This window comes from Xenopus laevis, chromosome 2L, assembly GCF_017654675.1.
Source record: "Xenopus laevis strain J_2021 chromosome 2L, Xenopus_laevis_v10.1, whole genome shotgun sequence".
Classification (NCBI taxonomy): domain Eukaryota; kingdom Metazoa; phylum Chordata; class Amphibia; order Anura; family Pipidae; genus Xenopus; species Xenopus laevis.
This window is the reverse complement of record NC_054373.1, coordinates 60,190,822-60,251,769: the sequence shown is the minus strand read 5'-3', so window position 1 is coordinate 60,251,769 and position 60,948 is coordinate 60,190,822. Positions and strand designations below refer to the sequence as shown.

The following is a 60,948-nucleotide window of genomic DNA, read 5'->3' as shown; positions in this document are numbered from 1 at the left end:
ACAGCTCTGCTATAGACTGTACATAATACATATTAATTGAGCCTGAGAGTGACTGTTTAGGTCTATTTGTATCTGATATGCCAGGGCCTATTTTGAATCCAAATCTGCACCTGCTTGCATCTGTGTATATTTGCACCTGCCACCAATGTGCCAGTTGCATTCTGTACAAATATTTCTGCTAGTTAACCACACCTTCAAATATGCTGTAATTCTATGAAAAGCATCACAAGTAGAAAATCTGATGAGCTGTGCCGAAATTCTGAACTTTGCACTTGGTCCATGTTAGTAAATGTGTCCCTCAATAGAAAGTCACTAAAATTTAGGAACAGCCTAGCTCTTTAGAGGACTGAAAAGTGGCTGATCTTCATGCTGTTTCTTAGCAACTGTTACTGTGAGGGACAACTGCCAGTGAAAACTGAAGTTTAGCAGCAGGTGATCGGCCACAGGTTGAGGCTCTGCTTTTAAGCATCCATCAGAATAGAGGCTTTCCGCTTAGGAGCAGAAAAAGGCATACGTGGCATGATTATCTAATTTTCAAGCATTTTATATAGCACAATATACAGAAATTGTTATGATCTGATACAGGGATCTGTCATTTTAAAAATAAAAGAGTTAATGAAATGTTTTTGTGCTGACCAGCTGATTGGTTGCCGTGGGTTAGTTGATCTAATATCATTTTGCCTTTTAAAGAAGAGGCACACAAGACAAAATTGTGTAATTTTATACTGGGACTTCTACTAGTGCAATTGTGCTCTCTACACTTGCAAACACGATTGGTCCAAAAATAAGCACAGGATAAGTAAATGCAGGGAGTGGCCAGCACTGGGTCTGCCGTCTCAGGTGGTAAAAAGCCTAGACATGACCTTGAAAGCTTCTTATAATTGATAATAATGCTCTATGGATGTGAGTGATTCATTTACTAACACTGACCAGTTATCCATGGCAACCAATCAAATGTCTGCTTTCACATTGGTTGTCCACTAGGGTCAAGGGTGTATTGTAAATACATTTTAAAAATCCCTGCCACCTGCCTAAATTATGCAATTTGTAAATGAATTGGGCCTGGAATTTTTGGGGAAAAGATAAATGTTTATTTTTAATTGGAACATACCTAAATCAGAAATCATGTATTGGACATAATCTACCAGTAAATTTGTTTATGGTTACAAAGTTGTGTTTGCTCTTTGCTTATTTGTGAAATTGTTATTTAGCCCGGTAGTTCAGTGTTTTCTCAGTTTTTTAAATGTTTACAGAGTCCATTGCCTCAAAAAGCCTGCACATGTTTAGTGCTGGGTTTGGTGCTATGTACGGTATATGTGATTTAACTACTGTGCGTAGATAGTTTCTGCTTCATAAGTTCAGCTGTCACTACCACCCCTCCTCCTCCTGTGCCAAACTCAAAGTCTTTGGGACTATTTATAATTTGGGACACACCTCCTGCCTTACAGCAAGCCAAGAAAAGTCTGTATATACTAGTTCTGGTATATACACACATTTTGGGCATTTATCTCATTAATGTATAAACACAGTGGAGACCATATGTCACAATATACACAAAAGCATACAGCTACAGACAAAATTTACAAAAAGAAACACAAACATCGCATTTAGTAGGCACACCCACTTCACCCATAGTCAACAAACAAAAACAAATCACATATATACATATATTTGCTTCTACTACACATGAGGAAATGGGTTTGGAAGAGGAGCTTTTGAAGATTGGAAGAAGGCTGGAAAGGAGATTCAGCGAGAGAAACACTGTGAGTAGATGGGAGTCAGTGGGTGTGTGCTCCAAAAACAATAACGTAGAGTATGTGTGGACATTGAGGGTGGGAAAAGGGAAAGAAACAAAAGCTCAAATAATTACAAAAATCCAGTTGGTGAGGTGCGATTAGCATAAAGAGTGATCAGTGTTTGGGCAACGAGTACACAGAATTGAGTTTGGCAGGAGGAAACTGTCAGCTCAGAGTTATCTGGGAAGTGTAGCAACAGTGGAGGGAAAAGTGAGCATTATGACAACTGGATATAGTAAGGCGTGGGGGAAAGTACTGTGAAAACACAGCATAATATGTCATGAAACATTGTGCATTGGTGACAAAAATACAGGTATGACTGTGATACTTTCATAAAGATGACATTATTATGTGTCTTTGCTGTATAATTATATTGACAAAATAATATGTCTTTACTCTTGAGAAGCAAAATATGCCAGAGAACAATGATATTACTCAATGTTTTACGGCTCATTTAAGAGCATAAGTGCAGTGTGCAAAGTGCATTTTCAGATGCAAGCTGTAGTTTTTTTACCCACAATGCACCATTTCCACCACAATTCCAGTGCAATAACGGCTGCAAAGTGACAATGCGTCTGAAGCTGTTGTGGTCAGTGTGTTAAAATACACTCAACTGCGCATTTGCTGTGGAACAAATCGGTTGCATTTGCACTAAAAAAATTACACACTCAGCGCCAAAATTATGACTGTGGCTAATGCTTTAGGGACAAGTATGCTGTTTCTATTGTGTATTGACACAGGCCATCGATATTCATACTACATGCAGATTGGTGGGCTGCATTGACTATTAATGAATAGCACCAATTCATGCAATATCTTCGGCAAAAGCTGAGCCCTTTTCTCTTCTAAATTCACTTTACTAGTTTGGTCTCTCCATTCTATTTTCATTTTCCTCTTTATCCTTTTGTCTCCATAAATAGTTTTTTCCTGCTACTCTTCACTATTGATTGATTTTTCTTCAGGACCGTATTCTGGAATTGCTAAAGGAACTGCAGGTACTTGAAGTCACTGTCCCTCTCCTGCGGGTAAGGCTAACATCATCTACCACTTTAGACGCTAGCACAGGAGTTCCCATCCTTTACTAATGCGAGGTCTACTTTTAGCGATGTTGTCCCATTATGATCTACTTCCATAAAAGCATTGATAGCATTCTGTTACATGGGAAATATTACTTAATTATTATTATAATGATTTATGAGAGAATTTATATTGCTGTATTTAACAACTATTTCTTATGTTGCCTTAATGTAATAAATAAAAGCATGAAATATTTAGGAACAGCCTAGCTCTTTAGAGGACTGAAAAGTGGCTGATCGCATAGCGACAAATCTCCTCTTCTTCGGGGCAACTAATCTACCTGAACTGCCTCCCCCCAGCTAGAAAGTAAACCGCTGGCGGGATGGCAATTGGTGTGCTTCGTTTTCCGAAGTTGCCTCCAAGTGCCATCCCGCCAGCAATTTAGATTCTAGCCGGCGGGAGGCAGTTCGGGGAGATCAGTCGCCCCGAAGAAGAGCTGATTTGTTGCCCGGCGACTAAATCTTCTCGAATCTGAGCATGTGTCTCTGCCCTTAAAGGGGTTGTTCACTTTCAAACTCTTTTTTTTCAGTTCAGTTGTTTTCAGATATTTCATCAGAAATAAAGACTTTTTCCAATTACTTTCTATTTTCTATTTGTGACTGTTTTTCTAATATTGAAGTGTAAATTTACATTTTTTGCATTCTTTTGTCTTACTAAAACAGCTCGGGGGGGGGGTCGCCAACTCTGTAATTGTATGAAGTTGATACATTAGTTGATACATTTCTTATCTTTGGCCCTGCTGAGCAGAATAGTTGCTAATATTCCACAGATGCTGCTGAGAAATGTACAACTAATGTAGAAAATTGTGACAGTTCAGACTGCACCTGGATCACTGAGCTGCCAGACTGAAACATCAGAGACAGGAACATTAAAATTTAATTTTGAAAGAACAGTAAGAAATAAAAAATGGAAAGAACTTTTAAAAAAACTCTTTATTTCTGGGGAACAATCTGAAAACAACTCAACTGAAAAATGTGTTTGGAAGGTGAACAACCCCTTTAAACAGAAGGGGATTTATGAGGGCTCAGATGTGAATGACATACTGATCATGGGCCAGAGAGGGATACTTTTTACTAAATACATTTGAACTTTTCTCTCCACCATTCAACTTACAGAGCACAAGAATTGGCGTGACTGTTAATAAAATTAAGAAGAAGAGTGATGAGCAAAAGGTGACAGAGATTGCCAAAGCCATCATCAGGGACTGGAAGAAAATACTGGGTAAAATTATAGAAATGGCACTGTAATGTATTTAGATAATGTTATTCTTCGGTTCTCATAGGATGGAAATGAGTGCAACAAATATAACAGATAACAAGTCACCCTTTCAGCATTTTTTCTTTACTCATTTTGTTGTTGTTTTTCAAGCAATTTGGGTTATAGCAACAGTTTATGGTTCAATATTTGGGTACACACTCCCTTTTTTTCTGAAAAGGTTACAGATATACAGATAAATCAAATACTATATGATAAACATTGTATCAGCCATCATGCATAAATTCCACTGATATCTGGGATAACAAATAGTATTCACCCTCAGATCTCACCCATATTGGCCTTGTGACGGGGCTGCTAGGATCCTTTATTCAAATAAATATGCATGCCATATCCCATTCTCTACCCTAAAAGTGTATGCCTGTTCCTATCCAGAATCTTCTTACAAAGACAAAGGCACCAAAACAACTGCAGATTTGGTCAAACCAACCCAGTCAGGTTGTGCCAGGTGAGTGTTACATGCAATTTGCACCCTGTTCTATGCTTTAGCTTATTTGTTATGATGTATGGCCTCACTTCCTCCTCTCCTTTCTGTTCATATGATCTTACTTCATGAATCATCAATTTCAGTTGGCTTTTCTTTTTCTCTTTTTTTCTTCTTTTTCAGGATTTCATCTCCTTCCTTCAAAAATCTGCATTTGGAAAGATCCAGGTATTTTTAAAACTTTATGTATCATCATCCTTATTTACTAAATCACAACTCCTTGATGGGGAACCATATTTAGGATATTACAAATAAGATATTAATGCCTGGAGGTCATTTTAAAGTCCAGACACTATGGGGTGCCGTTTGTCCCAAATACATTCTGTATACAAAACTATCCCTAATACACAGAATTAATGTCTCTCATGTTATAAAAGAATTTGTGACCATACACAGAGAAAAAAAATATACAAAAGACTTATTTATATTAAAGAATGAAAACAAAATCTGGTTAGTGCACAAAAGGATGTCATTATATCACAAACTCCATTCTGTACAGTTTAACAAACAATCTGTCGCACAAATGTATAACCTCCATGTAACGGACACACTTATGTGCAAAGTTACTTACAGAATGAATTATGTAAAAAAAAACTTGAACATAATATATAATAGTGTAAGTAACTAGTGCTTGTCAAGCTCGATTTGAATGACAAAATAGATATTTGTGTCAGAAAGCAAGATTTTATAGTACAGGATTCATTCTTTCTACAAAATGACAGTTTTGTTTCACAAAACAGATAAAATAACCATTCTGTGAAGCAACACTGTCAGTCACATTACTGAACCAATAAGAACAAAGCTTATTGCCATATACAAACAAGATGAGAAGTGGCCAGCTCTGCCCCACATGGCCTGCTATAGAGGGCGCCCTCTAATGTCCCCTGTGCTGCATAGTAATAAACATGAACAAACATTTCCTAAAAGAGCTGCTGTTAAACACTACAGGTTCATAAATGGAAGTTCTTACAAATGGCTGAGAAATATAATGCTGCACTTATAATGATTGTAGAGAAAGAAAAGTATGCAAAACTTATATAAATATGATCATTTTAGGTGATATGGCTATTCTTATTGTAGTAACCTGTTTGTGTGGCCATTTTGGTTAAGGGCATTCCTGCTGTTTTGCCATTATCTTATGACTCACTCCTGTTCCTCTTCCTGTCTAAAGGTGGCCATAGACGTAACAATTACGATCTTTCTTGGTAAAGATCTTTCCAAGAAAGATTGTTCGTTTCAATACACACGTGTAGAGCTGAATCGTCAGATATACGGGAAGAAGCAATAGAATTCTACCTGTATCTGACGATTCAGCACTAACAATGGGTGAAGTTTGGGTCCCTTCAAAGGCACCCGATCAAAATTTTCCGTCCAGCCCGATCAACGAGCCGACCGATATCCAAGTCTTCTGCCGATATCAGTCGGCTCTTTTTCCACCATACACGCAACGAATATCGGACGAAAATTCGTTTCGTACGATATTATCTGTGCGTCTATGGCCACCTTAAGCTGAGAGCAATAATGGGACAGGCCACACCCACTTGCCATGTTGTATTAAATGTACCAGAAGTTACTGTGCTTGTCTGGCTGCTTTGCCTGACTCTCAGAGACAGTTATAAGTTTTGTATATGATAGTTAGACTCCAATGTCTCCTCCTAGCTGTAATATTACACCAATTAGCTTTTAGCAGTCTCTTAATAATGTGCTTAGCTATAGTTCAACTACTACATAATAGCTTTAGCCAGAGACTTGGGACTGATCATGTGCACAGTGCATACCTCCCAACTGTCCCTTTTTCAGAGGGACAGTCCCTCTTTTGACAGCTCAACCTGAGGTCCCTCATTTGTACTGGAAAGTCCCTCTTTTCTCTGCACTGAACAGCCAGAAAAAGAAACAAAGTTTCTAACTTAATTGGCTTTTGGCAGAGAGGCCAGTACAGCTAACACGTGGAACTAAGATGCTTTATAACAATTTTGAGATAAGAAAATAAGTAATTTTAACAGTTTAGATAAGGAGAAATATTTTCAAATTTTTATAACCTGCCAAACTTTGTAAAATGAACATGGTAATTAGGGGGTGCGGCCACAAAATGCGTGTGGTCAAAAATATTGCTGCACTACATGCAAAAAAGTTTTTTGTCTCTTTTTATTTCCAAAATGTTGGGAGGTATGGTATGATGTGTAGGTTATATGAGCAGCCACTCCTGAGTACTGTGTGTAAACAAAAGGGGGTCATTTAGGCAGGGGCAATTTTAGGGGATCATAATCTATTTATATAGAAGCAACAAGCTGCACAATACTTTATATTTATTTATAATAAAAGACTCTAATGATGCCGTCCCCTTACCTGCCCAGTGCTTAACCCTTTCACATCAGAGTGGGTCAAGGGGGGCACAACACTAGAGCAGAGAGCACAACTGCGCACATGTCACATGGGCCGCCAGCAGGGGGGACAGGGGGGAAAAGTGTTCCGGGCCTGAAGGGGGGCCCAGAAGTGCTGAATTTTTCAAAGAGCCGGGTCCCCTTTACGAGCGCCCGAGTCGTGGGGCCATTTAGCATATTACCTAATGCGCAAGTGCCGAAAAGATGAAGCTGAAGTCCCGAAGCGGCGAAAAGACCCAAATTCACGAAAGGAGGTGAAGCTGAAGTCCTGAAGCCTTTTGTTTACACATAGTACTCAGGAGTGGCTGCTCATATAACCTACACATCATACTATACACAATGTGTGATGCACATGATCAGTCCCACATCTCTGGCTAAAGCTATTATGTAGTAGTTGATCTATAGCTAAGCACATTATTAAGAGACTACTACAAGCTAATTGGTGCAAGATTACAGCTAGGAGGAGACATTGGAGTCTAACTATCATATACAAAACTTATAACTGACTCTGAGAGTCAGGCAAAGCAGCCAGACAAGCACAGTAACTTGTGGTACATTTAATACAACATCACAAGTGGGTGTGGCCTGTCCCATTATTACTCTCAGCTTAGACAGGAAGAGGAACAGGAGTGAGTCATAAGATAATGGCAAAACAGCAGGAATGCCCTTAATCAAAATGGCCACACAAGCAGGTTACTACAATAAGAATAGCCATATCACCTAAAATGATCATATTTATATAAGTTTTGCATACTTTTCTTTCTCTACAATCATTATAAGTGCAGCATTATATTTCTCAGCCATTTGTAAGAACTTCCATTTATGAACCTGTAGTGTTTAACAGCAGCTCTTTTAGGAAATGTTTGTTCATGTTTATTACTATGCAGCACAGGGGACATTAGAGGCGCCTCTATAGCAGGTCAGATACTTTGCCTTAGCCATGTGGAGCAGAGCTGGCCACTTCTCATCTTGTTTTATATGGCAATAAGCTTTGTTCTTATTGGATCAGGAATGTGACTGACAGTGTTGCTTCACAGAATGGTTATTTTATCTGTTTTGTGAAACAAAACTGTCATTTTGTGGAAAGAATGAATCCTGTGCTATAAAATCTTGCTTTCTGTCACAAATATCTATTTTGTCAGTCAAATCTAGCTTGACAAGCACTAGTTAGTTACACTATTATATATTATGTCCAACTTTGTTTTTACATAATTCATTCTGTAAGTAACTTTGCACATAAGTGCGTCCGTTACATGGAGGTTATACATTTGTGAGACAGATTGCTTGTTAAACTGTACAGAATGGAGTTTGTGATATAATGACATCCTTTTGTGCACTAACCAGATTTTGTTTTCATTCTTCAATAGAAATAAGTCTTTTGTATATTTTTTTATCTGTGTATGGTCACAAATACTTATATAACTTGAGAGACATTCATTCTGTGTATTAGGGATAGTTTTGTATACAGAATGTATTTGGGACAAACGGCACCCCATAGACACTAGCTTCTTATCACAACACAACATCCTGCCTCCCATACAAACTATCCCAGTTGAAACAAACTAAAGACACTGGGTCCTGTACATGCAAAACAAGTTGTAGCCCATGTGACTTACTATACAGTACTAAATACTAAATACTTCCAGAAATAATGCAGTCTCCCACCTATGGCTGTAGCTCTAAATGGGGACAGGGGCCTGAAGAGGTGGACCAGAAAAAAGGGATTTATGAGCAGGAATTATCATAGCTATGAGCTTTGTGTTAGCAATAGAGTTAAATGGATTGTAGGAAGGAACAGATGTGGAATTGGGAATAATGGCTATTAAGAACCCTTTAGAGTGACAGGCAAACTGTGAAAATTAAATACAGATGTACTGCAGTGCCAATAAATAAGCAAAAATGAATGTGGAAAACTTGAAAGAATTAAATCCATTAGACTGTAAGTCAGTTCTTTAGTATAATGAGAAGGAAGGTAGTTGTAAGATGAGTTCAGCATGTAGCTCCTAATTTATTAATAACTTAAGATAGTGGTGTATTGGTGATATTATGGACACTGCATCCTTATTAAGTAATTTTAATTGTGTTTGCCCCCTGTGAGTTTTGCATTTTTAACTAACTGTGAAATAAAGCTTTCATTTAATTAAACGTGCACCAAAAATGTTTTGGATTTATGGCTACTAAACCTTTATCCACAAATGTCACTGATGCTATATTTTTGTATTTCCTGCAGTCAGTGCCCTGCAAGTCATCAACCATTACACACTCAGCAAGCTATCCCTAAGGAGCCCGAATTAAAAAGGTAGATGAGAAGTTATGTGCGGTAGAGATACAGTGATCATGCACAGATATAGTGTCTAATGCTACTGAAAATTACAGTATGTGAGCTTATCCTGCTATATGCAATAAAATGTACTAATTTGTCATGATCCAGTAGTATATAGCATAACATAGAATCAACACTATGTATTTTTAAAAGGCAATCTTTATTTATACCTACTACCAGGGTGAACAGTACAAAAATGATTAAAGACAAAAAAAAAACTAGCAATCTCCTCACACCCTGCACAAATCAACTTTGCCAATTAGAATCATAAATATGGGAGATGGTGTGAATAAATTATTATGGTTTTAAGTATCCTGTACATAGTATACAAAGGGGCAAATTCACTAAGAGCCGAAGCGCCTAACGCTAGCATCAATTCGCTAGCGTTAGTCATTTTCGTTACTTAGCAAATTCACTAACGAATGCTGGCGTAAATTCGCTAGTGTTACTTCGCACCCTTACGCCTGGCGAATTTGCGCAACGGACGTAACTACGCAAATTCACTAACGCATTGTACTGAATGCTACCTTTTACTCTAGACTTCCTTCGCCACCTCAGACCAGGCGAAGCGCAATAGAGTAGATAGGGATTGCTTCAAAAAAAGTTTTTCTAAGTTTCTATATTATGGGTGATAGACTGAAAAAGATCGAAAAAATTTTTGGGGCTCCCCTCCTTCCCCCCTACATTTACTAACTCATGGCAACTTAACTATACAGTGGGCACATGTGTAGGGCAAAAAAAAAAATTTTATTTGATGTTTTGAAGGTTTCCCAGGCATTTGTAGTGATTGTACGTATTCCTCCATTGAAATTTGAATTTGGCGCCATATGCAAATTAACCATCGCTAGCGTAACTTATCTTCGCTTAGCGAATCAACGCTAGCGCAACTTCGCAACCTTACGCTACCCCTGAGCGCAACTTCGGATTTTAGTGAATTTGCGGAGCGCTGGCGAAACTACGCCTGGCGAAGTGTGGCGAAGTGCGGCAAAGTTACGCCTGGCGCAACTACGAATCTTAGTGAATTTGCCCCAGAATCTTTATCCATTTGTACAATGTCCTGTTTTTTAAGGCAGAAGAGGAAGCTGTGTAGCGAGAAACTTTGGAGGTGTAGTGGGATGCACTTAAAGGAAACCTATAACCCCAGAATGAATACTTAATCAACAGATTGCTTATATCATATTAAGTGGCCTGTTAAAGAATCTTACCAAACTTGAATATAGTTATCAGTAAATATTGCCTTTTACTTTACTAATGTGCAAATTAGGATTCGGATTCGGTTTCGCGAAGGATTCGGGGGTTTGGTCGAATCCAAAATAATGGATTCCGTGCATCCCTAGTCCATATGAATACAGTTAAACTAATCATACAGTAAAGTATATAGGGATGCACAGAATCCAGGATTCGGTCCGGGATTCGGCCAGGATTCGGCCTTTTTCAGCAGGATTCGGCTGAATCTGAATTCTAATTTGCATATGCAAATTAGGGGCAGGGAGGGAAATCACATAAAAAATAAGGATATAATTAAAAAAAAAATTACAGTTTCCTAATCATGACGTATATTTTCCATCAAGTCTATTATATATAAATTTCGATGTATGGTAAAAAGATAGGGATTTAGCAGTATGTGGAACAAATGTAGATGTGAACTAGCACAAGGTAACCATGGCAATGGGACGCAACAGAATGAATGCAGAGGAAGCGAAGGAAAGGAAAGAGACGTGTTACCCAGGCAACTGGGAATTGTAAATAGGTGAGGTGCTTGCGCAAGACAGTCTGAGCCTTTGAGGAAGTCAGAAAGCAGCGAAACGCGCCAGGTGACTGAGGAACCCATGTGAAAGGTAAGACACCGCGTGGCAGAGTCAAATACCTAACACCACGGTTTCCTTTTAAAATTAAGAAAAGGGAAGATATGAGATGCTTAATTTTAACCTCAATATTTTCCATAGTTTTTTAAATTATTTAAAGGTTTTACACTATACTGTGTTCCACATTAATCTGCAGCAAGGATTCAGCTGGGGAGTCAGTCCGGATCTATATTTCATTGTTATATACTGAACATCATTTGAAACGTTTGTAAGTACCCACCTACCACTAGCACGAGGTGTATGACTATAAAATAGAAACACAACATTGTGCAGTGGGTAAAGGTGTTGAACTACAGCTCTCTAAAAAAAATTCCCCTTCCCATCCCTAATTTGCATATTCAAATTAGGATTTGAATTTGGTTTGGTATGTGGATGAATCTTTCGTGAAGAATTCAGTGGTTTGGCCAAATCCAAATAATTGAATTCGGTGCATCCCTAGAAGCAAATGACCTCAAAGTACTATCCTACTTTCAGTCTTAGTCCTGATAGATATCAGTAAACCATTTGTTTCAAATATGGGTGAATATGTGGCCCCAAACAATGTTATGCCAAGGTTCTGTTCTTCAGCTTTCTAGTTATTAACTAGACATTTACTTCCACTAGGACGACTACATTAGGGTGACCTAAGCTAGCTGCTGCTTGGTTGCTAATGGTTACTGCAGTAGTGCATAGTGATTTAAAATTCCCCCGCAATACATTCAGGGGCAGATTTACATATGGTCGAATATCGAGGGTTAATTAACTCTCGATATTCGACTGCCGAATGTAAATCCTTCGACTTCGAATATCGAAGTCAAAGGATTTACCGCAAATAGTTTGATCAAAGTCGTAGTCGAAGGTCGAAGTAGCCAATTCGATGGTCAAAGTAGCCAAAAAAACCATTTGAAATTCTAAGTTTTTTTATTCTATTCCTTCACTCGAGCAAAGTAAATGGGCCGCTCAGTGTATTGCATTGGTGTTTTATATCAGAAAGTAAGAGAGAGAGAGAGAGAATTTGAGATAATTAGTTGTACATGTATGGGACCTGTTATCCAAAACATTTGGGAATGTTGAGGCTTTCCGGTTAACTGATCTTTCTGTAATTTGGATCATCATATCTTAAGTCTACTAGAAAATTATGTAAACATTAAATATACCCAATAGACTGGTTCTGCTTCCAAAAATGTGTAATTATATCCTAGTTTGGATTACTTACAAGGTAATGTTTTGCTATTACAGAAAAAAAGGAAATAATTTTTATAAATTTGGATTATTTGGATAAAAAATGGAGTCTATGGGAGACAGCCTTTCCATAATTTGAATCTTTCTGTATAACAGGTTTCCGGATAACGGATCCCATACCTGTACATGTATGATAAGCATTTTCAAAGTATTTTCATTGGGAATTATCTATCTGATAAATCTGATATTATGAGGTCTGTAGTAAATGTATTTTCTTTTTGTTTAATTTTATGTCAAACTCTAGTGTGAATCTAATCTGAGAAATTACCAAATTAGAGCCTGTAAAGAAAAATTTACAGCATCATCTACAGGAGAAATACATTATTGATGTATCTCTTCAACATTCGGCCATGTTTGGAGAAGACAAAAACTATTTTTTAGTTTGAGGTCAGTGAGAGGCTGTGAATCTACATATCTCTCAGAAGTGGTTCCTAAACTGTGGGGCTGTACCCCTAGGGGACAGTAATGAACTAAGTGATAAAGAAATGAAAAGAAAAACCCAAACCCAAAAAGCCAGAACTTCTCCGACATATGTACCATAAGAGAATATTGTTAGTTGAGTAAGGATTCAGCATATTTTGTTACAACAGGGAAGTTGCAACTTTGTTCTTTGTTACAGAGTTCACTCAGAGTACAGAGTGAGATATTTGCATAAAGAGAGAGACAGAGTAAGAGAGTTAGAGAAAGAGAACTAAAGAGAGAGGGAGAGAGAACAAGAGAGAGAGAGAGAGAGAGAGAGAGAGAGAGAGAGAGAGAGAGAGAGAGAGAGAGAGAGAGAGAACAAGAGAGAGAGTTGTGCTGGGCAACAATGACTGCATAGCCAACCATGCCCATTGCATTTTCATATCTCTCCCTACTTAATGGCAAATTTTGGAAGGAGTAAATTGCTCTAATTTGTGCTAGGCTAGTTAACTGCTGTTGTATTGCAATGGTTTACAGCTCCAAAAACTGCACCATAATCAATAACCATCCACCTCAGTTTTTGTACTAGGCTTGTTAGCAGAATGTGGATGCAGTGAGTTTAGCTTGTTAGCACCGCAATGATTTGGAGGAATTTATCTTCCACATAAATTCTTTTTTGTTCACTTACTATTTCCCAGAACACTTTTTGTCAGTATATATGTGAACTGGTGAAATATGCTGAGGCTTAAATGAAGCTGGGAAAAGTTAAAAGACATGAGCTTGGCAAATCCAGGCAGGTTTCCTAGGCGACCACAGCAAAAACTTAACTGCTAAGAGCAGCAAATGTGTTATGTGTTGATTCAGATTGTTTCTGCAGTGAGGACACAGTGCGTGGGCTGTTTGTTGATACAGTATTGTTTCTCATTCACCAGCTCCTTAATGTGTTTGTGCAATTAATATGGAGTACTAGTCAGTGAAGAAATAAGGTCTTCTTCCTCCAGTTGGATAATTCACTGATGATTTTATTTATTAACTCCATGACGACAGGGCATGGACACCGTTTTACAATCATAGCACATTGTAGAACCAGATGCAAATTTATATCAGTGTTGTAATGGTCCTGTTCTCCCTATCCATATATTTAATATCTGTTACAGCCTCTCTTCACCTTGTAATAGTGGGTTTGTGACATGGCAGAAAACTCAAGTGCTGAGCTACATGACCAGATAACGGGCCAGATTCAATTCAGTGAGAAAAAGGTTTATCACATGAAAACTCATGGGCGAGATTCAATCTAAGATGCAATTCAATTCAGAAAATCTTATCTCACTGTTTATCACGTGAAAACTCAATTGAATTGTCTATGGGAAAAAATTGGAACTGAATTTGGAGAAAATAATTTTCTCCTCAAATTTAATCCTGTTCATGAGTTTTCACATGATAAACCAGGAAATAACCTTTTTCTCGCTGAATTGAATCGGGCTAAATAAAAGAATTGCTCCCTTCCTTCCTTCCTTCCTTCTATCACTCTACTGATAAGTCCTTCATGAGAAGTATTATAATAATTTGTTGTCTCTTTTTATGTCTATAAAATGTTAAGTGGCTATTTTACTTGTAAAAGTAATTTGTGGGTGGGTTAGGAACTATGAATATATGTGGCCTGGGGGCTCAACAGTCCCTTTGGTCTCTTCCTTGAAGTTCCAATGGTAATATACAATGTTATGTTGCTCTGTTTTAGGGGTCCCTCTACTGATGTTCCGTCCTCCTCAAACACTGCAAAGAAATCAGAAAGTTTTCTTTCTCTGTCTCAAAGTTTATAAAAGCGAGGAGATGATTCTATTAGTTAGCCCAGGGAGTTTTGAACATGTTGATTGCAAGGTTCCCCCTAATGTGTGCACAAATTTTGAGGTCAGCACACACAACAAATTGTGATGCTCACAAAGATTTGCATTTATTCTAACCTGTGCACACAGTTTTTAAAAATGTGCACAAAATAATCTTTGGCACACATAGCTGAGAAGGAATTAGAAGGAAAATTGGTTGATTATATGACAAGGTTGGTTCAATGATATAGCCCTGAAATTATTATGCGTGTTGACTCATTTACAAACTCAAGGTTCCTTGGAAACGGTAACACTGCATCATTTAAAATGCCAGTATTTAATGTTCTTATAATTTATATATATATTTATCTGTGTCCCCAAAAGACCTGCAAGTATCACTATATGGGAACCATGGAACACACATATTTTTGGTGCTATGGTTTAGGGGAATCATAGTCCTTGTTAAACATGAGTTCAATGAAAAGGGCTTTATCACTTGCAAACTAATCAACTCTTATGGTTTCAATACCACCTCTGTGTTGACAGTACTCAAATATATGTCTACTCTCCAAATCTTAGCCCACAACTCTTAAATTCAATCTCTACTGGCTTGTCTGCTGTCTCTACCTGTATGTCCCAACAATAGCTTTAATTATTTTTTTCCAAAACAGAAATGGATCTCTTTCCCCCATCCAACACTTATAATATCACAGAAGTGTCTATCACCGTTAACAGCTTCATTATCACCCTGTCTTCTCAGGCCTGATGCCTTGGGGGGTTATCTGCACTTTCCTTTACTCCTCATATTCAGTATTCACTTACTGAAGTATGCCAATTTCACCTAATAAGTAATTCCCAAATGTGATTGTTTATCACTCAAGATGCCAACAAAATTCTAATTCAGTCTGTCATCATATCATGCATTTACTGTAAATTTCTAGTATTTGTCCTTGCCCTCCAAAGATCTCTCCAGACCTTAATGAATACTGCCACTAACTTATACACCTTAGAAACTACTTCTCCTCTGCCATGGCATTTTGCTAACTGCCTTTCTCTACCTTTCAGAAAAAAATTCAATATAATTACTTTCAAGGCAGTTCATAACTCTGCCCCACTCTGCATCTCGGAACTTACCTCTAAGTACTTACCAATGGCTCGTTATGCTCCTCTAGTAACTTACTTCTCTCCTCATTAGTTCTTCATATATTCACATTCAAGACTTTGCAAGGACCACCGCCGTTCTCTGGAATTCTCTTCTAGTTTTTTCCAACTTTTCTCCCACTCTTTTTGTCTTCAAAATGTCTATTAAACATTTCTTTAGATAAGCTTCTCCTTTTAGATTGTAAGCTCTTTTGGGCAGGGGCCTCTTTACCCCTGGTACTGGTTATCAATTGTGTTTGTTCACAAATCTGTCTTTGCCTGTTTTACACTTGGGGCAGATTTATCAAAGGTCGAGGTGAATTTTTGAATTAAAAAAATTAGAATTTTGAGCTATTTTTGTGTACCTCGACTAGGAAATATTCCAAATTCAATTTGAATTTGAAAAAAATTCGAAAATTTGAATGTCGAAATTTATCATGTACTGTCTCTTTAAAAATTCGACTACGACCATCTAAAACCTGCTGAATTGCTGTTTAAGCCTATGGGGGACCTCCTAGAAACTATTTGGAGTCAACTGGTGAACTTTGAAAAATCAAAATTTTTTTTGGGGAAAAACCTTAATTCGAATTTGATCAAATGCGCTATTGTTATTTGTTATTTATTGAGCTAAAATAAGGTAAACAGGGGGGGGGGTATTTCTATTTTGCCCTGCTTAGCTCGAGAAATAATGAAACCATAGATTATTTCATAAATAAAAGAACAGGCAAAAATTACATTCAACACAAGCCCTATTCACTGCATTCATGTTGACCAAGGGGATATACTGTCCCTTTAAGATATATTGCGTGGATTATATTTACAAGATGATGGAGGAATTTAGTTGTTGAATTTCAGTTCAAATCCAGCATTCTAGCTTGATGAAAATGAAGTGAGTTACACTTTTGTGGTGGTTTAGTTTTAATATACTGTGGATGCTATGCTGTGTTTGTCCCTTGCAGAAAATACTCTACCGATGCCCAAACCTCTGTTGAGATAACAAAGAATTCAGAGAGGTGAGATATGTGTGGAAAAATGGAGAACTTCCTCAGATGTAGCAAAAAGGCAAATCAAAATCTGCTATAATGTGAAAGGTCATTTCTACCACAGTGACATTGTACTTTATATTTTTTTCCCTCATCCTAATGCAGTTAAATGAAACTGTATGTACTCCATGGTATACATTTAAGTGATACCACATGTAAGACTTGGTTATGTTTAAATATATGTATGCCAGAATTGGGACTTAACCTCCAGTCTTAGATCCTTGAATAATGCAATACTATAGATTTGACAAGCCAAGTGATAAAATAAAAGGCAATATTTATTCACAACCATGCCAAGTCAAGTGGGTTAAAATGACATACAATTAAAAAACAAGTAGCGCTGCAAATGGTGGAAGGGATCCCTTTCATAGGAACATTAAACCCCACCGTCTGATTAATTATAAATCAGATGCGAGAAAGGTACATAAATGTGAAAATGCCCCCACTGCTTAATCAAAAGACACTGTACGGTGTGGCTAAAAAGCCTGCATAATGTGCATTGTGCCAAAGCAATAGATGGAGACTTGTATCCAATCTTATGTGGTAATAGAATAGTCCGTCAAAATGGAAACCTTGCAGTATATTGAGGAAAGTAATGGACGATATGGCTGTTAGCCCAACATTTGGTTGTAGCAAGGTGTGGAATGAGCCAGGCTACTGATCTCCAAAGGTCTCTATGCAAATCTGTAAATCCCGAGTGTGTTGTGGTGAACAAATAGGTAAGTACTCGGTTACTAGGGTCTGTTTGTGGAGAATAGCGCTAAAGGTGGCCATAGACGCAAATTTTTACATTTTGGGAACTTGGTTATGTTTATTACTAACTAATTGGTTGGGAAAGTTCATCAGAGAAACAGCACACACACATATATGTGGTATATAAAGTGTAACAATCTTTCTACATTAAAAGTCATTTGCACTGCTGTAATAATGTAAGCCTAATTGGCCTGCCAATATTTAAACCTGTACAAATTTAAAATTCAGCTTTCTTCAAGTACTGTGACCTTCAAGCAATCAACATTTGTTTTGCAGCAAGTAGTAATCAATGTCCTTCATCCCACTAACTAATGAATTGAATTAGACCTTAATTGCATTAGACCACATGAAATTGACAAAATGACCTTTTATCAAACTGACATATTTTTTTCCCAGTTATATATCTCTGTTAATCAAAATATAAAAGGACGAAATCACACATTGTAGAAAAAAAACAGGTGCATTTATCCATTTTCTTTGTCAACAATGCACCCTTGCCACATCCCAGAGGTGAAAAAGTCTGCACCTATCTGTAAATTGTATGCAGTCAGAAGTAAGTTGTAGCTGCCATGTAAAAGGCAAGGGTAGGAGCCCCATTGCACACCTCCATACTGGTGCATCATTACTTACTATAAGAAGGCGTGTCTGCAGATGCATGGTGCCTACTGCCTCGTGCCTGGTAAAATCAGGTCACAGGTGTAAAAGGGGATCGATCACAAAAATTAAACATACGGTAAGCTTAATCTCATTGACATAAGAAACTGCAGTATCTTAATATAATAAATTAAACATTCTGTACCATTTATTAAATAATCAAGCTACTCTTCACTGTCCCCCTCTCGGCAACCTGGCAATCTTCATTCTCTCTTCCTGCAGTAGGCAGAGTCTAAATTTTGATTGAGAGTTGTTTGTGCTGGAGTCAGTTATTTGAGTTAGCTGCAACCAATCAGCTAGGAAAGGGAGCCCCCCAAAAGACATATTAGATCTACCTGTCAATCAAAACATGACCCTGCATGAAGAGAGCATGAACAGTGACAGATTGATGAGAGGGAGGTACTGAAGAGTAACTTGATTATTTCATAAACAGTACAGAATTTGTAACTGATTGTACAGTTTAAAAAGTGTCTTTCTTTTTAAATTTGAGATGAAGCCGATGAGATTTTTACTTTCGTGATACATCCTCTTTAAACACAGGGACCCTAAAAGGGGTTGTTCACCTTTGAGTTAATGTTTAGTAAGATGTAGAGCAGAGATTCCCAACCTTTTCAACCCATAAGCAACATTCATATGTAAAAGCAGTTGGGAAGCAACGCTAACATGAAAAATGTTCCTGGGTGCCAAATAAGTGCTGTGATTGTCTATTTGGTAGCCCCTATGTTGACTGTCAACCTACCGGAGGCTCAGTTTGGCATTAAATGTGTTTTTTATTTAACCAAAACTTGCCTCCAAGCCTGGAATTCAAAAATAAGCAGATGCTTTGAGGCCACATCCAAGGGCTTGGTGAGCAACATGTTGCTCCCCTTTAAGGCCTATGGCAAAAGTTGTGTTTTTCCTATGTTTCAATGTACACATGGAACAAATTCATGACAGAAAATGCAAACAAGCCTTTTCTGGTTGAAATCTGGTTTCTGTGTGTATGGATATGGAGCAAAGGATGCCTCAATAGGCCAGAGCAACATGTACCATAGACTTAACCCATCAGCATGCTGAGCTCTACACCTTGAGCTTGGTGTGGCTAAATCTACCAGGCTAAATCTACCAACACATTTCCTACAACAATAGGCACTAGATTTATCTTACAAGGTGTTCTGTTAGGTATTTTGCATGAATTGTACACTCCCCAAATACAAAAATCACCCACAGCCTACATGCCAGATAGAGAACACACTTCAGATAATAAGAAGCATTTAGTGTATTGTGAGCCTGCCCCAATAACTAAGTCATGCACTGTTTATGTAAGCTGAATTAAGCAGATTTGGGAGCAATATACATGCCGGTTGTTTAATTAAAGTGTCACTTTGTGTTAACAATAAAATAAATGAAAGGATTGGTTTTCATGGATCTAAATTATCTCTTGAATATCATTTTTGCAAAGCCATTTTAAATGTGATCAAATTAAACCACACTGTCCAATAGAATTGCAAATGCCTTCAATTACATCTGCAAACATGTTCAATCTATTCTTTGTCAAGCAACTACACTGGTGTACCACAGGCGTTAATATCCTTTGTATTGATGGGTGAATTAACCCTTTAGAGACACACCAGCGTTACAGGGAATAGCAGACATGTAGTTGAACACAGAATGGAATTAACTGCACAGCTTCTCCAGTTCTCAGTCACAATTCCCAATGATAATATTATTAAACACATTACAAGTATTCACAGTCAATTGGCCCTCTTTTGATCCCAGGCCTATTGGCACTCTTTTGATGCCTTCCTCCCTGACACTGTTCCTTCACTTTACAGCTCCTATACAATTTCTAGTGCAAGATATGATCTAGTGCAAGATATGGCTTGTGTCTAGGGGCGGCAGGCCCGGATTTAGGGAAAGGCCCCCTAGGCCCGGGCCTAGGGCGGCAAGATGTTAGGGGCGGCAAGCAGGTGCCCTTAACATCTCTTCAGCAGCTTGCGTATTGTGAATGACATATACTATCATGATAACTTTTACCCCGCGGCCGCTGCTGCCACTCCTGGCTCCTGCTGTGTGCGCAGCGCGCCTGTCAGCTCTACTCTGTCTTTGACAGCACAGGAGTCAGGACACAACAAGAGGACGGTCTTGTGTAATGTGAATTTGGCTGGCTGCCCGCCCCTTGCTGCAAGCCTGCAACTGAAATCATTCAGCAGTGGCTGTGGCAGAAGTTATTGCCCTATATTTTCTAATTATTGCAACAGTTGGTGGTAGGTTAAAAAGTATAATATACATATTGGATATATTTAAAACGTATTTATGGTTTAATACATAATTATTTCCATTTTATTGTCCGTGTTATTTTATTTTGCATAAATGATTGGATAAAGATTCGCTTCCAGAAAATGCGGGGGGGGGGGGCGGCACAGTAGCTGGGCCTAGGGGGGCAAGAAGGGTAAATCCGGCCCTGAGGGGCGGCCTCTATCAGGCAACAGGAAATTACTTATCATAGCTCCATGTGGGTCCCTCACAGACGAGGTACTGCCGTGGAACCGTTTGCTTTCTTACTCCTTGTCAGTGATTCAGCTGCTCAGCTAATGGCCTACTGTAGGGTTGCCAGCCCTGTTGGCTCTTCTGACTAGCATATACATATATATTGTAAAGTTCAGGGGGAGTGGGATCACCCATGCACTACGGCCACAACACAGTAGTAGAATAAATGTCTTTTTATTCCTTGTTCAAACAAACAAACTGTATCTTCAGCAGCTAACATTAACAACGTAAACAAGCTGTATCCTCAGCAGGTAAAGTAAGTCAACTTAAACACAGTCTTCAGCATAAAGTAACAATCACTTTTGCGCACATCAGAATTGAAAGAAAACAGTTCATATTCCCATTCAGGGATCAGGCTCACCTAGCCTTGCAAAGCTTTTGATTCCCAGTCAGGAGAGCAGTTTTCAAACACAATTCTCTCTTGCAGACCTCACCACTACCAACCCCCCTCCTGAACTCTCAGGGCTCTCTTAACTCCTGCACTGCTGTAGTAATTAGCCCTGCTGTGCACCCTCCAGGTACCTGAATAAAGGGGAAATATACCTGCTGTCCAGGACCCACCCCTGGAGTCCTGTACATATCCCCCCCCCTCTGCCTCAATCCGGAGGTGGAGGCAAACCAGGTCCCTAAACAATGTACCCGGGATAGTACATCTGCATTTTGGTGTAGCTTTCCAGGTCTGTGTTCTACATTAAAACTGAAATCCTGGAGGGCTAAGAACCAACGTGTCACCCTTGCATTGGCCTCTCTATTCTTTCTCATCCAAGTCAAGGGTGCATGGTCTGAGACCAAACGAAATTTTCTTCCCAGAAGGTAATAGCGCAAGGAGTCCAGGGCCCACTTTATGGCTAGGCACTCCCTTTCGACTACTGCATAATTTTTCTCTGCAGGAGTCAACTTCCTACTGAGGAAAGCTATCGGGTGTTCTTCCCCATTGATATCCTGTGAAAGTACAGCCCCAAGGCCAACATCGGAGGCATCTGTCTGTACTATAAACTCTCGACTAAAGTCAGGGGCTACCAAAATGGGGTGTTGGCACAATGCGGACTTAAGTTCTTTAAAAGCCTGTTCTGCATTGTCGTTCCACTTAATCATCACAGACTTCCTGCCCTGAGTCGTCTGTCAAAGGGGTGCAGTTTTGCCCGGGTGCAGTTTTGCACATATACAGACGCAAATCTGCGACGGCCGCAGTGCAAGCGCATTGTAGCCACGCCCACAGCCACGCCCCTAACAACCACGGCATCGTTTGCGACATAAATGCCCAATCTTTTGCGCAATGCGCATAAACAAAACCATCGCAAAAGCTCTGTGTTATGCGCAATATCACGCAAATATATTAGCGATCACGCTTGTGATGGCGCAGACAACCTTTTGTGTCCACTTATGCGCTGCGCTGCTTTAATAAATGAGCCCCAATGAGTTTGTCAACCCGAGGCATAGGGTAGGCATCGAATTTGGATACCTCATTCAACTTCTTGTAATCATTACAAAACCGTATAGTCCCATTGGGCTTGGGGACTAGGACAATTGGACTTGACCACTCACTCTGTGACTCCTCTATGACACCAAGTTGTAACATTTTCATTACTTCCTCTGAAACTGCCTGTCTGCAAGCTTCAGGAATGCGATAAGGTTTTACACACACCTTCACATTGGGTTCAGTGATTATATCATGCTCTATGACATTGGTAAGCCCAGGTAACTCAGAAAAAACATCTTTGTTCCTCTGCAAAAACTCCTTAACTTGTTGAGTCTGAAACCTTGACAGGGAAGAAGCTACTTTTATAGTATTTACCTTATTTTGTCTTTCAAAGCTCGCAGTAGCCCCAGCAGACATTGCTTCCCTATCTCTCCAGGGCTTTAGCAAATTAACATGTAGATCTGGTAGGGTTTTCTTTTCCCTGGTTGGTGCACCCTGTAATCTACCTCCCCTACCTTTGCAACAACTTCAAAAGGTCCTTGCCACTTAGCTAGGAACTTACTCTCTACTGTAGGGATGAGTACAGCCACTCTGTCCCCTACCTGGAAATGTCTTATTTTGGCTGACCTATTATACACCCTACTTTGGGTTTCTTTGGCCTTCTGGAGATGCTCTTTCACCATTGGCATTACATTAGCAATTCTCTCCCGCATTTGCGCAATGTGCTCTACAACACTTCTATATGGGGTGGTCTCACTCTCCCATGTTTCTTTTACCAAATCAAGTAACCCCCGGGGTCGACGCCCATACACCAATTCAAAGGGCGAGAATCCCGTAAAAGATTGGGGTACTTCTCGAATGGCAAAAAGCAAAGCTGGAAGCAGGCAATCCCAGTCCTTCCCATCCTTATGTACTACCCTCTTTAGCATTGTTTTCAGGGTTTTGTTAAACCTCTCAACCAGGCCATCTGTTTGTGGGTGATAGACAGAGGTCCTTAGCTGTTTAATTTTAAATAGCTTACATAAGTCGGCCATGACCTTCGACATAAAGGGTATATGCCGTGGTCAGTAAGGACCTCTTTGGGAAAACCTGTCCTTGTAAACATATGAAATAGTTCGCGAGCAATGGTTTTGGATGAGGAATAGCCTCAGGGTACCGAGTAGCATAATCAAGTATAACCAAAATGTATTGATGTCCTCGAGCGGACTTCACCAAAGGACCTACCAGGTCCATAGCAATTCGCTCAAATAGCACTTCAATAATGGGGAGTGGTACTAAAGGACTTCGAAAGTGGGGGCCAGGGGTAGTCAACTGGCATGTGGGGCAGGAGGCGCAATATCTTTTTACCTCTGCCTTCAACCCAGGCCAGAAGAACCGATCAGCTATACGTGCCTCTGTTTTCTCAGCCCCCAAATGCCCCCCTAGTACATCATTATGGGCTAAGTCCAGTACCATCCTTCTGAATGGCTGGGGAACTAGTAACTGCTCAACCACCTCATTTCGGACCTGAGTGACACAGGTACAGGAGGTCACCACTGCAAAATGTGGAAATTGCTTATCAAGCTCAGGCTCTCGTGGGACCCCATTTACCACCACTACTTGTTCTCTGGCATGTACCAAAGTAGGATCTCGCATCTGGGCAGTACTAAATGCTCCCCTAGAAACATCTAGGTCTGGAAGTACAGGATGGGAGGATGTTTCCTCATCATCCTCCCCAAGCATGACCTGTAACGGGAAAAATTCCCCCCCTCAGAGGTGACCTTAGTCTCCAGACCCAACCTTTCCCTCAGGAACACTTTTTTCAATTTCATGATTTACCACATTTTGTTCTGGCAGTTCCACACAATACCCTTCTTTTAAGGGTTCTGTGGAAGTGTCGTTTTCACTCATAACCTGTATTGGTTCAGACACTTTAATTTGTACATTACCCCACAGTTCCCAGAACAATGGAAAGTCTCGCCCAAGAATTACCTGGTGCAACAATTTTTTTACCACACCAACCTCATGAGCAATGGTGCCAGAAGCAGTGGCAATTGTCACTGGCAGTAGTGGATATGTCCGAGTGTCCCCGTGTATGCAAACAACACAGAGTTTTTGCTTCCTGATGCATCTTCTTGGACACGTTCCCTTGTACAAGTGTAACCATACTCCCTGAATCAAGCAGGGCTTTACCAGAAACACCGTTCACATATACTTTACATTCAAAACATCCTTCTGGAAAATCAGGACCTGCAATGCAAACTGGCTGAGCATAAAAGGATACTCTCCGTAGGACATCACACTGCATGGGTTCCACCTGTAGGGGACACTGAGCCCGCATGTGACCCCATGCCTGGCACCGCCAACACTGCACACCCCCAGACTTCTGGGGTGTTGGGGGGCCTGGCTGTACTGCAGGAGGGACAGTGGATAATATCTTGTCGCTGTCCTTTATGCTGGTTCCAGGGTTCCGCGAAGAACTCTTTCCCGCGGAGGTGATCTTTGCAGCCAGGGTTGGAGCGGGGTCTAGATGACTTGTCGGGGGTAGTAGCTCCTCCACTGTGGTGTATCTCTCCACCATCTCCACCAGCCGGTCCGCTGTTTTAGGGTCTCCATGACTGACCCAGCGCTGTAGTTCAACTGGCAGCAACCTCAGAAACCGGTCTAGCACGAAACGTTCCACCATCTGTGGACCGGTGAGTATCTCAGGCTGCAGCCACTTTGTTGGCAGCTGTATTAGATCATACATTTGTGACCTCGTGGAATATTTTTCCGATACTTCCAGCTGTACACCCTCTGTGCCCTGACTGCTGTGGTCACTCCCAGACGGGCAAGGATCTCTGCCTTGAGCCGGTCATAGTGAAGGGCGTCTGCAGGGGTGAGGTCATAGTAAGCTTTCTGCGGATCCCCAGTCAGAAATGGGGCAAGGAGACCAGCCCATTTGTCTCGGGGCCATCCTTCCCGCTCTGCAGTCCTTTCAAAGGTCATCAGAAAGGCTTCCACATCATCTGTGGGCATCATCTTTTGCAGGAAATGGCTTGCCCTTATTATTGTCTGGCTGTTAGGGTTGACCACTGCTGATTCTCGCCCATGAGCTAGCTGTTGTACTGCCTCAGCCAGCATTTTGGACTGTGCCTCTGTAGAATCCCGCAGGGCAGTGGCTTGAGCTGTAGTAGCTTCCCTGAGTGCAGCCAGTTGCACTTCTGTGGCTTTCTGCTGAGCTGCCATACTTTGCTGCAACTGCACTGTTGCCATGGCCACTTGCCGTAGCAACTCCTCCATGATAAACAGGAGCCTGGCCCTTTAAGTCAGTTTTTAAACGGCAATGTTTCCTTTTTGGCCTTTTCTGTAGTGCAAATGCCCGCATCCGAGCACCACTTGTAAAGTTCAGGGGGAGTGGGATCGCCCATGCACTACGGCCACAACACAGTAGTAGAATAAATGTCTTTTTATTCCTTGTTCAAACAAACAAACTGTATCTTCAGCAGGTAACATTAACAACGTAAACAAGCTGTATCCTCAGCAGGTAAAGTAAGTCAACTTAAACACAGTCTTCAGCATAAAGTAACAATCACTTTCATGCACATCAGAATTGAAAGAAAACAGTTCATATTCCCATTCAGGGATCAGGCTCACCTAGCCTTGCAAAGCTTTTGATTCCCAGTCAGGAGAGCAGTTTCAAACACACTTCTCTCTTGCAGACCTCACGTGTGTCTACCAACCCCCTTCCTGAACTCTCAGGGCTCTCTTAACTCCTGCACTGCTGCAGTAATTAGCCCTGCTGTGCACCCTCCAGGTACCTGAATAAAGGGGAAATATACCTGCTGTCCAGGACCCACCCCTGGAGTCCTGTACAATATATATATATATATATATATATATATATATATATATATATAGGGTATAAAGTGATGGCACTCACAGGAATTTGTAAGGCAATACATGGAGATAAAAGAGAAAAAAGTTTATTGAAGTTTTTTTTCTCTTTTTTTTTTCTCATTTATCTCCATGTATTGCCTTACAAATTCCTGTGAGTGCCATCACTTTATACCCTACATGAACTTTTGATGCATGTGCACCCAGGTTTCGTCCATTTTTCGGGGTGTGCGGCCCTTACTTGCTGCTCTTTATATATATATTATATATATAGAAGTTCAGTGGCGAAACTACCGGGGGAGCAGGCGGTGCGAGCGGGCCAGGGCCCGCACACCCTCAGGGCCCCCTGGCAGTCCACCCGCCGCTTTGCGCCGCATGTTCCCGGCCAGTTCCGGGTGTACGGAGGTGGGCGGGGGGCCCGGCTGCGCGTCTTGCCCCAGGGCCCGCCCCCCTCTAGTTACGTTTCTGTAGAAGTTGTAGAAAAAGCTGTTGCACTCTAGGTACGTTTGCAAATAAAATAAGCTGAACGATCTAAATAAAGTTTATTTTATTTGCAAAAGTTCCTATATATATATATATATATATATATATATATATATATATATATATATATATATATATATATATATATATATATATATAGACAAATACAAGATTCCTCTGCACTCAACCCATTATCAATATATTTAAGACAGAGACATTTTTGTGCATACTACTACTGAAAAATGCCTTACCCTTTAAACAAAACAGGGATTGTTTGTCCATATATTGCCAGATATGGGATGACTTTGACGTAGTTGGCCAGCTTAAATATATTGCAATATATAGTTACATAGTTACATAGTTAAATCGGGTTGAAAAAAGACAAAGTCCATCAAGTCCAACCCCTCCAAATGAAAACCCAGCATCCATACACACACTCCTCCCTACTTTCATACAAATTCTATATACCCATACCTATATTAACTATAGAGTTTAGTATCACAATAGCCTTTGATATTATGTCTGCCCAAAAAATCATCCAAGCCATTCTTAAAGGCATTAACTGAATCAGCCATCACAACATCACCCGGCAGTGCATTCCACAACCTCACTGTCCTGACTGTGAAGAACCCCCTACGTTGCTTCAAATGAAAGTTCTTTTCTTCTAGTCTAAAGGGGTCGCCTCTGGTACGGTGATCCACTTTATGGGTAAAAAGGTCCCCTGCTATTTGTATATAATGTCCTCTAATGTACTTGTTATGTGTAATCATGTCCCCTCGCAAGCGCCTTTTTTCCAGAGAAAACAACCCCAACCTTAACAGTCTCCCCTCATAATTTAAGTCTTCCATCCCTCTAACCAATTTAGTTGCACGTCTCTGCACTCTCTCCAGCTCATTTATATCCCTCTTAAGGGCTAGTCCACACGGGGAGATAGCCCTGCGTTTGCGGTCGCGGCGACAAAGCGCCGCGCCAGTCGCCGCGACCGGCGCAGGCGACAGTTTTGTATGGGCGCCTATGTAAAAACGCCTGCGCTAACCACACGAGGCGATGCGCTTTTCAACAGTCGCCTGAAAAAGCCTGGCGAGGCATTTTCAGGCGACTGTTGAAAAGCGCATCGCCTCGTGTGGTTAGCACAGGCGTTTTTACATAGGCGCCCATACAAAACTGTCGCCTGGGCCGGTCGCGGCGACTGGCGCGGCGCTTTGTCGCCGCGACCGCAAACGCAAGGCTATCTCCCCGTGTGGAATAGCCCTAAGGACTGGAGTCCAAAACTGCACTGAATACTCCAGATGAGGCCTCACCAGAGACCTATAAAGAGGCATAATTATGTTTTCATCCCTTGCGTTAATGCCCTTTTTTATGCAAGACAGAACTTTATTTGCTTTATTAGCCACAGAATGACACTGCCCAGAATTAGACAACGTGTTATCTACAAAGACCCCTAGATCCTTCTCATTTAAAGAGACTCTCAACACACTGCCATTTAGTGTATAACTTGCATTTATATTATTTTTGCCAAAGTGCATAACCTTGCATTTATCAACATTGAACCTCATTTTCCAGTTTGCTGCCCAGTTTTCCAATTTAGACAAATCACTCTGCAAAGTGGCAGCATCCTGCATGGAACCTATAGTTCTGCACAATTTAGTATCATCTGCAAAAATAGAAACAGTACTTTCAATGCCCACCTCCAGGTCATTAATAAACAAGTTGAAAAGCAAGGGACCTAGTATAGAGCCCTGCGGTACTCCACTAACAACACTGGTCCAATTAGAAAATATTCCATTTGCCACCACTCTTTGTAGTCTATCTTTTAGCCAGTTCTCTATCCAGGTACAAATACTATGTTCCAGGCCAACGTTCCTTAATTTAACCAGTAACCTTTTGTGTGGCACTGTATCAAATGCTTTAGCAAAGTCTAAGTAAATCACATCCACTGCCATCCCAGAATCGATGTCTCTACTTACCTTCTCATAAAAAGAAATTAAGTTAGTCTGGCAAGATCTATTACGCATAAAACCATGCTGGCACAAACTCATAGTATTACGATTTGCTATGAAGTCCAGTATCTTATCCTTTATTTACCCTTCGAAAAGCTTTCCTACCACTGACATCAGACTAACTGGCCTATAGTTTTGAGGCTGAGAACGGGATCCTTTTTTGAATAGAGGCACCACATTAGCAATTCGCCAGTCTCTCGGCACTATGCCAGTTCTCAATGAATCCTGAAAAATTAAGTAAAGAGGTTTGGCAATCACAGAGCTAAGCTCGCTAATTACCCTGGGATGAATACCATCTGGCCCCGGACCTTTGTTAATTTTAACATGTTCTAGTCTCTTTTGAATTTCTTCATGTGTGAACCATGCATCATTAGTTGTATTACTAGAATTTGTACTATTAAGAAGGAAACCTTCACTTACTGGTTCCTCATTTGTGTAGACAGATGAAAAATATGAGTTCAGAATCTGCGCTTTTATTTTGTTTTCATCAACCAGCTGACCCCCCTCTGATAGTAAGGGTCCCACCCCTTCCTGCTTCATTTTTTTACTATTAACATATTTAAAAAATAATTTTGGATTTTTTTTACTGCTTGCTGCAATATCCTTTTCTATATCAATTTTAGCTTGCCTTATAGCTTCTTTGCATGATTTATTGGCCTCCTTGTACCTTATAAATGTTTCGGCTGTACCAGCTAACTTGAAAGCCCTAAAAGCACGTATTTTCTTACCCACCTCAAAACCAACGCTTCTATTGAACCAAAAAGGTTTTGCTTTGCAACGACGTTCCTTGCTTACAAGTGGAATATACTGACAAGTATATTTATTAAGCTGCATTTTAAAGACTTTCCATTTTTGTTCTGTGTTTAACCCTGTGAAAAGCATGTCCCACTTAATATGTTGCAGAGATGCCCTTATACTGTCAAAGTTTGCACGTCTGACATTTAGGGGCAAATTCACTAAATCGCGAAGCGCCGAACGCTAGCGTTAATTCGCTAGCGTTGGCCATTTTCGCTACTGCGCAAATTCACTAACGAACGCTGGCGTAGTTTCGCTAGTGTTACTTCGCAACCTTACGCCAGGCGAATCTTCGCTAGCGACGAAACTACGCAAATTCACTAAATTGCGCAGTGTAGCGAACGCTACCTTTTACGCTAGACTTCCTTCGCCCCCTCAGACCTGGCGAAGCGCAATAGAGTAGATAGGGATTATTTAAAAAAAAGTCAAAATTTTTTCTAAGTCCCAAAAAACGCTGGCGTGTTTTCTACATGATGGCTGATAGGCTGAAAAAGATCGAAAATTTTGGGGCTCCCCTTCCTCCCCCCTACATTTCCTGACTCATGGCAACTTACCTAGACAGTGGGCACATGTGTAGGGCAAAATAAAATTTTTATTGGCTGATTTGAAGGTTTTCTAGGCATTTGTAGTGCAGATACGTGTTCCTCCATTGAAATTTGAATTTCGCGCCGTATGCAAATTAGCCTTCGCTAGCGCAACTTCGCTTTATATAGCGAAACAACGCTAGCGCAACTCCGCAACCTTTCGCTACCCCTGTGCGCAACTTCGCATTTTAGTGAATTTGCGTAGTGCTGGCGAAAATTCGCCTGGCGAAGTGCGGCGAAGAGCGGCGAAGTTGCGCCTGGCGCAACTTCGATTCTTAGTGAATTTGCCCCTTAGTGTTTTAGTTACTCCCTTATAGAATTGCTTCTGCAACAGAATCTCAAAGGAGACCATGCTATGATCACTATTCCCTAAGTGTTTGTCCATATGATATATGGACAAACAATCCCTTTTTTGTTTAAGGGTAGGGACACACTGGGCGATTTGGGGAGTTTTAGTCGCCTGGCGACTAATCGCCGCGACTTTTCTCCCCGAATGCCTCCCCTCGCTCTGCGCCTGGCTAAAATGAAAAATCGCCTGCGCTAATCACACGCGGCGATTCGTTTTCCGAAATCGCCCGAAGTTGCCTCGAGGAAACTTCGGGCGACTTCGGAAAACGAATCGCCGCGTGTGATTAGCGTAGGCGATTTTTCATTTTAGCCAGGCGCAGAGCGAGGGGAGGCATTCGGGGAGAAAAGTCGCGGCGATTAGTCGCCAGGCGACTAAAACTCCCCAAATCGCCCAGTGTGTCCCTACCCTTAAAGGGTAAGACATTTTTCAGTAGCAGTATGCACAAAATGTAAAGGGTAAGACATTTTTCAGTAGCAGTATGCACAAAATGTCTCGGTCTTAAATATAATGATAATGGGTTGAGTGCAGAGAAATCTTGTATTTGTCTATATGTATTTTGTGGTCACAGCCTCATTGCACCCCCGCCTAATGGTTTTAGAAATTAGTGGTGAGCATAACTTTTCCTTGTTTGATATATATATATATATATATATATATATATATCATATACTATACATTTAAACATATATGTATGTATTTTGTAAAGTAGCTGACTGATTCACTTTTATCTGCAATCACCCTTTTGCACACTCCCTCCCCCCCTCAACCATAACAGCCCATTATTCCGCACCTTGTTATTTGTAAAACAGGCAGCATTGGCAGAGCCAGGTGCTCAATGGTAGGGGCATGGCTGGTGTTGCCTAGACACAACAAAAGTGCTTGGCCAGCCTCTCCTAATTCTGTGATTACTACCATCCGGTGTCCCCCCCCTCCGACACACTACAACTCTCCAAAAACCTACAGTCAGACTAATTGGCTTCTAATAAAACTGACCCAAATGAGTGTGAATGTAATAGGGATAGTGGAGGATTTACATAAGGCCTAAATAGGTGGTCTCCCAGGGCCAAAAGATAAAGGGGTCCAGAGTCAGGTGAAAGTGGTGGGGGTTGTGTAGGCCAGGGGAGGAGCTGGGGTGGGTTGGAGTAGTGTCACAGTGGGTCAGAAGAGGCACCTGCCTAGGGTGCAATGATGGGAGGGGGTGCAGGGCAGGTACCTCTTCTACCTACCGCTAGTCTTGGTTCTCATGCCCCCACTGCTACTTTGTTGTATGTACTGTATTTGTGGTAGTTCTTTATAAAGCAATAAATCCAGCAGCACTCCGATATGTGAATCAATTATTTCTTCATGCCATTAGCAGAGCAACATTTCGGGCTATTCCAGCCCTTTATCAAGCTTGATAAAGGGCTGGAATAGCCCGAAACGTCGCTCTGCTGATAAAGGGCTGGAATAGCCCGAAACGTCGCTCTGCTAATGGCATGAATAAATAATTGATTCACATATCGGAGTGCTGCTGGATTTATTGCTTTACAGTGGATTTATTCCTTGGCAGAGAGGAACACAGCTGTGCACCCGACGCTTCAAAAGGCGATTCAGTGTAAGTGTGGCACCTTTACTGATTTGACTGTGGTAGTTCTTTAATTCCAGACAGAACTGCAAGGGTCTCACCACATTATCAAAATATAGAATTTTCCCTCTATCCTAGCAGAAACTCTCTCAGCTACTCACTCCCATCTTCTGCATCTTGTAAGAGTCCCACTTACATCAAAGAGGAGAGGTAAGAATACCAGCTTTTAAAGCTAGTGCTTTTATGTTTTTCCAGCAATTCTCATTCTGCCTTTGTCTCAGAAAATTCTCAGTTGGCTCCCCAGTTCAACCTACTCAGAATGGATCCACAAAACCATTTAGTGATGTTCAAAAACATGGGTAATGTATGAATAATGGAGAGCTATAGAATGATGCAGGAGTCTGTTATTTATTGTGTGCTGTGCTTTCATTGCAGAGAAAGTGGGGGGGCAGATGGGATCACCTGCAGACATACATTCCCCATCAAGGAACACTATGACACAAGAAGCCATCAGAGAGCACCAGATGGCAAAAACTGCAGGTACTCAGACAGATCTACTGCAGTGTGATAAGTGCAAAAAGAAGAATTGCACCTACAACCAGGTGTGTATCACTGGCTGTGTTTACATGTGGGATAGTAAATGGTGGGGGTAGCTACAATCATATTTTATAAAAAAATTTTCCTAATTGAAAAGTACCACACCACTACAGTCATGTGTATGCCACTGTACTATATGTGTGTGTGTTACTGAATGGCACAAGCAGATACAATCAAGTGCATGCAACTGTATGTGATGGTAAGTACAACTATAACCAAACTAATAACAGTGAGTTTTTTTGTATCCGTTTTAGTACACACACATATATATATATATATATATATATATATATATATATATATATATATATATATATATATATATATATATATATATATATATAGACAAATACAAGATTCCTCTGCACTCAACCCATTATCAATATATTTAAGACAGCGACATTTTGTGCATACTGCTACTGAAAAATGCCTTACCCTTTAAACAAAACAGGGATTGTTTGTCCATATATTGCAATATATTTAAGCTGGCCAACTACGTCAAAGTCATCCCATATCTGGCCAGTCCTATGCTCAATTTTCATCTGATTCATTAAGAATTCTATGGTTTAATTATACATTTTATAAAAGGGACGAATACGTTTTACCTGCAACTTACTAGCTGCTTTCAAAGTAAAACTCCCAAACTTGGCTGCCCTTTTATTAGACACCAGTGGGATCACCTGACTATAGTTGGAGGGGGTGGGAGCTACAACATGGAGCTGGTCACTGCTCTTGTAGAACTATAACAAACAAGGGAAAGTTGTGCTCACCACTAGTTTTTAAAAACATTAGGCGGGGGTGCAATGAGGGTGTGACCACAAAATACATATAGACAAATACAAGATTCCTCTGCACTCAACCCATTATCAATATATTTAAGACAGCGACATTTTGTGCATACTGCTACTGAAAAATGCCTTACCCTTTAAACAAAACAGGGATTGTTTGTCCATATATTGCAATATATTTAAGCTGGCCAACTACGTCAAAGTCATCCCATATCTGGCCAGTCCTATGCTCAATTTTCATCTGATTCATTAAGAATTCTATGGTTTAATTATACATTTTATAAAAGGGACGAATACGTTTTACCTGCAACTTACTAGCTGCTTTCAAAGTAAAACTCCCAAACTTGGCTGCCCTTTTATTAGACACCAGTGGGATTCTTAATGAATCAGATGAAAATTGAGCATAGGACTGGCCAGATATGGGATGACTTTGACGTAGTTGGCCAGCTTAAATATATTGCAATATATGGACAAACAATCCCTGTTTTGTTTAAAGGGTAAGGCATTTTTCAGTAGCAGTATGCACAAAATGTCGCTGTCTTAAATATATTGATAATGGGTTGAGTGCAGAGGAATCTTGTATTTGTCTATATGTATTTTGTGGTCACACCCTCATTGCACCCCCGCCTAATGTTTTTAAAAACTAGTGGTGAGCACAACTTTCCCTTGTTTGTTATAGTTCTACAAGAGCAGTGACCAGCTCCATGTTGTAGCTCCCACCCCCTCCAACTATAGTCAGGTGATCCCACTGGTGTCTAATAAAAGGGCAGCCAAGTTTGGGAGTTTTACTTTGAAAGCAGCTAGTAAGTTGCAGGTAAAACGTATTCGTCCCTTTTATAAAATGTATAATTAAACCATAGAATTCTTAATGAATCAGATGAAAATTGAGCATAGGACTGGCCAGATATGGGATGACTTTGACGTAGTTGGCCAGCTTAAATATATTGCAATATATGGACAAACAATCCCTGTTTTGTTTAAAGGGTAAGGCATTTTTCAGTAGCAGTATGCACAAAATGTCGCTGTCTTAAATATATTGATAATGGGTTGAGTGCAGAGGAATCTTGTATTTGTCTATATGTATTTTGTGGTCACACCCTCATTGCACCCCCGCCTAATGTTTTTAAAAACTAGTGGTGAGCACAACTTTCCCTTGTTTGTTATATATATATATATATATATATATATATATATATATATATATATATAGTCAACTACAAGAGGTCCTCTGCACTCAACCCATTATCAATATATTTAAGACAGAGACATTTTGTGCATACTGCTACTAAAAAATGCCTTACCCTTTAAACAACACAGGGATTGTTTGTCCATATATTGCAATATATTTAAGCTGGCCAACTACGTCAAAGTCATCCCATATCTGGCCAGTCCTACTCTTAATTTTCATCTGATTCATTAAGAATTCAATTGCTTAATTATACATTTTACAAAGGGACTAAGTTTTACCTGCAACTTACTAGCTGCTTTCAAAGTAAAACTCCCAAACTTGCCTGCCCTTTTATTAGACACCAGTGGGATCACCTGACTATAGCTGGGAAGGGTGGGAGCTACAACATGGAGCTGGTCACTGCTCCTGTATAAACTATAACAAACAAGGGAAAGTTGTGCTCACCACTATTTTTTAAAACCATTAGGCGGGGGTGCAATGAGGCTGTGACCACAAAATACATATAGACAAATACAAGAGGTCCTCTGCACTCAACCCATTATCAATATATTTAAGACAGAGACATTTTGTGCATACTGCTACTAAAAAATGCCTTACCCTTTAAACAACACAGGGATTGTTTGTCCATATATTGCAATATATTTAAGATGGCCATCTACATATATATATATATATAATCAGTCCATGAAAGCAATCACGGCCACGATCATCAAACATATATCAAAGAGTTTTTATTGGTGCGTTTTGGCTCACACAGAGCAGTCATCAGGATAGTGATATATATATATATATTTATTTGCAGAAAGAAGCGACACTCACAGGATGTTTTCAATGCAGGATAGTTGTGTATTTATTCCACTCAACGTTTCGATCCCCCACAGGGATCTTCGTCAGGAGATTACAAACAGGTTTTGTTTGTAATCTCCTGACGAAGATCCCTGTGGGGGATCGAAACGTTGAGTGGAATAAATACACAACTATCCTGCATTGAAAACATCCTGTGAGTGTCGCTTCTTTCTGCAAATATCTATTTACTTTGGCTGGCACCCAGGTTTCTACCGAGTCAACGGAGTGCACCCTTGGATTTCGTATATATATATTTATAAATATATAAATATATATATATATATATATATATATATATATATATATATATATATATATATATATGAAATATAAGTCCTGTTACTATATTTATCACAGAGGTATGATTCATGTGTGATTGCTTAGCACAAAAAACACAGAATTATTATTGTATATGCCTATATACCTTGGAGAATGCTGGAAGTTGTAGCTCAATGCCAAGTGCACAGCTGGAATACATATAACTGGCATATTCTTTTCTAATGCAAATACTGTACATTCACAATATATATTGCTTATCCATGGAGTATATTCAGTGAATGAGATAACACGTCATTATTCTGTTGCATAAACCATTATTCCTGCTGCTTCCAGTTATATTTTATGTAGGTTGCCCCTTGTTCTTTCTCTGTTCCCCTCAATTTCTCCCTCACCCTTTTCAATATTGAAATAAAAAGCAAAGATGTGTCACTGCAACCAGGGCATTATTACTAATGAGCTCATCTGCTGCACAACAGAAAGGAGTATGCAAGTGGCTGAAATGGGTTTCTTTTTTTGGACAGTATCAGGAAGTGCTTGTATGGATTCTGCTGTACAATGATTTGTATTATTCATTTCTGGTAATTTAAAGCTTGTCTGTTGTTTGTTGAAAGGAGGTCAGACAGGACATGTAGCAGCTGAGCTAACTTTCCACTGCAATTTGAAGCTAGAGTTTGTTCTTGAATATATGCAAATTAGTATATTTTTACATAGAAAAATGTAAAACTGTAATTTAATATAAATATGTAAAAATCGTTTGAGTGAAGTAGTAGGAAGATTATCTAATGCTCTCACTACAGGGGACTTGGAAAATCTCATTGTGCCTCTAGAATTGTAATTGTGTGTGTTGTATGTCATACTGTAAGCACTGTCTAGTTATATATATTTATTTATTTATAATAGATTAATAGATGGATCAATAGATAGATATAATATATACAAATATATTTATATGTAAGTTTAAATCTATGAATCTATGCTCTCAGGTGCAGACCAGAAGTGCTGATAAACCCATGACAACATTTGTCATGTGTAATGAGTGTGGAAATCTCTGGAAGGTGAGATTATCCCTCCCACTCTCCTGTCTCTCACCCTGCTACCCCTTTTCCTTCATCATTTACCTGGGGTAACTGACTTGCAGCTTAAAGAGCAATTCACCTTCATTAGCAAACCTGTAATAACAGAAATGTGTTCAAACTTTCATTACCTGCCAAATTTTGTAAAATGAACATGGTCATTAGGGGGTGTGGTCAAAAAAAGTGTAACAGCGCTGCGCGTGCCAAAGTTTTTTTCTCCCTTTTTCTATTTCCAAAAATTTCAGATTTAGAGGAAAAAATTCATCTGGGTGAAATATACTGGGGGTAAGGGGGGCCTGAACCTCAGTTTCTGCTTCCTCTTCTAGTCATAGTTAGTGATGGGCGAATTTATTCGGCAGGCGCAAATTTGCGCGATTCGCCGCCAGCGAATAAATCGAGAAATGCCCGCGAAAATTCGCGGCAAAAAATTCGCCGGCGTCAACATTTTTTTTTTCGAAAAAACGGACGTCTATTTTTTTTCGCCGTTTCGCAAATTTTTCAGCGAAGCGAAACGCCGCAAATTCGCCCATCAATAGTCATAGTTAGAAACCCCCCATCCCCAGTCACTCTCCTACTTTTCACTGTAGCGGGCAGGTGGGTTTTAATAGCAAGGGGAGATCTATGTCCACTGGGATACTTCAATTATTTTTTTTGCATGGGTGGTGGCCGCACAGTTTAGTTACACCACCTTGTTGTCTACATGACATTGCATATTTGTGCGCTTTAAAGGAGAAGGAAAGGATAAAACGTTCAAAAAGGTCCACCTAAATACACCAGTAAACCCTCAAAGTAATGCTGCTCTGTGTCCTCTGTCAAAAGAAACACCACATTTCTTTCCTTCTATTGTGCACACATGGGCTTCTGTATCAGACTTCTTGCCTTCAGCTTAAACCTCCTTGTCCGGGGCCTGAGCATGATCAGTTTGCTCCTCTCCCCCCCCCTCCCTTCTCTACTGTAATCTGAGCCCAGAGCTATAAATGAGCAGGGAGACACTCAGGCAGGAAGTGATGTCACACCAAGCTAATACTGCAGCTGCTATCCTTAACAAACACTTTTTACTCAGGTATGGTAAAGCATTCTGTAGAATAAATATAGTTTTATAGCTTGCACTATTGGCAATAAAATGCCTCCATAGCTTTCCTTCTCCTTTACTTAACAGAGTGAAGTAACACCAGTTAATCAGCAATTAGCTTTAAATGTGTAGGTACTGGATCAATTATCAAGAAACCCATTATCCAGAAAGCTCAGAATTATGGGAGAGCCATCTCCCATACAATTTTAAGCAAATAGTTGTAATGTTTTATATCATTTCCTTCTTCTATGTAATAATAAAACAGTGCCTTTTACTTGATAGCAACTAAGCACCGTGAATCCATATTTGTGGCAAAACAATCCTGTTGGGTTTATTTAGGGGTATATTTATTAAAGGTCATTTTTACCTAAAAAAATTTTTGAGGATATTTTTCAGTCAAAACTCTAATTTTCATGTTAAAAAAACATAATTTTTTTTTCGAGTTTTGAAATTTATTAAACCCCAAAAGTGGAATAGCTGGAATCTGCAAATACTCCAGTTAAAACCTGTCTAGGTCATGTAGAAGTCAATGGTAGAGGTTCCTTCAACCATTTGAAGATGTTTGTAGACTTCATGATGTTTGGGGTTTTTTCCAGGGGGTTTTCGCTCGAAAATGGCAGATGTCCCTTTTACAATTGAAATATTTGTTGCCTTCATGATCTTCGAGGGTTTTGGGTATTTTGAAGCTGGTTCAAAAAAGTCGTATAATTCAAATTGTTACATAATTTTGTCAAGACCTTTCCCGCATGTACAATTTTCATTCAGATTTTTTTAGTAAATTAAATCAAATTGTGGTTGGGCGTTAGGTCGAATTTTTAAAATAACTAGATAAATTTGAGTTTTAATAAATATCCTCTTAATGTATGGTGATTCAAATTATGGAAAGATTATAATGTCTATACTGGTACTAATGTTAAAAAGAAATCTTGGATTGGGTGCTATGAGTTAGTATCCTGAGGCACATATAGCCAACATTAGCAATTTAGTGGCACTGTTTATAAATGTTTAGAAATTTTCAAAAAGCTTACACAAATTTAGGAAAAATGCTTGCCTTTGGTCACCCACTTTGCTGTTCTCAAGCCTTTGATCACCATCTTTCTCTTGCAGTTCTGCTGATCTATGAATTTCCAAGTTGAGTACTACATGCAATGTGTTGGACTGCCCTTTCAAAGAGCAGTGTTCTTCTGACTCCTATGTTTCATATCCATGTCTTCATTTTTTCTGTCTTCGTTTGTCTCTGTCTGTACATTACATCTTCTCAAGCTTTCTCTTTTTTCTTCTCCTTCTTTATCTCTCATAAAACCATAATCAGAGTGGCAAGGGTACCAGCCATGTCTAATATTAAACATTTTAAATGGAATTTGTACCATACTTTTTTGTCATTTATTTTGTCCTCTATGAGCTGTTATGTATGAACCGCATAGGATTAGAATTATCCTCACATAAACCAGCTTTCAGAATGTCCAGCCAACCATCCTGCTTGCTGATTGGTCAGAATTTTTTTAACATTTTGGATTTACACGGATGGCCACATTGTACTGATCCAACAGAAAGATCCACATGCCCCATGCGGGCAGTGCAGTTCTGGGGAGGACAATGACATATTAATGTGTAGAAGTTTGGGTCCCTATTTTCCATTTATGCAATGGCACCAGCATTTGATTTGCAAACTTGCTGTGAACACCTCCAGGACCGAATTTGCGTCTGCACGCACCCTCCCCGTGTGAGCGCAGCTCAGGAACGATGCATTCCTAATGCAGCTGGGCTGCATGCCGCCCCTAAAATTTCACTGTCCTGGGCCCAGGCTTTTGTGGCCTCACACAAATCCGGGCCTGAACGCATCTACAAACAAAAAGCACTTGAAATTACTCCAGGATCAATATGCACTACTGAACTTTGCAAGTACTGATTTGCTTCAATAAAGACACATTGGTTTTTAGAGTACTTATACATGTACTTCTGTGTTGGACTTTGGCAGCAGCATCCCCTGCTACCTAGTTCCCACTGCCTGTGCTTAGTGTGCATTGTCCCTATGTGGATATTACTGAATTGCTCTCCTTCTTTGCTGCCTCTTCTTTCCCTAGCTGTGGATATATCTGCCCTTCTTCTACCTTCTTCTACCTCAATAAAATATTGATATTGCATGTAGATGTCTCTTGTGAATGGCACACACGTGTGGATCAGGCTGGAGTTCAGAAAAAATGTTGTGAATTCTCCAACAGGAGTTTAGCCCTATTGAGCTGGTTAGAAGAAGTAAAATAGGAAACTGAGCAGAGAAAGGTACAGAGGTGTATTCAGAGTGTGCTCATTGATAAAAGTGCATATTAACTTTTGAAACAGACATGCATTACAGACAACAGATATTTAAACAGGTTTTTCTGTCACACCACACATCAGACAGGTGGGATAAATGGCAATGGATAGTGTCGAGAGAAGTGGTGCTGGTGTGGGCTTAAAGGAGACGGAAAGGCTAAAATTAAGTAAGCTTTATTTTTAAGGAAGGTCTATATAAATACACCAGTAAACCCTCAAAGTAATGCTGCTCTGAGTCCTCTGTCAAAATAAACACAGTTTCTGTCCTTCTATTGTGTACACATGGGCTTCTGTATCAGACTTCCTATTTTTAGCATAAACCTTCAGAGCTAGGGCTTTAACATGCTCAGTTTGCTCCTCTCTCCCTCTCCCCCTCCCTGCTGTAATCTGAGCCCAGAGCTATGAGACTTGGCAGGAATTGATGTCACACCAAGCTAATATGGCAGCTGCTATCCTAAAGAAACAGAGAGCTTCTAGAGCTGTATACTTAGGTATAGTAAAGCATTCTGAAGAATAATTACGGTCTTATAGCTTGCACTGATGTGGCTAATCTATTGGCAATAAACAGCTTCTGTAGCTTTCCTTCTCCTTTAATGCAGTGGTTCTGTGGCTGGCTGCTGGCTAGAAATTACGATGTGGCTTTGGATCAGTTTAGGGGCGATCAAAAGTGGGAATGTACTTCTTGGGGGAATGCCTCAGTGTGAGTTTTGAAGTGGGGGGCTGACATTTTCCTGCCTAGGGCCCCATTTAGTCTGTATCAAAGTGTGTGTTCTGGTGAGTGTAGGTCAGTTTTTTAAATGTAATTTTTAAATAATTTTTGGTTTTTAATACAAATCATAATTATCATGAACCGAATGTTCAGTTACACAAATCATTAGCTATCTGTCGTTTGCAACAGAAAGCTGGTGGCCAGTGGAAGATAGATAGACCCTCCGTAGTGCTGATCTATGGAAGCATCAACAGGGAAGCGGTACCCTAGCTATTCTTATCATTGCTTACTGTGTGTAGGTGGGTACTACACTCTTATACAGATTTTGGTAGTAAAACTCAGAATGCAAAATAGTTGGGCTGGAATCTTTTTGCTAAACACATATCATTATGGAGTCATGTGAAATCCATTCAAAATTGCAACAAAGCCTTGCGATTACTCAACATAATTAAGAGTTTTGTACTGAACTGTGAACTTTATTTGGTGTGACTGTTGAATCTATTAGCTCGCTCAACCCACTGCGAGAATTACTGATATTTGGGGGGAGGGGGGAGGTAAGTCCAGGGTTTCAGATGCATTTTTTGAGTAAATTTGCAACACAGTAAAGGCCAGCTAGCAGCTCATTGGCATAATGTCTATCTGTTGCCTGACACCTAGAAGATTCGCCAGGATGCCTTGGTCTGAAGCTTGTTATTTTATGGAGCACACAGAGGATTTTGCATTCATACACACAATGTACACACAGTGTAATATAAGTGGCTAGCTACATTCATTAAAAGTATATACAATGATGCGTGGCTGTTTTCCAATTAGTATGATTATTACTAATTATTACAAATTTTATTAAATTATGTATTTTTTTCTTCAATTTTATTTAATAATGTCATTTGTGCATGTCACATACTCATCATTTCTTATTATCTTAGAACTACGCACATATTATTGAGGAATTACCCATTTGCTTACACCCTAATATTGACATAGATTGCCAGTTGCTTTTCTTCAATGCATGCCTATTCGGAAAACACCCCTGCCCATTGCAAATGAAAACTGTGCCCTGCACCTTAGCCTAGACTGAAAAGCAGTTGATATGTATCAGGGTTATCTTGCATTTTGCGTTCTTTGGCACTCTTTCCTTGCACTTAATGATTGATTCACAAGAAATGGGTCACACAAGGTGTGGAAAGGCCCCGTAGCAGAAGGTTACTAATTAAAGGTTACTAATTACATTAGTAAATTAGTATTGGCCTAATAATATTAGCACTTGCATAGAGAACTAAATGATAGATTATAAAGGGCGGTGGTAAATACAACATTTTCTAATTGAACCAGTGTTGTTAGTGGAGTATAGAAGGCTCTGTCCTTGCTCATTTGCTTTTTAACTTTATTATTGACTTGGAGGTGGGCATTGTAAGTACTATCTATTTTGTTGATTAAACCAAATTATGCAAAATTATTAATTGCAAGTAGAACAACTGACTAAACTGGAGAACTGGGCAGCAAACAGGCATATGAGGATTAATGTTAATAAATGCAAGGTTATGCATTTTTTTTTACAACAGACTGTGCAAATCTAGGCAGTGTCAGTTAGTGGCTCATTTGGGAAAATCTGCCCTTGGGCAGTAACCAATTGTCACTCTCATTATTCTACCTGCAGGTGGCTTAAAGCTTATCACTAACTGGTTTCTCTGTGTTACTGCCCAGAAGCAAAATTGCCCAGAGTTTATAAATTAAACCTTCTGAAGAAAATAAAGTACTGTCTTGCATAAAAATAAGCATTAAATTTGGGGATGAATGTAATAAAAAGCCAATTAACAGCAGTAGGGAGAGAGTCTAGGGAATTGTTAAAACCAAAGACATTTCAGATACTCTAGGTCTAGGACCTGAACTAGGTGGGCACAAGCAGAAGAGGTACGTGCCCAGCACCCCCTCACTGTAAAACTATACTTAAAAAGCATGAAAGAATCCCTTTAATTAGCCAAACAAGAAGCCACCGCATTAGACTTGAGGAAGATAATTTGAGCTTCAGCAGCTGTGAGGACAGCAAGTTTGTGGAATGCCCTGTCCAGTGATTTTATGATGGCAGAATGTTTTTAACAATGTAAGATAACTTCTTGGTCAAGCACAATATCCGTGTGTGTGCGTGCGTGCGTGCGTGCACTGGGATCGTTTGGAAGGTTTGCATTTGTCCTTTTTGTCTTTTTTCAACACAAATAAATTATGTAACAATGTTGCTATGTGCCACCCCTCTTGTACAGTATTTTCAGGCAAGAGCCAATGCCATATAGAATACATATTCACAAATACAGATTGGAGGGAGATATCATACATTGCAGTCAGTAGGTTTTATGAGGAAGTGACCTTGCCAAATAAATGTGGCTGCTTTTATGAGGAATAGTAGAAAGCTGGATAGTAATGATGGGGTCTACTTAGACTTTTGCAGTCTTGGGAAGTCCACATAGATAGAAAACTGCCTGGAGGATCAGTGTCGTTTTCAATGGCTCATTACCTAATTGGATTAAAGTAGTGCAAGAGACAATTCTGCATAGTGCTTTTATTTTAATAATGACTTAGTACTAGAAGCAAACATTCAAAGCAGTGCATCTGTGTTTGTGGGTGATGCAGAGTTTTATAAACAATAAAACCCATCTTTACAGGATATCCTGTATGGACAGAATGGAGATTTTGATATCCAAGAGCAGATGAGTTTCAATGTAAATGCAGGATAATTATAACCTATACTAGGTTGAAACAGATCTAACAGTTCTTTTACATAAAGCTCTTCTAAACGTAACCATGCAGAATATTGAGCCCTGCAGCTGTTCTAACCCAGAACAGGGATATAATTTGTGTATTCCATCTGCATTTAATCATCAATTTTACATTTTAAAGCTAATGTATCAGTGTTTGCAGATGACACAATATTATCCAGCTCAATTAATTCCATCCAGGATGTGGCATCCTTGCAACATGATCTTGACAAACTGGCATTCTGGGCAGCTAAGTGGCAAATGAGATTCAATGTTGATAAATGTAAAGTTATGCACCTGGGATGTAAAAATATCCAAGCCACTTATACCCTTAATGGGACTGCACTAGGCAAATCCATTATGGAAAAGGACCTTGGAGTCCTTGTAGATGATAAACTTGGCTGTAGCAAGCAATGCCAGTCGGCAACACCAAGGGCAAATAAGGTCTTGAGCTGTATTAAAAGGGGCATAGAGTCAAGGGAGGAGTAAATATTGTATATATACTGTGGCTATAGGTCAGTTAGTCAGCCATTCAGGTTCGAAAAATGTATTTGCTGATGCACCATATTGGTAAGACAGGTCACAGACATTTTGGGGGCCTGAAAAATAATTTGCTGTGGGCTCAGTAATATATAGTTATGCCACTGGTTATTACATGTAACTGGGATACAAGCTGCAGAAAACATCGCTCTAAGGAGCACAGGACCTCTATGTTTCACACTTACCAATAATCACAAGAAAATGATAGAATTCCCTTTACAAACTGTACCTGCACTGTGAGCATTTTGAAATCATGAGAAATGGGATGGTATGTAAGAGAGGGACCATATCCCAGCCATATAATTGCATGAAAAGCAACATGTTTAAGGCAAAATGAGGCACCTGTATTCTAGCATTACTTGTGCAACATTTTGCAGTGACTGGTGTTTTTTCTGGAGAATATACTGTTTGTTAAACAGATCAACAATCTGTTTTAAAAAGGGAAAGGAGATGCAGTGAAAGAAATGGAGGCCAGGACATAGACAGGTAGAATACACAGCAGAATAGTTGTTACGATAAAACACAGCAGTCCAGGTTCTGACTGGATCAGGAGGGGTTAATCCAGTATATCAGCAAGGAGCTTCACGCAGTCTTAGAACAATACATGGACACTGGTACCAACTACATAAATTAGTGCTCTCCCTTTCTGAGACCATGAGGTGGCAGTACAAGCATCTTACTTATATTCGTCTGCAAGTTTTTTTTTTTAAATTATTTAATCTGTTTTTTTCCCCCACTCCCCCCAATTGATTTCACTGCTGCGTTGCACCTCTGACCCATTGCCATCCTCCTTTATTCACTTACAAAGGGAGAACAAGTGTATTAGATCAAGAGAGACTATGATTGATAAAACTGATAGACAAACACATACACACACATCTTCAAATAAGCATTGCCTGCAGAACTCATTTATTCTAAATCCAACATATTTCACACATGAAATTAAAGCTACTCTGTTTTGCATGCCCACCCAAGAGAATGCCTCTTTGCTACTGAATATTCTAACTGACCCTAAATATGCAGAGCTCTATCATTGTAAACGCTCTTTACAAATGTACACTTTTTAATAATGAAGAACTCTGCTACCATAGCAACTGTTATTGTGTTACATTTCTCTTAACAGGGAAAGGAGAAAAAGGGGGTGGAGTGTTGGTTTCAGTATTCCTCAATATCTCCACAGTAGTATATGCATTGAAGCCTGCAACTAACATTATCTGGATCTTTTGTTACCAATCAGTAGATATTGACAAAACAGCTAACAGTGTCATTTAGTAGAGGTATAGCTAGAGGCTATCCTTCCCCCATCCCCAAGCCCATCCAAGCAGGTACATAGATCATAAACATTTGTGAGGTGCAGGGGGGGGGGAGTGTGTGTGTGTGGGGTGGTGTCCTTTAACGTCCAAAAACAAATATGTTGCAAATGACCACCGGTTTCTTACAGGAGAACTAAACCCTCCACGGTGATAAGTCCACACTGGCCCCCCCTCCCTGCCCCCTGGTAAGTGTTACCCCAGAATTGTGTCCCCTGTAGGATTACTGACGGCAAATGCAGGGTGAGCACAGCAGTGTTGACGGACGCCATCTTCCGGTGCACATATTTCCAGCTGGTGGTAGATAAATGAAGCAGTCAACAATAAACATGGCAAATTTTTGAGGCTTGTCCACTGTACGGTCAGTAATCCTACAGGGGACACAATTCTTGGGTAACACTTAGCAGGGGGCCAGTGGTGACTTATCACATGGGGGTTTAGTTCTCCTTTAATCGCTCCCAAGTCCTGATCAGTTTAATCATGCACATTCCTAACCTACTGCCCATGTCTATGGTCATGGAGGACGGAAATGATCATCATCATTATTATTATTATGTATTTGTAAAACAACAACATATTCCGCAGCATTACAATAAATGGGTGTATACATTGAACATACAAGAAAGCAAACAAAAACACCCAATATCCAATACAAGGTAAAGAGGGCCCTGCCCAAAACCGCTTACAATCTAAAGAGAGAAGGGCAATATGTACAGTAGAAGCAGATATGTCAACAAGCTCCACATGATTAGGGTGGTAATGATCCACTCCTGGATTTAATATACTTAGAGTTAGTTGACATTTGTGGTACCTGTGCATGATATACAAGTGTAGGGCCTCACATAGGCAGACTCAGGGTAGAGGGGATTGTTCTGAGTGCATCTTAAATGCCTTTTATATTTAACTAGTAAATAGCACACTATGCAATATAATACATTGGCCAAGCCTCAAAAATTGTGCCATGTTTATAGTACAGGTATGGGATCCATTATCCGGCAACCCGTTATCCCAAAAGCTCAGAATTATGGAAAGCCTGTCTCCCATAGACTCCATTTTATCAAAATCATTCCTTTTTCTCAGTAATAATAAAACAGTACTTTGTACTTGATTCAAACTATGATATATTTAATCCTTATTGGAAGCAAAGCCAGCCTATTGGGTTTATTTAATGGTTACATGATTTTCTAATAGACTTAAGGTATGAAGATCCAAATTACGGAAAGATCTATTATCCAAAAAAAACCCAGGTCCCGAGCATTCTGGATAACAGGTCCCATACTTATACAGTGCTTCATTTATCTACCACTAGCTGGAAATATATGCTAAACTGGCTCACAATATATATATAGACACACGTGGCATTCAACAGCAATGGCATTTACAATTATATTTAATCTTTAAAACTATTTAATAAATATTCAGCTGAAAGTTTCTTAGAATTAGATTTTTTCAGCGAGGACCTACCTGGGAGAAAGAGAAAGAAAGAGCCCTGTGCAACAAATAGTCTACTGGGAATAGGCAGGGGCACAAGTTGATGTTTATAGCTGGGAACATTACTACATTTTTGTATTCTGTATAACTACTCAGCTTTAAAGGGAAGCCCTCAGACTGGAGAAATGTAGAGAGAAACAGCCTTAGTACTTGATCATCTGCTTATAAGAGTATACAGTTTGCTAGTTCAAATGTGCACTCTACATTGCATTTGTAGCATTAATATAATAAATACACACTTATCTTCATTATATTGGAAATAATGTAACTTTCTTGTATAATAATATGATGATTTTTAGATATCACCAACACATTCCAGGCCATATGCCATGTGAACTTATGCTGGTTTCTGGACTCCATGGTGACATCTTGCATTTTAGAGTAGGAGAGGTATTTCCTATAACCAACCAGATTCAATTCTGCCATGTGACAGAAGTGACTCCAACAGAGGACAGAAAAATAACACAGCTCTAAAACAAAAGAAAATAATATATTTAACAGTTTGTGGCATTTGAGGATAATAAGTTGTTGGATACAATTCTGGAGTTTTGTCATGTTACATATAGATAATATCTATCCTTTGCTTATTTAAATGACATACATATATAGTATATACATAGCTTAACTATTAACAGAAGCAACCTGTATAGAAGCTCCCAATAATTACATGTGAAAATGTAAATTTGCAGAGAATTAATGTAATGTTAAAAAATTCATTTTGCAGAGAATGGCCTTTTTTTCTAGACTAGTTCAGGAAAATGTCTTTCTTGGGTATATGTTTTGCTCTGAATTGAAAAAGACATAAATTACTTTCCATTTAAACATATATCTTTTTTTTTCATTTTAGCTTGTTATGTTATATGTCAGGAATATCTTTACAAGTAATGCCAATCTTTGAAAGGTAAATTTGCCTAGAATAATTACAGTATATAGAAGAAAGGGTTAGACGGGATCAATGGTTTTCCTTACCTCCCTGCCTGCACTGTGACTGTACATTCTCTCTCTAGGGGCTCTGTGAATTGAGATGAGGAACAAGAGTGAACTGTTGTGTAGGCTGTAGAGGGGGAAATGTGTGTGTGAAAGACAAAAGAAAATTATGGTTGGCAAAGAGTCAGAATGTACAGATAAAAATATTTAAGGAAAAGAAACAAAACATATGGGAGATTTGAAGGAGAGGGGCAAGGTGGCATGAAAAACAGAAGTTGTTATAGAGATGGAAACCTAAAAATGTGGAGGAAAATTCAAAGAATGGATCAAATAAGAAAATGAAATAGAGGGAGAATAAAATAGAAGATACTATAGGGGGAATTGGTGAATGTAAATGGAACACAAGAAATGTATGAGGAAAGGGGGAAAAGGTAAAAAGGAGGAAGCTGGCAAGAGGGAGGAGAAAATGAGGTAGATAAAAAATACATAGGGCATTAGCAAAGTGTCAGAAGGAAAAAAATAAGGGGTGCAAGAGAAGCAAAGAGAGAAAAAGAGACTTACAGAATTAGGTAGTTGTAGAAGAAAAAAACAAAGAATATTTTGGTGGGTTCACCATTTATTTTACCAATGAATGACCCCATCATCTGAATCTAGCATTGCTAAAATAGGTATATTATTAGTCACAGTATTAGTCACATATCAAGACTAGTGATGAGTACTGTAAGTTGAAAAAATAGAATCAGGATATGACCAATGGCAGTGCATAACTAGTTGTTACTTAGCTCCACAGCAATTAAGATTTAGGGCCCCCAACATATCCAGAGGTTGTTGTGTTTTACCAGTATATGTAATTAGCTTATTAATTAGGGCCTCATGTTGCCCACTATACCTCCTGGGCCTCCTGCAGTTGCAGGGTCTGTTCCTCTGTAGTTACACCCCTGACCAATGGCCATTCATTTACAACCTACACAATTTGCAGTCAAACTGAGTATTCAGATAAATACTTGAGTACTTTTCTAAGGGGATCTAAACTCAATTTGTTGAGTTCCACAAGTGACCTCATATACTAAGGGGGTTATTTACTAAAACTTGAATTTATCAGATTTGTTCATTAAACCAAGCTCAACCAAACTCCCATCCAAGATTTTATTTTATTTATCAATAACTCAAACAATTCGGGTTGGGAAAAAAAACTCAATAAAATTCAGTGAAAAACCCGAAACGTACACATTTTTTGGATTTGACGCCCCAAATCGCTCAATCTTTTTGGATTATTGTCGATAACCCCAGATTTTTCGGATTATCGGACGAAACCCAGAGCAGATCACGATATCTTCAAATTGTAAAAGGGACATCTTCCATTGACTCATACATGGCCTTCACAGGTTTCAGATGCCAGACTAGCGGATTCTGACTTTTTGCAGCTTCGGTATAACAAATCCTGTAAAAATTAGAGTTTTTGTCCAAAAAACCTCAACCACAAAAAAGGCAAGGTCCATAAAAGAAGTACAACCCACCTTGTTTGTTACACTTTTCACCCTGCCCTAGGCACAAATCTTTGGGATCCAGAATTTTCTTATGAATTCAGTGCTGTATTCAGCTGAGGCCTGTATGTGGGCATCTCCCTGAACACACCCCTATCTTGTATAACATTCAGACATCCAACTAGGGAACGCTGAGGTGCAAGATGTAGTGGGGTCCTGAAATTACATCTTGCTTATGGCAGGCATTAATTACAGAGCTGTATTGCTCTTTAGCCCCTGTGCTAGATTCTACTGCTGTACTATTTATAATTCATAGGAAACTTATATTTATCAGTACTGCTTGATTTATTGTCAGCAGTATCAATAGCTTCATTAAGTATTACATGGACCAGTTATGCCAAAAGCAAAAACTTGTGTTGATGTTTATGTGTAAATGTGCTAGTAAAATCAGATCCCAACTCATTGAGGGTTCATCATTTAGATCACTATGACCTGTGCACAGTGCCCTAACCACAGAGGTTAGTATGCCAATTCTCAGGCACAAGTTCAAGTGCTAAAAATAAATATGCTGCAGGTGTTATCGATCGCATTGCATGCCTGGACCCTTTATTATGTCAGCCCTGAAGCAGCTGGCTGGGAAAGGCAAAATAATTCCAGCAGTTCTGGGGGAAAATTCATTCACAAAATGAACTAATGTGAAATAAAGGTTAGATATCAGGATTGTGTTCTCTTTTATGGGACATGAGAGCTTATCTATTATTATGGGGCAGGTGCAAAGTGCAAAAAATAGGCAAAAAGGGCACCCTTATGCTCATGTTTTGACCAAACTGAAGTTCCCTCCAGGCACTGCTAGTGCTTTATATATATATATATATATATATATATATATATATATATATATATATATAACAGAAAACAAACCGCACTCCAAGGACTTCGTGTCTCAAAAGCCAAGTGAAAGTTTATTCTTGCTCAACGTGTCGACGCTCCAACTGAGGCCGTCTTCATCACTCCCGTGAGTGATGATTCAATAAAATTCACTTTGATTGAACCATTTGAAGTGCGGATCCATTTTGAAGATTATATATATATATATATATATATATATATATATATATATATATTGAAAATGACATTTGAAGACCGTTTTTCAATTTTTATTACTTGTGGTTTTTGAGGGTTTTTTTTAAATTCAGCAGCTCTCCAGTTTGCAATTTCACCAATCTTTTTGCTATGGTCCAAATTCCTCTAGCACCCATGCATTGATTTGAATAAAAGACTGGGATATAAATAAGAGAGGGCCTGAATAGAAAGATGAGTAATAAAGATAACAGCAAATGCGTAGCCTCACAGATCATTTTGTTTTAGATCATTCAAAACCTATCAAAAAAGAAAAATTAATGCCAAAAATTAATGCCAATTGAAAAGCTAGCTAAGAAAGACTTCTATAACATACTAAAAGTTATCTTAAAGGTGAACCACCTCTTTAACATTACAGCACCCAGATGGCAACATATTAAGACAATTGCTGTATATATAATGTACAGCACTCTCTATATTTAAAAATAAAGGTATATCTATAAATATATATTAAAAATACATGCATAAACACAAAAAAATTTGTTTTTCAAGTAAAATAACTGTATACCTCATCTGTCCTTCTGAACTGCACCTTTTATATTATGTTAATAATAAACCTGTGTAAGGGTGACTTAATTTGCTATTTCTGTTCCGTTGAGCAGGTGCAGCACAGAAACAGGAGCAAATGAAGTCTTTTTAGTGTTGGTTACTTTTTTTTTTTTTTCTTCCTGTCCTGCAGCCAGCACACTTTTGCTGTGACCAGCACATAACTAGTACATAATGAGCTGAGAACTGTGTTTTAGGGGTAGAGGGAAGTGGCATGGCATAAGCATGCCCCAGTGCCACCCATGCATGCTTTAACTGTTGTACCTAACACAAAGTAAAGTGAATATAAGACTTTACTGGCATATTATTAGTTAGAAGCTGCCATGCCCCTATCATTAAGATGCTAAAATAATATTTTAGATAAGCCAACTGATTGATTTTCTGTGGATCTTTATAAGTAGGCTGCTAGAAATCGCTACTTACTGCATACCTCCCAACTGTCCAATTTTTCATGGGACAATTCTCAATTGTCCAGAGTTTCTCTTTGACCTCTTGCACTGACACCAGAAAAAGATACAATGTTTCTGAAACGTAATTAAATACTCAGCATCTGTACTTAAGATACATGTGTAACTATTTAAGATAAGCAGTTTTTTTGGGAGAACTGAGAGCTGCATCTTAAAGGGGTGGTTCACCTTTAAGTTAATTTTTAGTGTGTTATAGAATGGCCAGTTCTAAGCAACTTTCCAGTTGGCCGTCATTATTTTTTTTTTTATAGTTTTTGAATTATTTGCCTTTTTCTTCTGCCTCTTTCCAGTTTTCAAATGGGGGTCACTGACCCCATCTAAAAACAAATGCTCTGTAAAGCTACACTTTTTTTTATTTATTCCTACTTTTTAATGACTCGACTTTCTATTCAGACCCTCTCCTATTCATATTCCAGTCTCTTATTCAAATCAATACATGGTCATTTACATGGTAATTTGGACCCTAGCAACCAGAAAATGCAAACTGGAGAGCTGCTGAATAAAAAGCGAAATAACTCAAAAACCACACAAAATAAAAAATGAAAACCAATTGCAAATTGTCTTAGAATATCACTCTCTGCATCTTATTAATTGTTAACTCAAAGGTGAACAACCATTTTAAAGGGCAATTAACCTTCATTACCTTAACTGTAATAACACATAAAGCATGGCCCTAAAACCCCCAGAAATGTGTTCAAACTTTCCATAACCTGACAAATTTTGTTAAATAGATGCTGCATTGAGGGGGTGTGACAAAAATGGGTAAGGTCAAACAATTTTGTTGCATTGCCGAAGCCAGAACTTTTTGTCTCTCTTTATGATTTTCAAATGTTGGGAAGTATGTTACTACTCTGCACTAAAGCAACCTCAAGAAAGTCAGGAAATCCAGGCTAGAAGTTTCTAGTGGCATCTAAGTTTACAAAATCTTTGTTCTAGAAGGCATGTAAATCTAATTCCCAAAAACAAAAAACGTTTTTTAAGCATAATTTATATGTACAGGCAAACATTTCAACAGACTTGAATCACAGTTACAACTGGATATTGTTAGGAGAAAATAGGGAAAGGGCCCTGCTCGCAAGAGGGAAAGGGAATTGAGGCATATGGTGGGGTAGCCAGTGCAATTGTAAAGTTGCTGTTGATTATAATAGAAATGATCAGCAGGGCCAGATTTACATAGCAGCGCCCCTAGGACCATTGCCATTCTTCGCCCTGGTCCTATACTGTTTTCTTTATTATTATTATTAGCATGTATTTATATAGCGCCAACATATTGCGTAGCACTGTATTCTTTATGCACATGTGCAAATTTTCAGCATCTGGTCCGGAGTACTGGGGATTGGTGCAAAGTAAATTTTAAAAACTATTGTATCTCCTACGAATCCCCAGTGGTTTCGAAACCAATGCGGGTGTGGTTGGGCAGTATGCCGCCCCCTAAAGTTCTGCTTCCCTAGGCCCGGCCTTTCAACAGAGTGGGGGGTGTAGATTTCTTGAAGAATAACAGAGATGTTATTCCTTTGTATGCAGAATATTCATGGCAAAATTATCACATCACCATGTTTCAATGGATATTCCTTACACAAGAGATACCTGCCCTCAGTGTACTAGGATCTCACAATGTGCCCCAAGGGATGTCACTCACTATGTTTTACCCACTTAAATCCATACAGGCTACCAAGTGTCTAACCCACCAACTAACTAACTAACTAACTAACTAACCCACACTAATTTCTCCTTGTTGGAGCACAAAGCTTATTTTACTAGCTCACACTGTCTCTCAACTCTTAGTGGCCTATTATCATGCTGTTGTCGCTTAGCACCCAATCAGATCTTTGAAAACAGAAAGAAGGACAAAAAGTTTTGCCGCGCAGATACATTTCTTGATCACGCCCATTTTATGGCCCCTAATTTACCATACCCGTTTTATAAAATTTTTCAGGTTATGGAAAGTTTGAACACTTTTCTGAGGGTTTTAGGGTCAGGTATTATCTGTTATTACAGTTTTGCTAATGAAGGTGAATTGCCCTTTAAGATGTGGGTCACAGTTCCCTCAAGAGACCTGCTTATCTTAAATTGTTACAATTGTATCTTTACTTATCTTAAATTGTTACAAAGGTATTGAAGTGCACCTGCCACCTATTCTGGGCTCTCTGCCAAAAGCCAACTAAGTTTTAGAAACTGTATCTGTAAGCTGTCAAAATCGCGAAAAACGGGACAGTTGGGAGGTATGTATTAATATATGGGCATAAATAGGCCTCTGAGTGTATGCTATAAAAGGAGCTACCTGCCACTATCTGAAGCTCACATTCATGGAGTCTCTTTCGTTGACTTCCCCTCAGGTGTCTGGTTTACTTTTTGGGTCCTGGCTTTAAGGGCCAGATTTAAACTTTTTGGCACCCCTAGCCCTCGTACCCCCCACTGTTTATACCCCCCTGCCACTCGCACCTCCCCACCACTCACACCTGTCCCCCCACAGCTCACACCCTGAAACCCCAGAGACTTCCCATTCTACCCCTGGGCCAAATAGGAATATCAGCCTTTCATAGAGCATAGGTTATACTTCCCCATAGTAGGGATGGATAACACTTTATGTCACCTATAGTCCCATGATTGTTTGAAAACAAGGGGAACCATTGCTTTTTGCCAGTGGTATCTAACCAGCACAGGAGTACTTGTTTGATTACTGCCATGAAGGAGGACTGAATAACACTGTAACTTTCATTTGCTAAATATTATATGCAATCATACATGCAATGGGTAATAAGTCAGTAACCATTAAATACAGTAATTATAGTAAACTGTGCTCTGAGTACTGTGGGTCCCAATTGTAAATCACAGCATCTATTGCAGAACTACTGTAATTATAAGTTCAGTTTCAGGTTGCAGGTCTCGGCTTTAAACTCCTCACCACAGACATTTAAAGCCTACTTAATGCCTACTTCAATCAGCAGTGGTAGGCTTTAGTATGAAAGAGACCTAAAACAGAAGACGGTGCCTGGAAAACTTTGTAAAAATGAAATTGTTCATATAAAATATTTTGTTAAAAAAAAAGTTAATGAGTATGCCGTTCCTATAAACAAGTTTTGTGTAAACTGTAAAAATCTGTTTCAAGGAAAATGACAAAATCCGTCTAAATGAGCATTATCATTTCAGCACGGGCAAGCCCAATCTGATCCAATAAACTTGCTGTAACCTCCAAAGGGGAAAACACCCAGACACTAATAGCACAGATTAATGCTCAAATGTGCTGATACAAAAGACTTAAACTCAGACATAAGAACTCATTGACAGACATATACACACACAACAGGAATGCGTTGTCTAAAACAGAAACAACTTCAACAGAAATAATTAATAATAATACCCCCATATGTAATATAAGGAGCTAAGTATGCCCAAGAGCAATAACCTATGACAACCAATAAGATGCTTGTATTTAAACAGGTGACTAGGAAAATGTTGCCAGTGGTGTAAGTATTATTAGAGGAAGCAGACTCTTTGGTCAGGGGAGCCCGGGGAACAGTGGGGCCTGGACCATGGGGTCTGCTTCCTCTATATAGCATTAAATTCACCCCTCTACCCCGAGCATGAGGCAGAGATGGGGCCCCTCTGAGGATTTTTTTTTGAAGGGGTGAGCGATATTGGTTGCTATGGGTTACTGCCCCAAGCACACTTGGTGCCTTTTATTACATACCCAAATAGCATTTAAGTATTCTACTGGATACTATAAAATATTTTTTGAAACATTGTCCACAAGTAGTCCAAATCAGTAGTTTTCCATTACATGTGTACAATGTATATGTTAATTTCACTATAGTATATGCCAGTAATTGACATTTTGGTATAATGACCTCTGATGTCCTTGTCACTTGTCATTAGGATGTGATGGGACAGGAAAGATATCCAAATTAATTAAACGCCTTCATAGGTCCCAGGTGAGTGGAAGCAAGCACCACATTCCTTGTAAATGTTAAACTCTATTCCTGCCAGAACTCCCTATAGAATAAAGGAATGTGCAATGGAGGTCAGTGCCGTCTGCAATGTGTCAGCATAACCTTCATCTGCTTCCCTCTGGCCAAGAACCCTATAGTGTGTGTCAGTGTCACCTCTTACCTGCCTATGGTTGGTCTGGATGAAATTGCCACCAATTCTTATCATGGAAATAACCCTTGTAATGCAGCAAGCTGGAGATCTCTATTCCTCATAGGGTTAACTACCAATCAATCGCTTAAGAAAACTATCTTAAAATATTTAAATAACCCTAAACATGTCACTTTTATCTTCCCACGCTCCCACATGGGAAGGAGAGCGTCACTCACTCAATGCGGCACTCCATCCTTTATCTGAGATGTTAAGAGCTCAGGGGGAGATGTTAAGGGGGGAGTGCTAGGCAATGTGACAGGGAGGGAGAGGGAATTGGAGGGAAAGAAAAAGAAAGAGAGGGGGAAAGGGGCACATGGGGTAGCGGATGGAGAATGGAGAGGAGGAGAGAAGAGGAAGAATACAAATGAGAAATACAGGTAGAAGAGAAATCATTGCTATTCCTAGAACTGGAATGTTTTACAAGACATGTTGATGGGAAAATCAAATGTCTGATTTTGCTTTTTAAAGCAAGAATACTAATCTATGGCATTCTTTATCTGGCAGAGAAATAGTTAATAGTATCTGCAGCTCAGGTAAAGGCCAGAGAACATATGGATTACCGTACAATGTACAGAACTCTTTTTCTCATAAAAATATTGTGTGTTTGTAATATAAGGATAAGGAGACAGTGAGTAGGAAGAGAGTACGATTGTGTGGCTTAAGAAATGCAGTATACTGTGTGAAAAAGACAGAGAGATGTGTTTGTGTGTAGAAAAGAGAGAACCCCAATAATTTGTGAAGCAGATAGAAGGGTTTATTTCATAATATGGGGCTAACTTGAAAAAGTTGAACTAGTTTCCAGTAGCAACTAATATGGTATTTGCTTCCATTTCTAAATTATTATAGACTGCCGAAAGCTAATATTGATTGACTGCTACTGGCACCAGAACTATGTTTGTAAATCAGCCCCAGACAGTCCATTTACTAAACTGGGGCCATTTACTAAACAGTCCATTTACTAAACTGGCACCAATGTTTAGCATGTTGCATGTGCAACATGCTAAACATTGATGCCATTCCAAATGTGTGTTACTCTACAATGCAATTTTATTACACAGAATTCCAGAACGTTACCATTTTGTGCCTAATTATCAATATCAGAGCAACTTTTGCCTCAAGGCACAAGATGGCATCCATTTAAACCTGACATTTATTTGTGAGTAAATAGCATGTAGGACTGCCTATAGGTGCAACACAAAAGGGGACTCAGGAATTACTGGGTTGCACTTCCTATTCTGCAAAGCAGGTACAGTTAGTATGTTGTCACACAATTCAGTAACAGATGAGTGCAATTTGGGACATGTACATTTCATTTTTATGAGTGAATATTCTCATTGAAACAATATGACTTTTGAAAAAGAAAGAGTCGCACAAATGTTTTTTATTTTTGAGGTATGGTAAAGTAACTGTTAATCTGTAAGCTGTATGTTTGATACAATAGCATTTTGCATAAAAGCAGGTTTGACCTTGCGTATCTCATTTATGACAGTAATTTCGACTGTCTTTATGTCAAAAAATGGAGATCTTTGTGTAGTAATAAAGGTTTAAACATTAACAGAGCAAGGTTCTCTTTCTCGAGAGGAATAGGTTACATCACATTGCCACAATCTGCAAGGTAGAGTTTTTGTTAAGGTGGCTATACACTATAAGGTGACCTTCCCAAACAAGTGGATCTTTCCCCCGATATTCCCACCTAAAGTGTATTGGGCTTAATCTAATTTTTGGCCCTAGGGGGGCAGCGAGAATAGGAGCCATAACAGCAAGGTCCAAATCAACTAGCTGATGCAATCCTAGATCCGATGGGAACATCATACGCGCCCTATTGACATCTGGCCAGGTTGGCCTGTTGAAGGACCCCATACACAGGCAGATAAGCTGCCAAATTGGTCTAAAGGACCCAAATCAGCAGATGAAAATTGCTCTTGTATGGCCCCCTTTACACTGCCACATTAAGCATAAGTCCTTTCTGTAGCAGCAAAGGGTTGAATCGTTTCCTGACTTGGTGGGGAACAGGTTACACTGCCACATGCTGGAGATCTGGAAAAAATCAAGAGTTTACATGAGTGCGGTGTGCAAAGCTGTAAAACTCAATGTTGGCAGCAGAGCAGTTACACTTGGAAGCTCTGCAGGGATCTTTGAGTGGTAGGGAAGGAAAGGATAGCGTTATAACAATCCACAGAGCTCACACTGATTTGGAATCTTGCCTGTGCCCAGCAGAGCTCCCAAACTACATTGTCAGCATCTGTTTCTGGCAGCATCTAAAGGATTAGACTAACCATGTCTGTGTTATGCCAAAATATACTACCTTGTATGTTATCTTTAAAGAGTAATTTAGGGGTTACACAGCAAAATTACAGTATGTCTTTCTCCAGCATGAGTCCACTGATGAGATATGGATTACATAAGGGTCAGTGTTTAGAACTGGCAAGGCAAAATATGTCTGACCTATGGCCCTTTAGCTGTTCTTGCACTAAAACTCTCTGTAACCCCCCCCCCCAACAGTAAAGTGGTGGTGGAAGTTGAAATTAAGGTCTGAAGGGCAGCAGTTGGGCAACATTAATATAAACTATTGCTATTGCGATCTCATCCCTTCTTGCCATTTTACTATTTATACCTTCTATCACCCCCTCTCTCTCCCCTGCTCCAATATATAGTAGGACCTGGGTATCATCCCATGTCTGGCTACACTACAGACAGCTCTGATCAGATTTCATCAGCCTCTGTTATGGTAGAGCTCACATTACCAAAGGAGATCTCATTCTGGTTTAGCAGGGGTTAAAAAGGCTCTGGTTTTTTTATCTAATTTAAATTGGAATTTCGTGCAGCTGTAGGACTATCTAGATGATAGTAATCTGAAATAGTAATCCCCTAGATCATGCGATAGGAGGATATCCCATATATGATGGGAGGAGAGCAGAGAATAAATCTTAATAATCCTTCTGCTCTGTTTATTAGGTTACAAGAACACCAGGAAATTACATACAACAAAACCTCCTCTCCATTCACCTCTATAAGATATTTGACTGGATATCTATTAACCTTTTATTCATTTGTATTTTTCTTGTGCTTTCCTGAGAGTACGACTATTATGTCTATTATGTCTTTATAGAGCATCTCATTGTATCTGTTTTTCTGCACACAATCCATACATTGTCATGCTTATGATCTTGTGTGATGAAATTTTATATATCTGGCTGAATGTGATAAGTATCTTACTTTATGGGATGTCAGATAAGAAACAAAGACAGGAGACAAGGAAAGTATCAGTGTAGACGGCAAATAAGTCACAGAGGGTGGCCATGGAACACAGGAGGGAGAAGGGGGGTTAAGAGAAAAGGCATAGAAAAAAGCATACAGGAGAAAGATTGACAACAGTATTAAAGAAGGGGAAAATATAGAAACCGATAAAGCAAAATGATAAAAGAATAAAAGGCAAAGACAAATGGAGATGGCAGGATCAGTGGGATGTGGAAGTTGGCCTGGAGGAGATCTGACTATGATCCAGTGAGAGAAATAATTCAATGTCAGTGTCTTAGGGCTCTTACACATGAGCGTTCTGACCTGCGCTCCCCTGCGTTCCGTTTTTTGGCGTTCAGCCGCAGGGGAGCGCAGGAATAGACGCAAGTCATTATTTGAAATGGGGCTGTACTCACTCAGGCGCGTGTAGGCGCCGAACGCAGGTTCAGACGCAACATGCTGCATTTTTCCTGCGTTCGGCGCCTACACGCGCCTGAGTGAGTACAGCCCCATTTCAAATAATGACTTGCGTCTATTCCTGCGCTCCCCTGCGGCTGAACGCCAAAAAACGGAACGCAGGGGAGCGCAGGTCAGAACGCTCATGTGTAAGAGCCTTTATAGTTTCTGAGTTTATCTCAGATTGCCCTGGGGTTGGCAAAGGGAACTGACAAAACAATATTGCTTGATCTTGGTATCTGGTGCTGTACATAGGCACTTGTTGCTCTTGGCACATAATACGGGTACCTGCTCCCAGTATGTATCTAAATCTAAATATATATTATTACACACAAACATAGTGCCACAAGAGGACACTGACAATCCTTAGACACATCATGTATGCTGGAAGGAAGGGGAATTGTCAGTACAGAACATATCTGTGTGTCAAGACCAGCTAATAAGCTAGAGCAGCAGGGGACTTTGATTTTGAAATATGAAGATGCAGTCTGGTTAGTCAATATTTCCCCCATGAAAAGGGTTGATCATGCCATGGTTTATTATTGACAAACAGGAGTGTGATAGAAGATCACTATTAGGAGGCACATATTACAGCCTGCTATGATTTTCCACCCTTAAAGATGTCTTGGAGGTAACTCTATAAGAATACATGAAGGATGGGTTTAATTAAATACACAGCACAGCAACAGGTATTTCTATATGCCAAATGTAAGACATTATATATCAGATAATATATTCCCCTTTTGTAATTTTTTAGGGCTGTACTCTGATCATGTAATAAAACATTTCTAGGAATATTTTGTTTTTTGGTTCTATATGCAGGCCCAGTAGAGAGCACAATTATGGATTATTAATGCCTATAATTGTATACAAATAGTGATGTAGTTGAAAGCAGAAATATAGATCAATGGCTGTCTTTTCTGAGTTAGGTGGTTCCCAATATGTCAGTTTCATCCTGCCATAGATTTTTTTTTTCATCTGCCAATGAAATAGCATGGAGAATATCAACTGAGCACTGGTGCCAATATGTCTTTAGGCATAAGGTGAGAGTACTTATATCACAAATGTAATGTTACTGTACCTTCTGATGGTTGTGACTAATACACATACAGTTCCTATATAACTATAATATAATATTATAGACAAGGCAGATCTATACTACTAAACTTTACTGTATTTTAGAACATTCTAATTATATCATTTTATATATAATTATTAACTTTTACTTAATAGTATTTAGTGATACCATACCACCTACTGCATTGTGAAAATTCTAACAAATGATACACTATTGACTTTAAAGTGTATGAATAGTGGAATTAAGCTTTCTGTGTTCCTCTGTGGCCTGTATAAAATCACTTGGCCTGTTCCTTGGTATCTTTATTTGGGAAAGGAACTCCACAGTGACATCCCTAATTTTATAATAGGGTTTCATTATTCGTCTTGCTATTTTTTTATAACCAACATGGTTAGCAGTGGTTTACAGAGATTGTTCATTATTCATATTAGTCCCTGCCCCAGTCAATCTTACTGTCCCTACCATGCGCCTATACATACATTCATGTATAGGCTCAGTCTTAGGGGCCGATTCACCAAGGGTTGAATATCGAGGGTTAATTAACCCTCGATATTCGACTGTGAATTAAAATCCTTCGACTTCGAATATCGAAGTCGAAGGATTTAGTGCAGATAGTACGATCGAACGATTGAAGGATTATTCCTTCGATCGAACGATTAAATCCTTCGAATCGTTCGATTCGAAGGATTTTAATCCAATG

General features: G+C 39.4%; 1 protein-coding gene across 3 annotated transcripts; it reads left to right on the top strand.

The window, feature by feature from the left end:
* Positions 1–1,403: 1,403 nt before the first annotated feature.
* On the top strand, positions 1,404–39,020 carry tcea3.L (ctranscription elongation factor A (SII), 3 L homeolog). Of its 3 annotated transcripts, XM_041581936.1 has the most exons (11): positions 1,404–1,763; positions 2,759–2,821; positions 3,989–4,094; positions 4,524–4,596; positions 4,756–4,800; positions 9,244–9,312; positions 16,747–16,800; positions 32,072–32,175; positions 32,252–32,418; positions 36,499–36,570; positions 38,768–39,020. In XM_041581936.1, exons 1-11 carry the CDS (start codon positions 1,695–1,697, stop codon positions 38,774–38,776), a joined length of 831 nt encoding a protein of 276 aa, XP_041437870.1. In that variant the 5' UTR covers positions 1,404–1,694; the 3' UTR covers positions 38,777–39,020. The 3 variants fall into 3 exon arrangements, with proteins under 3 accessions (XP_041437870.1, XP_041437871.1, XP_041437872.1); XM_041581937.1 differs by lacking the exon at positions 16,747–16,800; XM_041581938.1 differs by lacking the exon at positions 36,499–36,570.
* Positions 39,021–60,948: the final 21,928 nt, after the last annotated feature.

Excerpts from the sequence above, each read along its gene's own strand:
- tcea3.L (XM_041581936.1), top strand. The coding sequence starts at position 1,695 with ATGGGTTTGGAAGAGGAGCTTTTGAAGATTGGAAGAAGGCTGGAAAGG. Across the intron at positions 1,764-2,758 it reads GATTCAGCGAGAGAAACACT|GACCGTATTCTGGAATTGCT; the intron begins GTGAGTAGATGG and ends ATTTTTCTTCAG. Across the intron at positions 4,597-4,755 it reads ACCCAGTCAGGTTGTGCCAG|GATTTCATCTCCTTCCTTCA; the intron begins GTGAGTGTTACA and ends CTTCTTTTTCAG.